This window comes from Bubalus kerabau, chromosome X (genome assembly GCF_029407905.1).
Source record: "Bubalus kerabau isolate K-KA32 ecotype Philippines breed swamp buffalo chromosome X, PCC_UOA_SB_1v2, whole genome shotgun sequence".
NCBI lineage: Eukaryota > Metazoa > Chordata > Mammalia > Artiodactyla > Bovidae > Bubalus > Bubalus kerabau.
Window position 1 is genome coordinate 131,308,920 of NC_073647.1, and position 72,089 is coordinate 131,381,008.

The 72,089-nt window shown below is 42.2% G+C and overlaps 2 protein-coding genes and 1 long non-coding RNA gene across 8 annotated transcripts in view; 1 reads left to right on the forward strand and 2 right to left on the reverse strand.

Moving 5' to 3' along the window:
- Positions 1-3,755: 3,755 nt before the first annotated feature.
- On the forward strand, positions 3,756-9,949 carry LOC129639612 (uncharacterized). The gene is made up of 2 exons (XR_008708503.1): positions 3,756-5,036; positions 9,668-9,949. It is a non-coding gene; the product is annotated as an uncharacterized LOC129639612 (long non-coding RNA).
- An 8,811-nt stretch (positions 9,950-18,760) lies between these two features.
- Positions 18,761-51,139, reverse strand: LOC129638706 (melanoma-associated antigen B1-like). Of its 6 annotated transcripts, XM_055563322.1 has the most exons (4): positions 46,310-46,446; positions 39,622-39,824; positions 30,238-30,497; positions 18,761-21,320 (listed from the first exon to the last, which is right to left on the reverse strand). In XM_055563322.1, the coding sequence occupies exons 3-4, from the start codon at positions 30,258-30,260 to the stop codon at positions 19,277-19,279; spliced, it is 2,067 nt and encodes a 688-aa protein (XP_055419297.1). In that variant the 5' UTR covers positions 30,261-30,497; positions 39,622-39,824; positions 46,310-46,446; the 3' UTR covers positions 18,761-19,276. The 6 variants fall into 6 exon arrangements, 5 of the variants coding, with proteins under 5 accessions (XP_055419297.1, XP_055419298.1, XP_055419294.1 ...); XM_055563323.1 differs by lacking the exons at positions 39,622-39,824; positions 46,310-46,446 and adding an exon at positions 50,969-51,139; XM_055563319.1 differs by lacking the exon at positions 39,622-39,824 and having other exon boundaries at positions 46,310-46,440.
- Positions 51,140-72,081: 20,942 nt separating this feature from the next.
- Positions 72,082-72,089, reverse strand: part of LOC129638768 (melanoma-associated antigen B2-like) — a 4,851-nt gene continuing 4,843 nt past the window's right edge. The window contains exon 5 of the mRNA XM_055563422.1: positions 72,082-72,089. This exon is cut by the window's right edge and continues 717 nt beyond it. The gene's annotated coding sequence lies outside the window, so the exon portion shown is untranslated.

Genomic DNA, 72,089 nt, shown 5'->3' on the forward strand with positions numbered 1-72,089 from the left:
AATCATCTTACTCTGTCCTGGAGAGGGAGCAAGACAATCAACTTTTCAAATGATTGTTGTGGTAAAACCACTTAACATCAGATCTACTCACTTAAATATTTAGGCACACAATACAGTAATGTTAAACATAGGCACAATGTTACCCAGCAGATCTCTGGAATTGCTTCATCTTGCATAACTGAAACGTTATACCAAGTGAAAAGCAACTGCTCATGCACATGCACATGCAGTCACCATGTGCAGTGATCTTGGAGCCCCCCAAAATGAAGTCTCTCACTGTTTCCATTGTTTTTCCATCTATTTGCCATGAAGTGATGGGACCGGATGCCATGATCTTTGGTTTTTGAATGTTGAGTTTTAAGCCAGCTTTTTCTCTTCTCTTTCACTTTCATCGAGGCTCTTTAGTTCTTCTTTGCTTTCTGCCATAAGGATGGTATCATCTGCAAATCTGAGGTTATTGATATTTCTCCCTGCAATCTTGATTCCAGCTTGTGCTTCATCCAGCCAAGCATTTTGCAAGACGTACTCTGCATATAAATTAAATAAGCAGGGTGACAATATGCAACCTTGATGTATTCCTTTCTTTCTAGTTGACGTAGCTATAAGTATTAGCTATTGTATTCTTACAATAATGTAAGCTAGAGAAAACAAAATGTTATTAAGAAAATCTTAAGAGAAAATATATTCACAGGACTGTATTTATCAATATTGTAATTTTACAGCATGCATTTGCAAGAATTGTCTGTCAGTACATACATCTATATTGCCTTATATGACAAAAAGACTATAGATGCAAAACACTAAATATCAACAATGAAAAAATAATGTGAAAAGCAATTCGTAGTTAGTTACAGGTATAATGATTCAAGCATCGATAATGAAGAAGCAGCAATATGATTGCTTTATAGTAGACTAGTGTAGCTGATAGGATTGCTTCATGGTAGCCAAGCATCTATAGTAATGAATGGATCACTAAAATTTTTATATCCTATGCTATTTCAGTCATATTTATAATAAAGTACTGAAAACATTGTTACTTTAAGAGAAAAGACTTACCTGTGATGACAGGCTGATGTGCCATTTATCCATTCACAAGACAGAGATGGGACAGTGTATAGTAATAGAATTCTTTGAAAGCAAAATTATAAAACAGAGAATATAAACATTATTAATTTTATATTAAATGTAACTCACCTTCTGCCTATGCAATGGTAGGCTATCCACTTCAATACACGTCTTGCACGCTATGTTCTACATGATGTATACTTACTTAGCTGGTGGTGATGATGAAGATGATGACACAGAAACATCTCATACAGTCCTTGCCTACAGTTATGAGCTCTTAGCACAAAGACACTCACATACATACTCAACAGATAAGATTATTACCGGTATGGCACAAAGAGTATTTAATGCTCATTGAGGGGAAGTGGATCATCATGTAGGTCTTCTTCCCGACACCTTCTTGCTGAGTAGGCTGAAGAGGAGGAGGAAGAGGAGGGGTTGACCTTGATGAGTGGCAGAGGTGGAAGAGCAGAGGAGGTGGAAGGGGAGGCAGGGGGAAGCAGGCACACTCAGTGTATGGAAATGCATTGTAATTTCTGTCTGAAGATTTTGCTTTTTCATTTCTCTAAAAATGTTTCTCTGTGTTATCAGTCCTCCTTCCACCATTTGCTTTCTTTTCAGTGCCCATATCATAGAAGGATCCATGCCATACAAGAGTCAAAAGCAGTCTTGAGTCCTCAGAATGCTTCTGCCAGATTGTCTAATCTCAATTTGTTTTCTGGCACTGCTTCTTCTATGTCTTCTTCCTCATCATCCAGCTCTGGTTCAGCACCACTCATCTCCATCAAGTCATATTCTGTTAATTCCTCTGCTGTAGGGTATGCTAGCTCTTGGATATTTCCAAGATCCATATTTTGGGACTCTTCACCCCCTCCCACCTTTTCATGCTATATCCACAGTCTCTGTCATGATTTTCTTAACTGACACTGTCACAAATCCTGTGAAGGCATGCACAACACCTGAACAGTTGTTTTTTGTTTTTTGTTATTTGTTTTTTTTTTTTTTAGCAGGAATTTATTGTTTGGGACTTTCATGTTTTTTTTTTTTTTTTTTTTTTTTGTAACAAGAATCGGATCTTCAGTCGTGTAATCCTTCCAAACTTCATGATGTTCTATCAGAGTTCTCTTCCATAGCATTGACTGCCGGGAGCCGGCATATTGCATATTGAGTGAGGATCTGTAATAGCTCAACTGGAATCCCATCACTGCCAGGAGCCAGCGTGAGGCACTCCGCCCATGACAAAGGTCATGAGGAAGGAGGCTCGGCATACGCAAAGGCGGGATCGAGCCTCAGGAGTCCCCCTGGAAATTCTCGAGCATCTACCCCCAAAACCAGAGTCTGCCTACTTTCTGCTTTGTGCTTTCACCTACACCTCTGACTTTACAGGGGGCTGTCCCTCACTACCTCTCTCTGAAAAAAGAGTTAGCTTACAGCTCCAGTTAATAATTCCTGAGTGTGACAGTGTTTAACCTACAAACTCCTTTGGAAATCCTCTAGCCTGCCTGAATAGGTTTTTCCAGCCACATGTGATTGTTCAGAGCCTCCCAACTGTGAGAGGCAGGAGATGTTCTAAACTGCCTAAACACAGATTCCTTTGAGTAGTTAAAAGATTGATTAGAAATTGTATTGGTGAAGGGTTTTTCACTTGTTGGGCCAATGTTTGCTGCTAAGTCTCCATACTCCTTACCTACTGTGTCCTTGGCAGTGTATTGATTGATATAATGGGTGTATAGAAATGTAAAATGCAGCTTTGTCCAATGCTTTTTGGAAGGCTGGTGCCTGACTTTGGAATAATCACCTTTAGAGAAAAATAAGTTTCTTAAAATGTTAACAGGCCTCCGGGCCAGAAGATGATGTCAATCACCTGAACTTTTGCATATGATAAGGAAGAAAGCCTGGCTTGCTGCATGGCTCTACCCCTTCCCCCATTATTCTCTATGCATACCTTTAGGTATAAAAACTACTTTGGAAAATAAAGTGCGGGCCTTGCTCACCAACGCTTGGTCTCCCCATGTCATTCTTCCCTTTAACTTCCAGCTGAGTGTCCATCTGGAGCGCGGATGTCCTCTGCGACCATTTATTTGCCTGGGCTTCTAAGACCCACTCGAGAAGGTGTCTAAGGTGGGGCACCTTCCGCTATTCGAGAGGGCGCCTGCGGCCTCCGTGGTCAGAGCTAACCTGGTGTCACGGGTTATATTGATTTTCCGCGTAAACCAAGCCACTCAGCTTCTTTTCTCCACTGAATTTTCCTACTGAGCTATCTTTATTTCAGCCGCTTTTCTCCACTGAATTTCCTCACTGAGCTATCCTCATTCTATTACTCTTTATATCTTTGATGAATAAATAATTAAATAGGTCGCCGACGCCGTCCCCGCTTCGAATACCCTGGATCAGCCGGGGCTGGACCCCGGCAGGTGGCGCCCGAGACAGGTGATTCGAAGGTAGGTCCCCAACCCTTTCCCCCAGTGTTGAATATTAGGGACGGATAGGACCCCACTCAGGGTGCCGCGGACCCCCCTGTAGGATAGACAGGGCGAGTAGGAGTGGGAAGTGTTGAATGTGTTAAAGAGTTAGAGAGAAAAAACGGTTTCTGAAGTTAAAAGGCCAAAGAAAAGCCTAATCTTTTGAAAGCTAAAAGCTTTATCTTCTAGAAGTGTTGAAAGTGTTAAACAGTTAGTTAGAGAGAAAAAACGGTTTCTGAAGTTAAAAGGCCAAAGAAAAGCCTGATCTTTTAAAAGCTAAAAGCTTTATCTTCTATTATACTTAATTTTCTGACATGGGTAACACTGAAACTAAGAATGGCAACTCTTTATACAAGTAATCTTGAAACTGTTAAAGAGGCTACTGTTAATTTAGATACTTGGGTGAAGGTAAAAAACAACTAAAAACTTATCCTATAAATATGATTAAAAATGTTCTGGACCCTCATCATGAGGCTGTGGGATAGCCTATGGGAGAGGCTATAGCGGTGGATGGTAGTGGGTTTCCTTCTGCGCAGATCATATTTTCTGCCATTGACAAAGGAAAGGAGGGAGACTGTGCTCTACCTCCCGAGGAAGGAGAGGGCTTACAGGACGCTGCGGCAGGGCGCCCTGGCGAGCCCCCTCCCCCTCTACACAAACCTTTAAAAATTTATCCAACAATTTCTGATTTAAGGCGACTACCCCACCTCCGCTTGCATCTCCCAGGGCCTAGGAATTCCCCAGTTTACATCCAAGCCTCCCAGAGCATTGCCTAAGGCTGAAAAAGAATTAAAAAAAAATTTTCTTTTAAACAAAGGAGCTTTTAAAGAATACACAATATACAGAACCCGCTCATTGCAGAAAAACCCCTCAGGGGGGGCCTCACCCAAGCAAAAATAAAAACAAAAAAGGAGAAAAATAAAAAGAAAAAAAAGTGAAAAAGGAAAGAAAATAGAGAAAGATGTAAAGATAGAGAAAGAGCTAAAGAGTGAAAAAGAGAGGAACAGAGAAGAATTAGGGAACGCAACAAGATAGAAAAAGGAAGTTAAAAAAGGAGATACAGAGAAAAAGATAGGAAAAAAAAAAGATTAGGGAAGAGAAGAGGGTAAAGGGAAAGAAACGAAGGAAAGAGAAGGGTAGTGAAAAAGGAAGGGTGAGAGAAAAGTGAGAAAGGCAGGAAGAGAGGAAGAGAGAGAGAGACAGTAAGAGACGCTGTGACCAGGTGCCCTGGCGAGCTCCCTCCCGCTCTGCGCAAACCTTTAAAAAACAAAAAACTTATCCACCACTTTCTGATTTAAGGCCATCGCCGCCGCCTCCGTTTGCGCCTTTCAGGGCTCAAGAGTTCCCCACTTTGCCCCCAAAGCCTCTCAAAGTGTTACCTAAGCCTGAGGAAGAGAAAAAGTTTTTGAACAGTGGAGCTTTTAAAACAGACTGCGTGCACAATATGCGGAGCGTGCTCCTTGGAGAAAACCCCCTCAGGGGGGTCTCACCCAGGCTAAGAGAAAAACGGTAAGGGGATTTAGCAACAATATTAACCCTTGACGAGCTGGTTACTCCAATTCCAATGGGAGTGGCTGGCCCCCTACCTGAGGGCATTGTAGGACTTGTGCTAGGGCGTAGCTCGCTTTCTTAAAAAAAAAAAAAAAAGAAAGAAAGAAAGAAAAAAGAAAAAGAAAATTTCGGTGGTGCATGGTGTAGTAGATTCTGATTATATTGAGAAATTAAAATTTTGACCTCACCGCCTACTAAAACTGTGCAAATTAATAAAGGTCAAAGAGTAACACAGTTTTTGCTTTTACCTTAGTATCAGACAAAAAAACTCTTGACTTCTCAAGCTAAGAGCCGCAGAGCTAGTGATCTAGCCTTTTGGGTGCAGGAAATTACAGCTCCAAGGCCTTTAAAAGATCTTTTAATTCAAGAAAATAAAATGTCAGGGCTATTAGACACAAGAACAGACATCTCTTAACATTGCTGGAAAAAACTGGCCCGGTTCCTGGCCCACGCATACTACTGAAAATGAGTTGGTGAGATTAGAGAAAGTGGTATGCAGGGTGGGAATGCTGTAGAAAAAAAGGTGAGGGAGAGTTTAAAACCTTGAAGAGTAGTGAGTTCTCCATTGCTGGAAGTATTCAAGCAAAGATTAGATGGTTACTTGTCATCTAAAAAGCTATAGACCAGATTTAGTTTACAAAACGATAACTGGAGAAGCTTATAAAGATGTTGTACAACACCTCTTTACTTGCTTCTCATATTTAGGTGCCAAAAGTTTTGAAAATTGATAATGCCCATTTGAAGATTGTTTACTAACTTTAAATGATTTCCAAAAATTATTAGGGGACATTAATTGGATACGCCCACATTTAAAACTGACTACTGCAGATTTAAAGCCTTTGTTTGATTGCTTAAAAAGCGATCCTAATTCCAGTTCTAAGCGAAAGTTGACTAAGACGACAGAGGGCTCTTGTTAAAGTAGATGAGACTTTAAATGATCAGTTAATTAGGATTAATATTACCAAAAGATGAGATTAAATTATTCTTGCCACAGAACATACACCTACAGAGTGCTTGTGACCAGTGACCCCAAGAAAAATAGTTTTATCTTATCCCAGCTTGGTGGCACAATTAATTATAAAAGGAGGAAAAAAGAAGTGTAGAACTTTTTAGAAAAGAAGTAGCAAATATAATAATTTCACTTAATAAGGATCAACTGCAAGTCTTTTACAAAATAGTGATGATTGGCAAGTTGCCCTGATAGATTTCAGGAGTCAAATTTTGTTTCATTTGCCCTCAAGCCCCCACAGTAGTTAAAAGTTCAAAAATGTTAGATTGGAAGTTTGAGGATACCTGTGGAACTTTCCAACCCTATGTAGTTCCTATGCTCCCCTTTACCCTATGGGGGAGGGACGTGCTGTCTCAAATAGGAGATACTCAGAGAAGGGTTTTCTCAATTTCTTAGTCATCAACAGGCGGTACAATTAACAATACTTTATATGTTGTTATAAATACATAATATAAATATATTTACATAATTACAGTTTGCCTAGTTAGGTATGGGTATAAATAAAATATAATAAAGGTATACCTAATTCTATTTATAGATCTATACTTGATTAATTTGTATATAAATATGTATACTATATATGCATATTATATATATACTGTATAATTAAATATATATTGCAGTAATATAATGTGTGAGTGGCTGATATTAATTGGTATGGATTGATGTACTGTGATATATGTTCTATATACTGTATTATTATATATGTGTGACATGTATTATTGCAGTGCATTGGTTTGTGTTGGTTGGTATTAGATGTGTACGTGTTGTATTGCTGTAATATATATTAATTAACATATTAATTATAAAGATTAATTCAAGTATATTGATTATGTCAATAAGTTTATACTTGTTGCCATATATAAATACATATATAAATACATTTTGCATTTAGGTATATCTGTATACTAAAATGAGATAAGGAGGTTATACATATATTATTTAAATTTATACAGAGACTTAAACTAAACATTAGACCTAAATTAACATATCTTTAAATTCATGTTGTTAAAATGTAAATTTTAAAAATTAAAAAATTAAATTGACAACTGCTTGACAATTCCTTTGCCATAAAACCCCCATAGGTGTAATTGGGGAAGCCAGACAAAAAATTGGTTTTATGGCAAAACGGCTCCCTAGAGTGGGTCCATCTTCCCGCTCAAACTAAAAAAGTAGTGGCTTCTTATCTAGGATTGATAGCTACTTTGATATTAAAGGAAAAAAGAGGAGCATTGAATTATTTGGTAAAGAGTCATCAGAAATTGTAATTCCATATAATAAGGAACAATTTGATGCTCTTCTAATGTTTGAAAATTGGCAGATTGCTATAGGAAACTATTTTGGTCAAAATTTTTGCATCATTTACCTTCACATGTTTTGCTGAATTTTATATCCAGACATCCAGTTATTTTTCCTGTCAGATGTAAACAATCTCCTATTCCAAATGCTCAGATAATTTTTACTGACGGATCAGCAAATGGTAAAGCCTCCATAGTTACTAAAAATCACCAAAAGGTTTTAGAAACACAAAAAACTTCAGCTCAAAGAGCTGAAATAACAGCAGTCATAGAGGCTTTTGCTATGTTTGCAGATGAGGAATTTAATCTTTACTCTGATTCTCAGTATGTGGTCAGGCTGATTCCACACATTGAAACTGCGGTTTTGCCTGAAAATAAAACCACCATATTTCATTTGTTAACTAAATTACAGCAACAAATTTGGAAAAGGAATAAAATATTTTTCATTGGACACATTCAGGCTCATTCCGGATTGCCCGGCCCTTTAAATGCCTTTAATGATTTGGCTGACTTGTTAACCAGAAATACAGTGGCTGCTGTGATTGAGGAGGCCAGAGCCTCTCACTCACTTCATCATCAATACGCTACTGCCTTAAGGTATCAATTCCAAATTCCTAGAGAGACTGCTCGAGAGATTGTGCGTTCTTGCTTACACTGCCCTACTGTTTCTAATAGTCTACCTATGGGAGTTAATCCTCATGGTCTCAAACCTAACGTACTCTGGCAAATGGATGTAACTCATGTTTCTTCATTTGGAAAACTGTCCTTTGTTCATGTAACTGTAGATACCTTTTCTCACATTATTATTGCAACTGCTCGTACCGGAGAGGCAGTTAAAGATGTGATACAACATCTCTTTACTTGTTTTTCATATTTGGGCCTGCCAAAAGCTCTGAAAACTGACAATGCTCCTGCTTACACTTCTAAGTCTTTTCAGGAATTTTGTATAAAGTTTCAAATTAAACATAATACAGGCATCCCTTATTATCCACAGGGACAAGCCATTGTGGAAAGAGCACATCAAACATTAAAAATCCAAATTCAAAAATTAAAAGAAGGGGAGTTTAAGTATAGCTCTCCCCATCAAATCTTGCAACATGCTCTCTTCATAATAAATATTCTAAATACTGATCTGGCTGGAACTACTGCAGTGCTTCCTCATTGGTGCCTGGAGCAATTAAATGCAAAACCATTAGTCAAATGGAAGGACCTCCTCTCAGGACAATGGAAGGGTCCTGACCCATTATTAACTAGCGGTCGAGGATGTGCGTGTATTTTTCCACAGGATGCAGATTCTCCAATTTAGACAGGCTGATTCGCCATGTTGCAGGCCCCCAGACATCCAGTTCACCCATTGCTTCGGTCACAAAAGAGGAGCCCGCCAGAAGGGGAGGCAAGATAAACATCGAGATCCCGGTGGGACCGACGGGGCTGCTGCAGCGCGAACTCCAACCAGAAAATAATTCTACTTATTCTGATTTGGCTTGTCTACCCTCTCCTTATGTTTTTTCTCTTTACCAACGATTCTGGAAAACTTAATGTACATGTGACTTTAAACTGGTGGACCCAATGTAGTGACCTGTGAACAATGTATGCTCTCATCTTGTTTAAACCCTCAATATAATGTTTGCTCCTTTGTAAGTGTTACAACGTCCACCTTATCTTATAATGTAACCACTTATTGATATAACTATAGTCTTGCTGTATTACAACAACTTCAGGATTTAATGCGATTGCGACGATTTGTGGGCTTACTTATTTTAGGAATATCAGCTTTAATAACCGCAATTACTTCTGTTACTGTGGCAGCAATATCATTGACTCAACAAGTGCATACTGCCCAATATGTTGATATCATGTCTAAAAATGTTTCACTAACTCTAGCAACACAGGAAGCTATAGATAGGAAATTAGAGATGAGAGTAGATGCCTTAGAAGAGGCAATAATGCATATTGGGACTGATTTACAGGCTTTAAAAGTGAAAATGGCTCTGTCTTGCCACGCTGATTACCGGTGGATATGCGTGACATCTTTAAAGGTAAACGAGACAGATTAAGAATGGGAAAAAATCAAAAATCATATCTCAGGTGTTTGGAACAGCTCTGACATTGGCCTGGACTTAGGGAAACTTCATAATCAAATACAGACCCTGGAACACTCTCGACTGGATTTTACCGCCACTGGAGCAGCTAATGACTTTTTTCACACCTTCTCTAACTTTTATTTCTGGAAAAAACATTCTGTCTAATCTTCTCATAATCATTCTTCCTTGTATTGTCAGGATTCTTCGGCAGAACATTCAGAAGCTTGCGACTGAGCTGCATCTGGCTGTTTTAAGAAATAAAAAAGGGGGAGATGCCGGGAGACGGCATATTGCATATTGAGTGATGATCTGTAATAGCTCAACTGGAATCCTATCACTGCCAGGAGCCAGCGTGAGGCACTCCGCCCATGACAAAGGTCATGAGGAAGGAGGCTCGGCATACGCAAAGGCGGGATCGAGCCTCAGGAGTCCCCCTGGAAATTCTCGAGCATCTACCCCCAAAACCAGAGTCTGCCTACTTTCTGCTTTGTGCTTTCACCTACACCTCTGACTTTACAGGGGGCTGTCCCTCACTACCTCTCTCTGAAAAAAGAGTTAGCTTACAGCTCCAGTTAATAATTCCTGAGTGTGACAGTGTTTAACCTACAAACTCCTTTGGAAATCCTCTAGCCTGCCTGAATAGGTTTTTCCAGCCACATGTGATTGTTCAGAGCCTCCCAACTGTGAGAGGCAGGAGATGTTCTAAACTGCCTAAACACAGATTCCTTTGAGTAGTTAAAAGATTGATTAGAAATTGTATTGGTGAAGGGTTTTTCACTTGTTGGGCCAATGTTTGCTGCTAAGTCTCCATACTCCTTACCTACTGTGTCCTTGGCAGTGTATTGATTGATATAATGGGTGTATAGAAATGTAAAATGCAGCTTTGTCCAATGCTTTTTGGAAGGCTGGTGCCTGACTTTGGAATAATCACCTTTAGAGAAAAATAAGTTTCTTAAAATGTTAACAGGCCTCCGGGCCAGAAGATGATGTCAATCACCTGAACTTTTGCATATGATAAGGAAGAAAGCCTGGCTTGCTGCATGGCTCTACCCCTTCCCCCATTATCCTCTATGCATACCTTTAGGTATAAAAACTACTTTGGAAAATAAAGTGCGGGCCTTGCTCACCAACGCTTGGTCTCCCCATGTCATTCTTCCCTTTAACTTCCAGCTGAGTGTCCATCTGGAGCGCGGATGTCCTCTGCGACCATTTATTTGCCTGGGCTTCTAAGACCCACTCGAGAAGGTGTCTAAGGTGGGGCACCTTCCGCTATTCGAGAGGGCGCCTGCGGCCTCCGTGGTCAGAGCTAACCTGGTGTCACGGGTTATATTGATTTTCCGCGTAAACCAAGCCACTCAGCTTCTTTTCTCCACTGAATTTTCCTACTGAGCTATCTTTATTTCAGCCGCTTTTCTCCACTGAATTTCCTCACTGAGCTATCCTCATTCTATTACTCTTTATATCTTTGATGAATAAATAATTAAATAGGTCGCCGACGCCGTCCCTGCTTCGAATACCCTGGATCAGCCGGGGCTGGACCCCGGCAATTGACAATCATTTCCATAGAGTACACTGTGTAATGAGTTTTAAAGGTCCCTTTGACCCTCTGATCTATAGGCTGACTTAAAGATGTTGTGTTCAGGGGAAAGGAGACACTTTGACGCCTTCAGTGTTGAACTCATAGGGTTCTGGGTGGCCAAAGCATTGTCCAGTATCAAAAGAATTTTAAAAGGCAGTCCCTTACTGGCAAGGTACTTTCTGCATCCAGGGACGAAGCACTGATGAAACCAATCCCCCAAAGGGTTCCTGCTGTCCAGCCTTCTTGCTGTACAACTGAAACACTGGCAGAGCAGCTCTATAGGTTAGGGGAGTCCTGATCATTTGCACAAACACCTGACGGCATTTACACAAAATCATAGAATTAGCCTATCTCATTCGGTCTCAAATCCTGGAGCTCATTTCCCTTCCTTACCAATGAATGTACTTTGTGGTATTTTGTCCAGAATAGAGCACTTTTGTTTACCTTAAAACCTGTCCAGACAGATCTCCTTTCTCCTCAGGGATTTTCTTTTTTAAATTTTATTGGAGTATATTTGATTTACAATGTTGTGTTAGTTTCAGGTGTACTGCAAAGTGATTCAGTTATTCATATACATATATGCATCCTTTTAGAGAATCTTCCCTCATATAAGTTATCACAGACCGTTGACTTTCCTGTTCTATACAATAGATCCTTGTTGGCTGTCTATCTTAAATACAGTACTGTTTATATGTTCATCCCAAGCTTCTGATTTAACCCTCCCTGCCACGTTTCCTCCTTGGTAACCATAGGTTCATTTTTGACTTCTGTTCACTCTTTTTCTATTTTGTAAATAAGTTTATTTCTATCATTTTCTCAAATTATATTTCCACATTTGAGTGATGTGATATTTGTCTTTGTCTGACTTCACTTAAGGAGAAGGCGATGGCACCCCACTCCAGTACTCTTGCCTGGAAAATCCCATGGATGGAGGAGCCTGGTAGGCTGCAGTCCATGGGGTCAGGAAGAGTCGGACAGGACTAAGCGACTTCCCTTTCAGTTTTCACTTTCATGCATTGGAGAAGGAAATGGCAACCCACTCCAGTGTTCTTGCCTGGAGAATCCCAGGGATGGGGGAGCCCGGTGGGCTGCCGTCTCTGGGATCACAGAGAGTCGGACATGACTGAAGCGACTTAGCAGCAGCAGCAGACTTCACTTAATATGAAAATTTCAAAGATGTCCATTTTCTCCACTTTTATTCAACATGATTTCAGAGTCCTAGCCGTGGCAATCAGAGAACAGAAGAAATAAAAGGAATCCAAGTTGGAAAAGAAGTGAAACTGGCACTGTTTGCAGATGACATGATACTAGACATAGAAAAGCCTCAAGTTGCTGTGAGAAAACTACTAGAGCCCATCAATGAATTGGTCAAGTTGCAGGATACAAAATTAATACCCAGTGAGTTTCTTGATGACATATGGGAAAGCACCTGTTGCCTCTTGTTTGCAAAAGCTGCTTCCCCTATTATTTAGATATTTTGAAGTCAAACCTCTTTCTGAAATTATCAGATCATCCTTTGCTGGCATTAAATTTTCCAGCTTTAGATCCTTCACCCACTTTTGCTTTAGGATGTCATAACGACTTTGCTTTTTCTTCAGTCATGTTTGAGTCTATAGATATGCCTTGCTTATAGCAATCCTGCACCCACATACAAGCTATGGTACGGGGAGGGAGGAGGGAGGAAGGTTCAGGATGGGGAACACGTGAATACCTGTGGTGGATTCATGTTGATATATGGCAAAACCAATAGAATATTGTAAAGTTAAAAAATAAAAAATAAAGTTAAAAAACAAAAACAAACAAAAAGAATATTTAAATAAGCTCGAAAAAAAAAGATAAAAACATACTTCACAAAAAGCACAAGAGTTTCACACCTGCTGGTGTAGCTGCAGTGATGGCTTCATAAAGTCCCTTTTCTTTTTCTTACAGTAGTCCTTATGCTGGATTCATTCATCTTGAAATGTTGGCAACCATGACTGCAGAATCAAACCAGTATACAAGGAGCAACTCAACTTTTTTGTATAATGTCATGACTTCTCTCTCCTTCGTGAGAGCACTTCCAGCATCACTAGGGGCACTTCACATGAGTCCTATTGTGTTTCTCAAAGTTGAGAGTATCGTACTAAACAGAGTAAGAAATAGCTGTGAACCACTGGTGATCACATTTGCTGAGTTAACAGTTTAGTCCACAAACTGTTCATCATAGATGAATAGTGCTATTCATGATCCATAAGAGTGTGTGTGTGTGTGTGTGTGTGTGTTGTTCTTACCCATTTCAAGTGCAGCTGATCTAAGTTGTATGCTTACCTGTGGTACTGCAATTTCTGAATTGGACTCTGGACCTTCTAGAAAGGTTATTTTGCTACTTATATACTTTTAAGATCTGGGTTGCTGAGGGGAAACAGGGGCTTGGAATTCCTGTTCCACTGTATTGCAGATGCCACACGGACAAGACCATTTTTTTTATTTCCTGATATGAACAATTTCACTCACTGTCCATTATCATTGGCAAGAAATTCCCAATTCTCTTGTCCTGTCATCTTGTTCTGAACCACAAAAGGAGATTCAAGGATTTCTGACTCATTATACAAAATATAAAAACCTTTATACTTATACTGAAATACAGCAATAAATGGGATATACTTTGTTCATAAACACAAATATGGAAGTCAAATTAACTTTCAATTACAAGAAGGTATTTCAATAGTGCCACAAAGAAAGTCCTAAACAGAAAAAGTTACATCGTCCAGTTACTGAGGTCAAGCAAGAACAAAACAAGACATAAAATGTGTTCCCTTCAGATCCACCTTGGCACTCAATTACTTGGAATACTTACTTCTCTTTTCAACCACAAGATAAAGGATCTTCCCTGGATGTCACTATGTGGGAGGAGCTGGCAGACTTGGTTCTGGAACGTGCCCTGCCCATGGCGGTAGCGCTCTGTCTTTCTCAGCTCTCAAGGCCTCTCTCTACCTCATCCCATGATGGAATTCAGGACCTCCGAGGGCTGACAGCAGCAAGTGGACACTACAGAACCCCAGTGGTTCTGGGTGGCTATTTCTTTCCCTTCTTTTTAAGGGGCTTCACATATATATTTGACAATTCCTACTCTGACCTGAGATTGCCCTCCTTAGACCAAAGGTCTCACGTCCCTGACAACTGTACTGAGACAACAGAGAAAAGAGATGTTCGGCTTGAGAGCTCTGCCTGAAGCCTTCTTACACCTAATATTCTGGGGCGTTGCATTCCTCAGTCCAGTTGCATGGGTGTCTTCCTAAAGGGCCTTGCCCCTTTGATTAAAGCCTTCTTGGGAAATGCCACATCCCTGAAAGGCCCTGAGTGCTTTCTCCACTGTGGACCTTGCAGAGAAGGAATCCCTGTCCTAGGAGTGATAAGAGATAGGAAATCCATGGCATAAGTAAGGGGGCCCAGGCAGAGACCTGTGAGGGAAACAAAACGTGGTAACCTGTCCCTTCTCTCCTTCAGCCAGACTTCTCAGGCAACCTCTGTTCTAATAAATAAACTTTATATTTTAGATCTAATAGATATTTTTTATACAAAGGAATGGCTGTGAGATGTTGTTTTTGAGTCCCTTACTGATCTTATAAGCTTATCTGCAAGTTAAAACGTTCAGATATTTTAAGATGTCTGAATCCTCATATGTATGGACAGATGACCCCCTTGTCAGCAAATACTATCTCTTTTTTCCTCTCTTCATATGTCACATTTATTTTGGCATAATTATTATTATTATTGCTCTGGCTATGTATTACAATCTAATAGTTGGACCCGAGAGTCCCTCTTCTTAATGCCTCATACATTTCACAGTAATGAGAATAAAAAGGGAATTAAGGGCACAAGGTCAGATCAGGCTTGCAGGAGTGAGAGGGTGAGCTTTAGACTAACTCAGATCAAGGGCCTATGGCCATCCCTGTCACTTAAACAGCCATGGAGAAGTTTGTCACATCATTCAACTCTCTGAGAGTGCCTCGGGCTCTTTAACTGTGAAGGGAGTTTGACAAGCCCTGTCTGGAAGGACTGCTGGCATGTGGTGGTAACTGTAAAGCATCTGCCACAGTGCCTGGCAGGCACCTACCATACCCCTCCCTTCTCAGGACTGGTGGCTATACTTTGCAACGAAGATCTCACCTCCCTTAGGCCTGATATAGGGCTTCCCTGATGGCTCAGCAGGAAAGGATCCGCCTGTGATACAGGAGCTGCAGGAGACGCAGACTCAGTTTCTGGGTCAGGAAGATCCCCTGGAGGAGGAAATGGCAACCCAGCCTAGAATTCTTCCTTGGAATATCCCATGGACAAAGGAGCCTGGCGGGCTACAGTCCATGGAGTCACAAAAGAGTCAGACATGACTTAGCAATACAAGAAGAAGAAGAAGAAGATGATGAAGAAGAAGGCCTGGTATAATAAGTGAGGGAGAGCCTTGCCTGACAGTCTTCCCCTGAGCTTTCTAGAACTGACATCAAAGGGGAAGGCATGACTCTCCTTTGCTCCCTCTATTCAGGGATGAGTATACCCCTCAGTCTCCACTCGGGCTTCACAATTTGACTTCTTTTGGAGCCTGGGGAATCCCCTCCTTCTTGACCTGAGGCCTATCTCCTCATAATAAGACAGATACCTCACTGTGAGCCTGCAGGAGGAAATAAGGGTGGCCTTATCTAGCCAAGCCTACCCATAGTCTCACAAGAATGAAAGCTGTGGCAAGCTCCTTGGGAATGACAGATGGTTCCTCTCAGGGGCCCAAATCGGGGTCCCAAATGTGACTCTCATCCAAGCCCAAGAGTCCCCCTTCTGTTGACACCACCATCAGATCAAACCCCAACTTTCCTGATACTCCTCGGTCAGAGCTGAAGGGCCCCTTGGCCTGGTAAATCTGCCTGAGGCCTTCTAGGCTGAGAGTAGGGAACATACTGTGTGGCCATCCTGGTATTTGTGTTCTCACGTTCTTTGCTGTCCTCACCGTCCTGGAAAGAACCTGGAAATATTCCCCAACTGGAAACATTCCTTGACTTGCCTTAAAGCTTCTCCACCCAGGCCAATAGTTCCCTGATCCCTGAGGAAGAAGAGGAGTTTGCCTCATAGGGCCACCACAGGCCATGGTCTTCTGAGGCTAACAGGAGTGGAAGGAATATGTTCTGTCTCCACTGTTTTGAGGCGAGTGGTCTTTTCAAGAATTCAGGGTTCTTACCTTGACTTCTGGCACAACGTGGAAATCATCCTTCTGCTGAGCTTCAGCTGCTCCCTTTGATCAGGATGAGGTTCCTTACCTCCATGTGATCCTCTGGGAGGAAGTGAGTAGGACCCACCATGTCACAAGGCTTAAGTGGCACAGTCTCAGGCCTGACAACAGGGACAGTGCCTTCTATATAGCCGCCTTCTTTCTGGGAGTGATCCTTCGCTGTCGGTCAGTATCATCAGTTGATTCCTGATAGGAACGGGGTACCCTTCCTCAAGCTGATAGAGGCTCCCTCCATTAGCCCAAGGACTTTAAGGTCCTGAAGCCATTCGCCTTCAGAAAATAAGGGATAAACCTAGTCTGAAAGCCCTGCTTGTTCCCTCCCAGGGCCCATTACAGTTGCAGGACTTTCTAAGAATTTATCTGTAATGGGGTAGTTGGCTGACACACTCCTCATACAGGACTGTACAAATGTCATGCCTGGGATTTCCACTCTATGATGAAGAGCCAGCCTGTAAACCAAGGTCATCTCCTTGAAACCCTCCAGGCAGAAGTCACGGGGCTCTTGAGCTTGCCAGCACTTACCTATGCCTCCCAGGGCTAACTGGAGAGGAGGGACTTAGTGTCTTAGTGGAGAGGCTACATTTAGTGTAGCCCTGTCGGCTGTGGATTGAGGGGCTTCATGTCCACACTCTGGGTCCTCACTTTGACTCTGCACCCTTCCTGGGGCTCTATTCTCTGCAGATTCCCAATGTCCCCACCTCCCACGGACCTGAGTTCAAAGTGTTAACCACAGCAGCCCAGAGAGTTCTGGACTTCATGGGCTTGCCAATGAGGACGGGTCTTTACAGGAGCCTTCTGTTCTGGATGGGTCTTTCCATCACCCTCACTCAGGTTAATCACCATCACTTCTGCGAGACTGATTCTCTCTACCAACCTCAGAACTCTGCGCCAAGACCAGGTTTCTTAGGTCTCTGAGAAGCCTGAAGAATAAGTGAGGCTATGCTAAGGCTAATAGGCTAAGCCCACCCGTTCTGAATTTCTCTGCGTCTGAGATCAGAAGGGAGTGCTGTCCTAGTGACCACCATCCGCCATATTCTTGGGTCTTGTTCTCCTCAATCCTCCTTCCTGGGGCCCTCATCTTGCTTTCTGTGTCCTGGATTAAAGGCCTTTGGGGAAATTCCACGTCTCTACAAACTCCTGAGCTATGTTTGCTCTGCAGTGCTACAGAGAATGGGTCCCTGTCCCAGGAGTGACGGGAGGTGGAGAAGCTATAGTCTAAGGCGGGAGTCCCAGGACAGGTGGCAGTCCTTTAGGGAGAAAAAAAGTAGATCAATCTATCTCATCAGCCAGGTGAAGATTCTCATGTCATTTCTGTTCTGATAGGTTTACTCTCCACAGGGAAGAGACTGTAAGGATGATATGGAGACTCCTTGGTCTTCAGAGGTTATCTAACATGGCCAATGTACATGCTTGTACTGTCCCTGAATATTGTTTCTTTCACTTATCTATGAGTAATGAATAAGGGATACATATCGTTGGTTAAGTACATCTGGTATTCTTACTGCTCTGGCTACACATTTCAATCCAGTAGCTTGAGCATGAGGGCATTTTTCCCTATCACCTAGGACAAATTTTGAAGTGCTGAGAAAAACACTGAAATAAAAGATACAGGGTGGGGACTTTCCTGGTGGTCCAATTGCTAGGACTCCAGGCTCCCGGTGCAGGGGGCCCAGGTTCGATCCCTGGTCAGGGAACTAGACCACACGTGCAGCAACTAAGATCCAGCACAGCCAAATAAAAAAAATAAATAATAAATAAACAAGGAATTGCCAAATGTTAAAAGGACTTGTTAAAGAACAAAGACAAGAGTATGTCTCAGGTTGGGGGGAGAACAACAGTATGAGTGATAAGTAGTGTAGAGCAGGAGTCTATTGCCAGCTGTCATTTACCAGCCTCATGTATTTCAGCACAAAACCAAACCCTAACTCTATGAGCCTTGGGCTCTCCCCTGTGAAGTAAGTTTGATAAGCCCTTTCTTGGCAGATTCGTGGAATGTAAGTATTTATGGAAAGCTTCTGTCACGGCACCTGTCTCTACTGAGACATTAGGAGCAACGGCAGTTATTACTATGATTATCTTGACCTCAGATGTTACATCAGCTGGATTTTTTTTTTCAATCTATCAGATGTCAGGAACTATGCAGTGTTCCAAGTGGGGAAAAAAAAGACCCAACCTCCCAAATCAGCCAAAATTCCACTTAGGAATGAAACCAAAGTAATATGTTCTCTCCAACCCCTCTTTACCCTGCTTCTTTCTTGTTCTTCCTGAAGTACAGAGTATCTCAGCCTCTTCCATAGAATGACATCATCTCTGAGAAACTGTAATGAGTGGACAGGAGCTAAACTTTTTCTGACTAAACATCACCAGTACAAGCATGAAGACTTCTTAAGAGCAGATTCTCAATGTTTGTGTAAAAGAAGAGCCATGAATAAATCATTTGCTATAATTTATATTCTCATTCTTTTTTTTATTTTTTATTTATTTTTATTTTTATTATTTAAGTTCAACTCAAACATTCTTGAAAACCATAAACCATAAGCAGAGGCAAGTATGTGTCTTTTATATTTACAAAAAAGGAGACTAAGCAGAGAGTAAAGCCAGCCAAAATCTGAAGAAATTTCAGCTCTCTCCCTAACAATGTATCAATGTTCTGAGCCTCTATTAGTGTGGTGTCTTTCACATTTCTAAGGACACTCTCATCCTAAAGTGATGTTATTCTCATCCTGGATCACAAAAGTGATGTGAGGATTTCCAATATTTATTGGAGAAAACAAAATTCTTACTCCTAAATTTCACAAACAGCAAAGTGTATGTGACCCATGTTATTCATATACTTATATCATGACTCTAAATGACCTTTCTGTTGAAAAATTTTAACAACTGAAAATTGGGGGAAATAAAGTCAACAAGTTATTGATGCATATCAGGAACACAGGTTGACCGGCTTCTCTAGCCACAAAGTGAACAACGGGCTTCAGATCACACTAGGGGCGAGATGAGCGGCTGGACTCGGCCCTGGGGTGTGCAGTGGCTGAAGCAGAAGGGCCAGCGCTGGCTGAGGCAGCAGTGCCAGGCCTGGTTGAGGCAGAAGTGCCAGCGCTGGCTGAGGCAGTAGTGCCAGGCCTGGCTGAAGCAGAAGGGCCAGGGCTGGCTGAGGCAGAAGTGCCAGCAGTGGCTGAGGCAGCAGTGTCAGCCTGGTTGAGGCAGAACTGCCAGCAGCGGCTGAGGCGGAAGTGCCAGGCCTGGACGAAGAAGAAAGGCCAGAGCTGGCTGAGGCAGCAGTGCCAGGCCTGGCCGAAGCAGAACGGCCAGCAGCGGCTGAGGCAGCAATGCCAGGCCTGGTTGAGGCAGAACTGCCAGCAGCGGCTGAGGCAGAAGTGCCAGGCCTGGACGAAGAAGAAAGGCCAGAGCTGGCTGAGGCAGCAGTGCCAGGCCTGGCCGAAGCAGAAGGGCCAGCAGCAGCTGAGGCAGCAGTGCCAGGCCTGGTTGAGGCAGAAGTGCCAGAAGCGGCTGAGACAGAAGTGCCAGGCCTGGCCGAAGAAGAAAGGCCAGAGCTGGCTGAGGCAGCAGTGCCAGGCCTGGCCGAAGCAGAACGGCCAGCAGCGGCTGAGGCAGCAGTGCCAGGCCTGGTTGAGGCAGAACTGCCAGCAGCGGCTGAGGCAGAAGTGCCAGGCCTGGACGAAGAAGAAAGGCCAGAGCTGGCTGAGGCAGCAGTGCCAGGCCTGGCCGAAGCAGAACGGCCAGCAGTGGCTGAGGCAGCAGTGCCAGGCCTGGTTGAGGCAGAACTGCCAGCAGCGGCTGAGGCAGCAGTGCCAGGCCTGGTTGAGGCAGAAGTGCCAGCCCTGGCTGCACCTCTGGCTCCGGTGCTCTCTACTTCCTCTCTCCAAGCCTCTTCATATTGCGGCTGCAAGGCAGGATGGACCAAATCCTTGACCTTGGCCAAAAACTGAAGGACTTTCGTCTTGCTGGTTTCTGTGAGCGCTTTAGGACCGCACAGGAACTCATAGCGAGGGGGATCGCTGCCGGGCACCTGCCGGTACTCCAGGTACCCTTCCCGCACCAGATCTTCTGTGATGAGCTTCCTGGGCTCTCCAAAGATGAAGTGACTTCTTCCATCATAGATGCCCAGCATATTCAGGAACTTCCAGATCTTCTCCTCAGGGGCGTGGTTGCCATTCAGGTAGATGACACCCAGCAGAGGCATCAGAAGACCATTCTTTGGCAGCCCCAAGTCACCTCTCATAGACTCACTGTCGCTGAGATCTAGGTTGCTCACCAGGGTATAGCAATGACTGTTGGGCCTGACTTCCTTCAGCACCAGGCCAAACAACATTTCTATGCACTCGGAGGCCCTGCTAAGGATCTCAGGGAATTGTTCCTTGTACCTTCTCTTGATTTCCTGCAGCATTTCGGACCTCTTAATGAGCTCCCTCATCTTATACTTATACAGCATGTACTGCACCAATAGCTCTGCCTTCCAGGTCAGAAGATCTGTGTGAGAGCTCGCAGCAGCAGCTGAAGCCTGGGAGGAATTTTCACCTTCCTGAACTTGGCCCTCAGCACCTACACCAGATCTTGAGCGTGCTGCACTACCTACACCATATCTTGAGCGTGCTGCGCCACCGACACCAGATCTTGAGTGTGCTGCGCCACCGACACCAGATCTTGAGCGTGCTGCGCCACCGACACCAGATCTTGAGCGTGCTGCGCCACCGACACCAGATCTTTTGCGTATAGCACCTGCAGCAGCACTGGTGCTGCCTTGGGCTCCCTGAGGCCCCTTGGAGGTGCCAGCAGCAGACGAGCTTGACGGAGCGCTCTCTGAATCAGGAGGGGAGGAGGAGGTGGTCTCTTCTCCCCCAGATGTGGTAGCCTGATCATGAAGACCCTGGGTCTCAGTTTGGGCCTGGCAACGTTTCTCACAAGCACGGTGCTTACTCTTCTGCCCACGAGGCATGATGGCTGTGGTCTGAGACCGCAGGCAGGAGTCTGGGCCAATACACAGGAGATTGGGGCACCTAGAGGATGGAGAATGAGATGACATGAGCACCTTAAAACAGGGACACTCCACCTTGGCTTAATCAAAGGCTGCCTCTGCAGGTGTCCTTGAGGACACTGCTCTAGGAACCCATAAGGCTCCTGTTTTCCTGCTCAGACCAAACATGGTCTCCTCAGAACAAAATCTGGTGCAGGCAGGTTGATGTCCCTGTGGACCCTCACAAGATCCCAATTCAAGGTCTAAAATATTTTTTTGCTTCTGGTTTCTCCTATATGTCTTTTTGAAATAAAATTATTTTTTGCAATATTACAATATTAATTTATAATAGTGTACCAGTTTCTGCCACACATCAGTATGTATCAGCCATAGGTATATCTTATGTCTCCTCCATCTTGAAACTCCCTCCCACGTTCCCACAGAATCCCACAGAGGAAGAACAGAGGCCTTACTTTTCCTCTGCATCCTCTCAGCCCTGCTTTGGATCTACTCAGGTGACAGCAGGTGCCAGCAGTGGGGTTTTCTAAGTTCTACTTCAGTATTATCATGTCAAGTGCTGGCAGAGCCTTGGCACCCTTCCCTCTGCTACTCTGATGTAGACAATTTAGACCTCCCCATGATCCAGAGGCAAGTGAGGGGATGCCTCAGTCCACCTCCCTGCCAGGAGATAGATAAACAGTGCTGAGAGGTAATTAGGTCTTTTCTATCTTGAGTTCACTGGGATCATCATTCAAGGTCCTTACCTTGGCTCCTTAAAACGTTGGGCACCATCATCCATTTGCGGACTGGTGTCTTCACCTTCAGACAAGACATTTCCCCTCCCGTAGACTTCGTATAAAACAGAAAAGAAGGTGCTCAGCCTCACAGCCCTTCCCTGAGATTTCCTGGGCTGAAATCTGAGGGTTGGGATGGATGCAATGAGTCCTCACTCAGGTTCCTCAATTGGGCTCCCTGTAGAGAAGCTCAACTTTTTCCTGAAGTGATGGCTGCTTGATAGTAAAAGCCAATCACTCCGTGTCCCAAAAGCAGGAAGTGAAGATGACCTTATTTTACCAAACACGGTCTCCTGAGAACAAAATCTGGTGCAGGCAGGTTGATGTCCCTGTGGATCCACACAAGATCCCAATTCAAGGTCTAAAATATTTTTTTGCTTCTGGTTTCTCCTATATGTCTTTTTGAAAATAAAATTATTTTTTTTACAATATTAATTTATAATAGTGTACCAGTTTCTGCCACACATCAATATGAATCGGCCATAGGTATATCTTAGGTCTCCTCCATCTTGAAACTCCCTCCCACGTCACACCCCTCTTAAGTTATCACAGAGTACTGGCTTTGAACTCCCTGGTCATAAAACTACTTCCTACTGGTTATCTATTTTCCATATGATAATGTGTACGTTTTCAATGTTACTCTCTCAATCTGCCCCTCCCTCTCCTTCCCCCACTGGGTACACAAGTGTGTTCTCTATGTCAGCATCTCCCGGCTGCCCTGCAAATAGGTTCATCAGTACCATCTTCCTGGATTCCATATATATGCATTAATATATGATATTGGCTTTCCTCTTTCTGACTTAATTCACTCTGCTTACAAAAACTAGGAATAAAACTACCACATGAGCCAACAATCCCACTAGTGGTCATATATCCTGAGGAAATGGTAACGGAAAAAGACACTTGTACTCATGTTCACTGCAGCACTATTTACAATAGCCATGACACAGAAGCAACCAAGCTCTACATTTGACTCATGACAGGGTCTAACGTTTCTTCCTCTGCTGACCACTCCATTCAGACCAAGACCCTTATGTCCCCATTAGCCCACAGTGGGGACCGACATGTATCCTTGAGGTCTCCCAGGGATGACGACAGGGAGATGTGGTCTGAATGACGTGGTGTCGAACATCCACAGCCCCCAAGGTTCTCACCATCCACCAGGACACCTGAAACCCTCCCTTGTCAACCTGAGGCTGCCCCCACTGACCTGGTCTCTCACTTCCCTGAGATGTCCCAGGAAGTGTCATGTCAAAACGCCCGATTCTCCCAGTCCTCAAAATAGGACTGGCGCCTTATGTGTCTCCATTTCTTATGGGAGGAGCCCCATCCTCACTCAGCGTCAGAGCCATTAATATTGTTGCGGACTAGGTCCCTTTGTGGAGCTGAGTTTATTCCATTACAGCAAGGCTCTCACTTCCCCCAAACCACCTCCAGTGGACACCAGTGGGCACCACAGTTGGCCAGCTCTACCCGGGGCCTCCTACAGCCCAGTACAGGGGGGACCGCTCAGTGTGGTCCCCTGGGCGGTGTCGAAGTCTGCTCATCAGCCCTCAGGTCCCTCATCTAGGACCTAGACCTCCTCCGGGGGTAGAATCCGGGCCTACCTCCACAGACCAACGCCTTAGCCTGAGACACTCTAGACCATCTTCAGCCGATAGCTCTGAGGGACTCATAAGAGCCATATCACAGGGGTGGGATGTGGATGGGTCACTTTTATTACTGGGAGGGTTGGGAAAGACCCATGAGCTACATTCACGGCCTCACCTTGGTTCCGGACGAGTCCTGAACACTAAGTCTCCACCATATGGTCGCCGCAGCTACCGGTCGATCCGCTGGCTTTCAAAGTGGAAGTGGTGGGGAGCTGCATAACGTCCTACGTGGGGTCTCCCAGGGATGACGGCAGGGGCAGCGTGCTATGGGAACCCCGGTAGCTCAATATTCATTCGTCCTTGGGTCCTACTTGTCTGGTATCGGAGCCCAGGATGCCCCCTCCTATGAACCCGAGTCTTGCAGCTCCCAAACAGAGCCCTCGCCTTCCCAACTCCCTAGTGGTGTGAGGCGAGCTCTGCTCTGAGCATCTCTGCTTGTCAGGTGGGTTGCCACTCTGTGAGCCTCCTTCGTTGGGGGAGAGATCCTCTCACTAGCACTGATGGTCCTCACCTTAAGTCCGGTTATGGTCAAGACACCCCCATCTGCAGATCTGGCTTCTGATCTGGCTAAAGGAGACTCTGCCCTCCCTAAGATCACACAGGTTGAATGAGCAGACCACTCAGAAGTAGCTCCTGTGGGCTTCTCAGGGCTAAGAATTTACAGAATTCTGTTCGGCTCCCTCTGCAGGGGTCCCCGCTAACACTCAGCATCTCATGTGAAGTCCTCCTTGGATTCAGGTCCCTCCCTCTGCGAAACTGCAGCTGATTGTATTAGACAGAGGTCTCACCTCGCTAAGACTTTCTAGGCTGAAATCAACCTGACATCTGTGCCCAGAGCTTCCTGGGGACCACAGTATCAGTGATTTTCCAGGGCCTCCTTTTACAGTATGTGCTACTGTGAGTCCACTTTCAGGTCCTCACATTGACACGTGATGAATCCTGTAACTCCACTCTCTGTTTTATGAAGCTTCTTGTCTTACATCAAGGTCCTAGTCTCCTGAGAATTCCAAGTTGGAAGTCAGGATGATCCTCATGTGATCCTAGTCCATCAGGGCCTCTGAGAATAGACTGTGGGAATGCAACTTGAGTCCTTCCGATTCCTTTTGCTTAGCATCCTCTCTACATCTACCACAGCCTGGGACTGCTCCTTCTACTGAGCTAAGATTCCTCTTCTTAGTCTTTGGGTGACCACTATATTCAGGGGTGATTGTCCCTCAGTCCTCCTTCATGGAGGTTCCCATATCAGCTTCTGTCCCTCGATTAAAGGCTTCCTGGGGAATGCATATTCCTACAAATAGTGAGCAGTTACCCTCTAGCAAATCTTGGAGTAAACGGGTCTCAGTCCCAAAAGTGATGTAAGATGAGGAAAATGCAGCAGAAATTAAGGAACTCAGGACAGATGTCACGATGTCAAAGAGATAGCGGTGATATATTCCTGCTCTTCAGCCAGATTTAATCGCTCAGTCATGTCCCACTCTTTGTGACCCCATGTACTGTAGCTTGCCAGGCGCCTCTGTCCACGCAGATTCTCCAGGCAAGAATACTGAAGTGTGTTACATGCCCTCCACCAGGGATTGTGCCCAACCCAGAGATCGAACTCGGGTCTCCTGCATTGCAGGCGCATTCTGTACCATCTGAGTCACCAGATTTAGGGTAGTTCTAAAATATTTACTCTTGGCACCTCCCTGTTGGTCCAGTGGTTATGCACTCCCAATGCAGGGGTCCTAGGTTTGATCCCTAGTCAGGTAACTTGATCCCACTTGCCACAACTAAAAATCTCACATCCAACAACTAAGAGTTCTCGTGCCACAACTAAAATCTCACATTCCGCAACTAAAGAGCCTGCATGTGGCAACAAAGATTCCAAATATCACAACTAAGACCAAGAGCAGTCAAAAAATAAATAGAAATAACTATTTTTAATTAAAACATATAAAATTACTTTCTACATAGAAGGATAGCACCAGATAATCTTGTAAGCCCTCGATCACTTGAGCGTGTTTGAATTTGCACATGCAGGTGATCATATGCTAACTGAGCATTACCCCCTTCTCTCCTTTATTCACACCTCTTAATTATTATGGTGTTTGTATTGTCTTGGCTATGCATTCCATCCCAGTGTTTTCATCACAGAGTCCTTCTTTCTGTCACTCAAGATACATGTTGGACTGCTAGAAGACAGTGAATTTACTGACTCATGAGCACCTCAGGCCGGGACAAGTGGAAGGGTACATGCTGTGGTTAAATTCAGACCAGCGCTCTAGTCCCAGCTCTGTCTCATATCAGTTGTGTGGACTTGGGTCCATCACAAACTGGGGGAGCCTCAGGTGAAGTGGCTGTTGTAGGGCTAGTGGCATGTAGCTAAAGCACCTGGCACAGTGCCTGGACCACACTGAGACTTTACACAATATCTGTTTTTACTAAGATTATGAATATTTTTATCCTGGAGGATACCACCGACCCTGAGGAATCTTTTAAATCCAGGAGATGTCAGAGAATCTGTGGCATTCTCGCACATGGAACACCAAATCAGTCCAAAATGCTGTTTAGAAAGAATCTTTCATTTCCACTACAAGATCGTATTTTGAGTATGGGGGTACGTTTTTAACTGAATGGAATTTGAAGAATCTAAATTTGATTCTGAGACTAATTCTGTCTTCCTTCCCGGCTGCTCTTTCATCTGAACAACTCCTAGAGATTTCCTTAGTGGTCCAGGGGTTAGAACTCTGCACTCCCAATGCAGGAGGCCTGGGTTCCACTGCTGATAAGGGAACTAGGTCCCACATGCCACAGCTTCGCCACAACTAACAGTTCACATGCCACAACTAAAGATCCTATATGCCACAACTGAAACATTCCTCATGCTGCAACTAAAGAACTCTCAGGCTGCAAGGAAGATGAAGGATCCTGTGTGCCAAAGATAAGACCAAGCATAGCCAAATAAATAAGTAACCAAATAAAATAAGCCCCCATCTTCATCAATTTCACCATCAACTAAAATAGACTCACCTCACAGACTTTGGTGGAATTATCAACATAGCCAAAAACGCTGAATGGAATGCCCTTTCAATAAAATGAGCTCTGTTTACACGACTCACAGCAAACAGTGTCAGCCCACTAGCTTCTGAGTTTTCGGTTTCATTCTACTACTACTTTTATTTCACAGAACCTCCTTGGAGATCATGTGCATGAAACATCTAGGTTGTGCACTGTGTTCACGGGCACTGGGGCAGGAGCACAGGGCACATTCCATCCCCACCCCAGGGGGGATTTCTCTTTGGTCTACTCCTGTTCCTGTTTAGTCACTCGGTCGTGTCTGAGACTTTTCTACCCCATGGACTGAACAGATTGCTCTGTCCATGGGATTCTCCAGGCAAAAATACTGCATTGGGTAGCCATTTCCTCCTCCAGGGGCAGCTTCCTGACCCAGGGATTGAACCCATGTCTCCTGCATTGGTGGGCGGGTTCTTTACCACTGAGCCACCTGGGAAGCCCCATAATTCCAAAGCAATTGTTCAGGGTAGTTTTCCATTCCAGGCTTAAGTCTCTGAACTTTGACCCGCCATCTGAGGGTCTGACCCCTATTCAGTGTTTCCACAGCCTCCCTGGTGGGCTCGCCCTGTAGCCTAACTTAAAACTACCTTCCACTGCCAGACTTTTATTGTCCTAAAGTCTCCAAGTGCCTTGCCTCAGTGTATTTACACTAGACTCCTCATGAGGAAGCCCTCAATCCCCTCACCTCCTTACACCTCATTTTTATTAGGCCCCTAGATCTCAGTTCACCAGCTACTTTATATGAATGCTGCTCTTAGACTCTAGAATTCTATAAGAAGGGGTTGAGTTTATTTTTCTTAGCATCCCCAAAACCACCCAGAAGCCTTCCAAAGAGCAGATGCTAAATTGATATTTGAACAATTACAGTGCAAGTGTGCAAGAAAGCAATTTACTGGGATTTCACTTCTCCCACATTCTTAAATAAGCGAAGCCAATCCAGGTAAATAAACTTCAATTTTACAAAGAAAGACTAAAGCAAACAAAACAAACGAAGAAGTGAATACTTCTTAAAATTTTTTTCTGTATCTGATAATCACACAGACTTCACTGTGGAAAAATTTCCATATTCACAAAAAAATCCATATTGCAATATCATGTTATCTTGTTCCGAATGACAAGAAATGATTCAAGGATTTCAGTCTGTGCTATGTAATACAAAAATCCTTAGTTTTCAACTGGATAATCTGCAGTACATGTCAAAGCCGTGCCATTAGTATACTTGGACTCTGAAGCTAAACACGTTTAATTAAAAGGAACAATACTTAAAAACAGAAACAAGAAAAACCTCCAATTTGTGCATATTGTATAGGAACACAAATAAATATGTTATATGCTGAATTTCCATGAGCCCCACCATGGCCCTCCTCTTGTGGGAAGATTGCCTGCTTTCTTGAAAAGCAATGTGAAGTATCTGCTCAGACTTCACTAGGGGTGGGAGGAAATTTGGACATGCTCCAGAAAGTGCACTGGCCCTGGCACCATAGGAGCCCTGGCTGCAGCTCTGGCTCTGGCTCTCTCTTCTTCAGCTCTCAAAGCCTCCTCATACCAGAATGGGAAGGCACTGGACTTGGTATCATCGACATTAGCCCCAAACTCCCACATTCGTTTATATATCTCTATCTATCATGGAAGCACTCCATATTAGTTTACAAAATTGTACTCATTCCTTTTTATAGCTTCGTAGTACTCTACTCTGTGGATATATCATGTTCCCTCAATTAACATGTGCCTGGACATTTATGTATTTTCATATGGTTGTGGATGTCTCCTCAGAATTAATTTCTGAAAACACTGAATTACTGGCTCAAATGTAAAAGCACATTTAATTTTCTGACATTACCGAATTGTATTTACGCTCTAATCTCATTCTTCGATATGTAGCTCTCAAAGAATGAGATCAGTATATTCTCTAACACTATATACAGAAGTAAACTGAAAAGGGATTAAAGACCTAGCTATAAGAGTGGAAACCATAAAACTCTTAGAAGATAATATGAGCAGAACACTCTTTGACACAAATCATAACAATATTTTTTTGGATCTGTCTCTGAAAGCTAGGGAAATAAAAGCAAAAGTAAATAAATGTGTTGTAATTACAGTTAAAAGCTTTTGCACAGCAAAGGAAACCATCAACAAAATGAAAAGCCAACCTATTATATAGGATAAAATATTTGCCAATGATGTAAGCAATAAGGGGTTAATATCCAAAATATATAAACAGTTGATATAACAGTTTAAAAAAATCAAGAAAAAGATGGGAGGAAGACTTAAATACACATTTTTCCAAAGAAGACATACAAATAGCTGAGAGGCAAATGAAATGATGTTCAACACCATTAATCATCATATGAATGCAAATTTAAACCACAATGAGGTATTATCTTATACCTATCACAAGGGCTATGATCCAAAAGGAACAGAAGTAACAAATGCTGGTGAGCATGCAGACATGATCTATGCACTGTTGGTGGGAATATCAATTGGTGCAGCCACCATGGATAACAGTAAGGAGAGTCCTCAAAATCTAAAAGCAGAACTAACACATGACCCAGCATTCCCACTCCTGGTTGTGTATCTGAAAAAAAAAAAAGAACCCACTAATTTGGATGGTCTCCATCACGTACTCGATGCTTGTCTGAGTCTAAGGGTTTCCACTGCTCGTCCCCCCTTCCCCTCCAGTCTCATCTACTCTCTGCCAGTGACTCCACCCCAGGCCAACCTCCCTGTTTATTAAGAAGGCACCTGTGACTGGCACAGCCAGTGTGAGAAGAAGAGATAGTCCTTCCCAGCCACCAGATAATCAGGAGTTTTGGCCAGACCTTTGAGCACACACTGAGACAGTGAGGAGTCAGACAAAAAGCACAGACTGTGGCACTGAAATGGATTAATAAGGAACTTAGTGATGTGGCCAGTGACCCTCCAGCACAAGATTCTGCAGGTCCAGTTGGGGATGATACACTTCATTGGCAAATCACAATTACAAAAAAGAACGGCAACCCATATCAAGGCAGTTTATTCTCTGTGACAATTCATTTTCCTAAAGACTACCCGTTCATACTACCTAAGGTTGCATTTGCAACAGAATTTATCATCCAGACATGAACACTAATGGCAACACTCGGTTCGCTACTCTAAGATCACTGTGGTCTCTTGCTTTCATGATTTCTAAAGTTCTGGTATCCATTTGTTCACTGCTATGTGATCTGAACCCAGATGATAGCCTACCCAGTGCCAGAGGTTGCATAGATCTATAAAACAGAAATAATTACAAAAGAATTTTTCAGGAATGTACTCAGAAGTATGCCATGTGATGCTACCTTAAGTCAGAATAACCTGCATTGAAGCTTGAATTAACTTTCAGTTCAGTTCAGTTGTTCAGTCCACTCTTTGCGACCCCATGAATTGCAGCATGCCAGGCCTCCCTGTCCATCACTAACTCCCGAAGTTCACTCAGACTTACATCCATCGAGTCAGTGATGCCATCCAGCCATCTCATCCTCTGTCACAGTCTTTTCCAATGAGACAACTCTTCACATGAGGTGGCCAAGGTACTGGAGTTTCAGCTTTAGCATCATTCCTTCCAAAGAACACCCAGGACTGATCTCCTTTAGAATGGACTGGTTGGATCTCCTTGTAGTCCAAGGGACTCTCAAGAGTCTTCTCCAACAGCACAGTTCAAAAGCATCAATTCTTCGGCGCTCAACTTACTTTAAATTACTGCTAAAAATGAAAAAAAAAAAAAACCCACTAATTTGAAAAGATCCACACACACACAATGGCATATTACTCAGTCAGAAAAAAGAATGAACTTTTGCCATTTTCAAGAACATGGATTGATTGGAAGGCATTATGTTAACTGAAATATGTGAGATAGAGGAAGACAAATGCTGTATAATTCCATTTATATGGAGAATTAAAAAATAAAACAGACTAGGGAGATGAAGCAGACTCACAGCGAACAAGCTAGTAGTAGTTACCAGGGGAGAGTAGCAAGGGGAGGGTAAGGGCAGGCATAGAAGATTAAGAGGTGCAAACTCATATGTATAAAATAGATAAGCTACAAGGATATATTGCAAAACAAGGGGGATATAGCCAATATTCTATAACAACTATAAATGGAACATAACATTTACAAATTGTGAATCACTTTGTTGTGTCCTTGAAACATAAAATATTGTACATCAACTATGAAAATGAAGTGAAAGTGTTAGTTGCTCAGTCTTGTTCAACTCTTTTTGACCCTAAGGACGGTAGCCTGCCAGGCTCCTCTATCGATGGAATTCTCCAAGTAAGAATTACCCACTGGAGTGGGAAACCATTCCCTTCTCCAGGGGATCTTCCTGACTAAGTGATCAAACCCAGGTCTCCTACATTGCAGGCAGATTCTTTGCCATCTGAGCTACCAGGGAAGCCCACAACAACTATACCTCACTTTAAATATATATATATATATTCTCCCAAATCACCCCACCCTCTCCCTCTCCCACAGAGTCCAAAAGACTGTTCTATACATCAGTGTCTCTTTTGCTGTCTCGTATACAGGGTTATTGGGACGACCCAGAGGGATGGTATGGGGAGGGAGGAGGGAGGAGGGTTCAGGATGGGGAACACATGTATACCTGTGGCGGATTCATTTTGATATATGGCAAAACCAATACAATATTGTAAAGTTAAAAAATAAAATACAATTTCAGTAAATATTCTCTCAGGAACTTTCACATATACAATACAGTATTATGAACTATGCGCTTCCCTGGTGGCTCAGTGGTAAAGAATCTGCCTGTTGAGCAGGAGATGCGGGTTCAATTCCTGGGTGGGGAAGATGCCCTGGAGGACGACACGGCAACCCAATCCAGTATTCTTGCATGGAAAATTCCAAAGACAGAGGAGGCTGGCAAGCTACAATCCATGGGGTTGCAGAGAGTAGGAAACCACTTGGCCACTAGCAACAGCAACGATTAACTACAGTCACAATGCTGTACATTATATCCCTGCTGCTGCTGCTGCTGCTATGTCGCTTCAGTCGTGTCCGACTCTGTGCGACCCCATAGACGGCAGCCCACCAGGCTCCCTCATCCCTGGGATTCTCCAGGCAAGAACACTAGGGCTTCTTTATTTTGTAAGTGAAAGTTGTGAATGTTTATGCCATTTGGACACTTACACCCATTTCATCCATCCTCCAACCCTCTCCTGTGACAACCACCAATCTGCAACATGATGGACCTAGAGATCATTACTGATTGAAGTGACTCAGACAGAGAAGGAGAAATATTATATGACATATCTTAGATGTATAATTTAAGAAGAGATGATACAAATGAATTGAACTACAAAATAGAAAGACTTACAGTCTCAGAGAACAAATTTATGGTTGCCGCTGGGGAAGGATGTGGGACAGGGATAGTTAGGGGATTTCTGATGGACATGTACACACTGCTATATTTAAAATGGATAAGCAACAAGAATGTACCTTGTAACACAGGGAACTCTGCTTAGTATTATGTGGCAGTATTGATGGAGGTTTGGGGGAGAGTGGATACCTGTATATGTATGGCTGAGTCCCTTCACTGTTCACCTGAAAACTGTCACAATATTGTTAATTTGCTATACCCCAACACAAAATAAAAAAGCTAAAATTTTACAAACACTGTGCCTGCAGTGCAAGGGCTGTGAGTTCAAACCCTGGTTGGCGATTTAAGATCCCATGTGCCACATAGCAAACCAATCAACAAAATATCATCACAGAAAAAGTGATGGGGATCCATGAAAGAAATAATTGATAACCTAGATTTTATTCCCTTCAAACTTCTGCTCTATAAAAATACATCAAGAGAACAAGAAGATGAGCCATAGTCTAGGAGAAAATATTTGCAAAAGACATATCTGATGAAGGCTCTAATCTAATATATACAAGGAATTCTTAATATTAATAAGAAGAAAACATCTAATTAAAAAATGGACAAAAGATAGGAATAGATACCTTGCCCAGGAAGATACAGAGATGGAAAACAAGCATATGGAAAGATGCTCCACATCATATACCATTAGGGAACTGCAAATTAAAAAAACAAGCAAATACCACGACATCCCTTTCAGAATGGCCAGCATTCAAAGGACTGACAACACCAAATGCTGGTAAGGATGTGAATCAACAAGAACTCTCATTCCTTGGTGGTGGTGATGCAAAATGGTAGAGCCACTTTGGAAGACAGTTTGCAAGTTTCTTAGTAAACTATACATATTCAACACTGCTGGTAGGAATATAAATTGGTACAGCCAATTTACAGGGAAACCAGTGTAGCAGTTCCTCAAAAAATCAAAAATAACACATAATACTTTCCACATTCCACTACTATCCAAAGGAACTGAAATCAGGACCTCGAAGAGAGCTCTGCACTCCCATGTTCATTGCAGCACTACTCACAATGGCCAAGAAAGGGAAGCAGCCTAGGTGTCCAGTGACAGATGAATGGATAAAGAAGATGCAAAATATACATATAATGGAATACCATTCAGCCTTAAAAAGAAGCTAACCTCTCCAGTTATGACAGCGTGCATAAACCTAGAGGACCTTCTGCTACAGTGAAATAAGCCAGACACAGAAGGACAAATACTGCATGCCATTTAGATGAAGAATCTAAAATGGTCAAAGTCAAAAAAACAGAGAGCAGAGTGGTGGTTACCATGGTCTATGGGAGGGTGAATGAGAAGGAACTGTAGACTTAAAAAACATTCACAGTCTATACATGAGACAGGGTGTTCAGGGCTGGTGCACTGGGATGACCCTGAGAGATGGGATGGGGAGGGAGGTGGGAGGGGGGTCAGGAAAGGGAACAATGTACACCCATGGCTGATTCATGTCAATGTATGGCAAAAGCCACTACAATATTGTAAATAGCCTCCAATTAATATAAATAAATTAAAAGAAAAAAAAAAAACATTCACAACCTAAAAGCTGACAGGTATGTTCTCTTTGGTACAAACATTTAGGACTTCATCCCAGGAGGCAGCGTCTCGAGTAACCCTGAGAGAACTGCTCCAAAGAAGGGAGGGGAGGAGCCAGGTTACATAGAAGTTTTGCAACAAAGGGCAGGTAGTCTGAATATCAAAAGATTATGATAAATGAAGGAAAACCAGATAACCCTGGTTAAGGAATTTAGCCCTTTTCCATATATGGAAAGATGCAAGAATCGGGGCTCACTGAAATCATTCCTTTGATATGAACTTCACATATCTGGGGCCCGTTTCCTGTATTTTTACATCCTGTGTTCCCTCAGGGTTCACCATCCGTGGTGGCTGCAACTGTCGATAACTGACAGTGTTTATTCACTGATACAGCAGGCAGTATTCCAATTTTCAGTATTAATCAAAAGTTACAAAGTTTAATTATACTATATAATATAGAGCTTATAGCTAAAAATACCATATTGTACACTCTCTCTGAGGTCAAATCTTATGGCAAGTGTTCTTATCCCAGACATAAAACATAAATGGTGAGAAGGCATCTGTCAAAATGGCCATCATCAAAAAGTCTATAAACAATAAATGCTGGAGAGGGTGTGGAGAAAAGGGAACTCTCTTGCATTGTTGGTGGGAATGTAAATTGATACAGCCTCTATGGAGAACAGTATAAAGTTTCCTTAAAAATTCGGACTAAAACTACCACATGACCCAACCATCCCACTACTGGGCATAAACCCTTTGGAAACCATAACTGAATAAGGCACATGTACTCCAATGTTCATTGCAGCACTATTTATAACAGATAGGCCACAGACAACCTAGATGTCCATCGCTGAATGGATAAAGAATTCTGGTTTCTGTATAAAATGAAGTACTACTCAGCCATAAAAAGACCATATTTGAGTGAGTTCCAATGTAGTGGGTGAACCTAGGGCCTATTATACAGAGTGAAGAAAGTCAGAAAGAGAAATATAAACATCGTATCCTGACACATATACATGGAATCTAGGAGACAGCATTGATGAATGTATTTGCAGGGCAGGATGGAGATGCAGACGTAGAGGACAGACTTGGTGACACAAGGGTGGACGAGAGGGAGGGACAAACCGAGAGTAATACTGAAACATACACATTACCATATGGAACATCAACAGCCAATGGGGATTTGCTGTGTGATGCAGGGAGCTCAAAATGGTGCTCTGTGATAATCTAGATGGGTGGGGAGGAGTGGGAGGTGGGGGGATGTTCAAGGGGGAGGGGACATATGTATACCTATGGCCAATTCATGTTGATGTATGGCAGAAACAACACAATATTGTAAAGCAACTAAACTCCAATAAAAAATAAACTTAAAAAAGGATGAGAGGGAAATTTTGGAGGTAATGGATATGTTTATGGCATAAACTGTGGTGGTCATTTCACAGGAGTAGACTTTTCTCCAAACTCATCAATAAATAAATCAGAAAAATACTGGTTAGCAAGGAAACCTAGCATATCCCAGTTAAGAGTATGCCACTGAAGGTCACCATGTGGTAGACATCCTCAGCCGATGTAACAGAAAGCTCCAAAATGTTTCAAAGGCCCCAATCTTACCTATCTCTGACTTGACCTTTTTCATAAACCACTCCCACTTTCATTCATTTAACCACCCAAAAGTGTCTATTCCTTCCCAATTGCTTGCCAAATTACAGTCAAGATAACTTGATTTCAATTATTATTATTTTTTTTAGTGGCGTGGGCTCTGGCACCCCCACCCTGAGGGCAGAGTACGCCAGTCCAGCGACTTCAAATTATCATCCCACCTCAGGGGAGTGCCACCCTGATTTCTGGGAAACTCCACAGACAGAAGACAACATGAATAAACCATCTAATCTGCACAGGGTTTCCCTGTACTTGAATGAGTGCACAGGACACATTCCATGCCAGCTTCACATGATTTCTCTCTGATTTACTCACAATCCCAGGCAGACTCAGAAAATGCTGCAGGTTTGGGTCTCCACCCCCAAAGGAAAGTCCATATCACAATTGAGTCATACAAATTTTTTGGTTTCCAGTGCTTTCATAAAATTTATGTTTATACTATACTATAGGTTATTAAGTGGGCAATAGCATTGTGCCTCAGAACAATATAGATGTCTTAAATAGAAACACCTCTTTGCTAAAAGAAAAAAGATGTTAACCATTATCTGAGCCTTCACTGAGTCCATCATTTTTGCTGCTGAGGGTGTGAACACTGCAAGAGGTATCAAAACGTGACACACAGACATGAAGTGAGCAAACGGTGTTGGAAACATGGAGCCGAAAGACTTGCTGGAAGCAAGGTTGACTGACACAAACTTTTAATTTGGTAAAGAAAAAGAACAAAGAAAAGAAAAGCAGTACCTGTGAAATACAATAAAGCAACGTGCAACAGAGTGAAGTGTGCCTGTGACTGTTAAAGGCAGTTTCCCATCCCAGGCTTTGTCTTTAAACTATGCGGCCCACCATGGAGAACCTGGTCCCTGGTCACGATTGCCACAGCCTCATCCAGCCTGCCATGCACAAAACTTATAATTACTTCCCACGGATAGACTTATACTTTCCCAAGGCCCATCACTACTTTGCATCAGGGAATTCACATTTGGCTGCTGTCATGTCACCATTTCCTTTACATGACAGCTGCTTTTCGACTCTATAATTTTATGGTGAGTGGCTAGATCTTTTTCTCAGCTCTCCAAGTACTAGCATGGAGTCTTCTATGAGCAGAGGCTCAATTACTGTTTAGGGAATAAATGAGCCTGTGAGCATGAGGATGAATTTCTTAGAATTTAATTTTACATTTTTGAATTAACGAAGCATACATGGTCACTTATAATTTTGTAAAACACAATTAGGAAAAATGAGGAAACAAAATACCATCCATCTTACATTCCCTCTATTTCTTGATCCCACATATTGCACTGTTTAGTGTTTTCATGTTGTAAAGGAAATAACATATTGTAATGCCATGTTATCTTGAACCAGCTTACTGAATAAGATGTGGAGTTAGGGCCTAGGTTTCCTTCATTTACAGAATCAAGTAATCGCTTATCTTACAGAATGTCTTAGATCACGATGTACCGAAGAAATCGGCCTAAGAGAGTTGTAGGAACCTTCCCCTGCCAATCACAGAGATGAGACTTTGGGAGTTATCTTTGTTACAGGACAGGGGAATGGTCCCTGGAGTCCACATTCAGGTCCTCACTTTGCCTTCAGATCAGTCCTGGGAATCCACTCTTAGCCACACGAACGCGCTGAACATCAGTCCGAGCTCTTCGCCACCAGCACAGAAGTTTTGCAGAGACACTTTCGGCTATGGCTGCCCTGTGCACGATCTCTAAGGGATGATGGAAGGGGCGGGGCTCTGTGGGGACCCCGTCGTTCAGTGTTCAGCGGTCCCTGGGTCATCCCTTAGGGTCCTCACCATGCCGTCTGTCAGAGCCCAGGACCCTTCACACTACGGACTGCAGTCCTCCTGCCCCCAAACGAAGCCCTCACCTCTCCGAGTCCCTAGTGGGGAATCAGGGCACTTCTCTGTGCATCTCTCCTTGACAGGGGAAGCGCCACTCTGTGAGCCTTCCTCCTTGGTGGGAGAGACCCTCTCATCAGCACTGATGGTCCTCATCTTCCCAGTGGTGATGGCCAAGATGCCATCCTCCTAAGAACTGGGGTTCCATCCATTCCCTCGCTGAGACCAGATAGAAATGAAGAGGCTTCTCATCCCTATAACTCTGCCTGGAGCCTCTGGGGTTAGGAATAGGGGCAGGGGTCTGTAAAGCCTCCTCATTTGTGGGTCTAGTGATACTTCTTTCTTCACTCAGGGATCTCACCATGGTCCTGGCCAGTCCTGGGACCTGACCCTCCAACCTGAGATTCTCCCTCTACTGAACTGAGGCCATTTTTCTTAGACTGAGACTTTGACCTCACAGAGAACTACAAGGCTTATAAGATGGAATGTCCTGTCTGGGCATTCTAGGCCTGAGAGCAAGTTTGGGTAGGTCTCTGAATGACCTGTATTTTGCGGTGCTCGTCTCTACAGTCCTCACCTATGGAAGCCCAAATTTTGTCTATCTCTTCGATTAAAGGATTCCTGGTGAGCACCACATTCCGGCAAACTCTTCAGCAGTGTCCCTAATGCAAACCTTAAAGTTTCATGTCCCAGACTTGATCTGAGATGGGTAAAATAACACAGAAGGCAAGGGGCAAAATGGGGTGTGTTCCCTGAGAAAAATGCTGCTCCATTCTTTTCAAAAGCCAGAGTCAGTCTCTTTTCGTGACTGGTTTTAATTGATTAACAGGCATACTTTTCAAACATTCTACTGCATGTAATCATGCACCACAAATACTGTGTTTTGTTACAAACTGCAAGTTTATGGTCCATGCATTGAACACGTCTATGGCATCATTTCCCAACATCATGTATTCACTTGGGGTCCCTGTTCCACATATTGTTAATTCTTCAAATATTTTAATCTCTTTCCTTATTTTATTTCTTATGGTGACCTGATCAGTTGTCTTTGTTACTATTGTAACTGTCTTACCTTTGTAAATTAAGCTATGTGCATTTTTTAGACATCTTCTAGTAAGTGTACAATAGGATTAACAACTTTTATAAGCACTGGGAATCCCCCAATTTCCTAATGATTTACTCTATGGCAATTTTCACTTTATTGCAGTGATCTAGAACCCAAGTCACTGTATTTGAGATATGAGTACAATTCTAAAGGAAAAAAGCCATCCAAGATGGTTTTGTGCTATTCTGAATGAGGTTATCCGACACTGCACTGAGAGACGATCTTACTGTCCCTATCATCTGTTTCTCTTCTTTATTCATGTCATTTATTGATGTAGCCTTCGAGGCTTTGTGCCTGAAGAAGTGTATTGGAATATATCCAGAGTCCTTACTTTTATCCCAGGATACATTTGAGTGTTAAGGAACACAAGCTCTGCTTTAGAGCAAGAGGAGTATAACAGCGTCAGATCTAGAGGAATTCAGAGAGGAATCTAATTCCAGGCCTATCAGTCACTAGTGTTCCCCAGCAAGGGCTTACTGCCTGATGCACCTAGAAGCCAATACTATGGAACGGGCTTTTGAGAGAAAAACTTGAATCTAAGGTGGACTAGCAAGAAGACAGAAGTGGGGCTCTCAAATCTGTCTCCTCAATCCAGAGTTTGAAGTAAAATGAAAGGGTTTAGGGGAACTGCAAACTTGGAAGCTAATTGGCTAGTCTTGAATTAGTTCATGTAAGCTATTCATGCTGCTAGAAGCCCGATTTTCTGCATTGAAGGACTTCATACAGTTCTCCCCTGGCAACATTCCTACTCGGAGAGTTCCACAGACTGAACCCTCTTGGTTCTGCAGTCATCCTAGAAACATAGGCTCCTTTTTGGCATATGCATAGTGCTGCCTCTAAAAATAACTCAAGGTTTGATTAATCAACAGCCTGTTTAAGGAGGCAAAACCACTTTAAACTGGTCAATGCTTTATGCTTCAATCCCCCCATTTCTCCTTGTACATTCTTCAAGCTTGTGGGAAATCATCCTCAATTTGGTTAATGAGTCTCAAATTCTGTAGAAAATGATAATCCCAGGTCACAGAGTTTTCTACCACCAGGACTGGAGTGTTACATAAGCACTGACAAGGTTGGATTAATTGCCATTTAAGAAAGATATTATCAGAGGCTTTGTTTCCTTCACATGTTTCTTTTCAGGCTATTGCTTGAAGTTTGGCGTTTTGGTGCCTGGATGGAATTTATTACTATTGGGTCATCTGTCTTGGCTCTTCCTGGCCACTCCTCAGCCCAAACTGAGCTCTGCAGTTGACTGACCAATTTCTCCCACTGTAGTGCTCAAAATAGTTTACCTTTTGTCCAGAAAACAGAGCCTGGACCAACTGTCTTTAACCAATGCTTGCTGCCTCTTCCCAGACCTCATGGATTGAAGTCGATATCAACCAGTACTCTTATCAGGAACTTGAGGTCTCCCTGGAAAGCCCTTGCATTCGTGGGAGGTGTAGGAAAGCCTTCAGGGCTTCTCTATCTGTGGCTTAGAGCGCTTTGTTCCTCTCTAGGAAGAAAATGGGCAAACTTGAGGCATCACCCCTTAATTTAGGACCCAATTCCATCTCCTAGTTTGGTTTCTGGAAAGCGTTGGCTGTATGAGCTCCCTGGAGAAACCACTGAGAAGAATGGACAGTCTCAAGGTGACCAGCTTGGATCTGAGTGTTCACATAAAGAACCTTGAATAGTTTTCCATTATTATATGTGGTTGTCAAACTGTAGCTTGAAAGGCACACATGCTACCCAGCTTCCAAGGAATCTGTCCCACCAGATCCAAGACCGCAGCCCATTTGGTCACAGGCTCCTAATATTTCTGCCCTCCCATGTGCTGAGGGCATACTTGTCTACTGAGGAGGGTCCTATAGAAGTTCAGGCTCTGTCTCAGTCTCCATGTAGAAAAACTTACCTAGTGTGTAGGAGGCTGAGACAGTGATTGCATCACATTGAAGAAAGTGAAAGAGGAAGCTGTCTTAGACTCAGGCAGAGCTGACTTTCAGAGAGCAATTCAGGAGCACACACATTCAAACACCGATTTCCTCACTTCCTTTCTGAGCATGCTGGGGTTTAATCTTTCTGGTACATGACCAAAATACTTTACCCCTCCAGCAGAGATCACTGATAAGCAAATCTAGATGTCTGGGCAATTTTCAGGGGAAATACATTGACTCCAAGGCCTCTATGTAGCCCATGGCCATTAAGACCACAACCAATGGCTATTTTTCCTGGTAAAATTTCATTTTTAACATCACGCATGCACAAATATCGGAGAAGGCAATGGCACCCCACTCCAGTACTCTTGCCTGGAAAATCCCATGGACGGAGGAGCCTCGTAGCCAGCAGTCCATGGGGCCGCACAGAGTCGGACACGACTGAGCGACTTCACTTTCACTTTTCACTTTCATGCATTGGAGAAGGAAATGGCAACCCACTCCAGTGTTCTTGCCTGGAGAATCCCAGAGACGGGGAAGCCTGGTGGGCTGCTGTCTATGGGGTCGCAGAGAGTAGGACATGCGACTGAAGTGACTTAGCAGCAGCAGCATGCACAAATATATAAAAGTAGTTCAGAACTACCTCCCTGCTATTCTGGCTGATATACAATAGGACTGGACTTTTTAGTGAGGAAACACCAGAATGTCCCCTATTGTATGAAATTCCTTAGCCGGCAGGTTCTTTACCATCTGAACCAATGGGGGAAGCCCAAAGACATTGCATCCCTAGTACTGATTTATCTTATAACTGGAAGTGTGACATTTTTACTTCCTTCATCTGATTTTTTTTCTTTATTTTTATTTTATTTTTTAACTTTACAATATTGTATTGGTTTTGCCATATATCAACATGAATCTACCACAGGTATACATGTGTTTCCCTTCCTGATCCCTCCTCCCTCCTTCCTCCCCGTACCATCCCTCTGGGTCATCCCAGTCCACCATCCCCAAGCATCCAGTATCGTGCATCAAAACAAGGAAAAATTTTTTTCTTTTCTTTTATATCTATATGAGATGACGGATGTTCCCTAAACTTACTGTGGCAATCATTTCATTGTGTGTGTAAGTCAAATCATTGTGCTGTACACCTTAAACTTACCCAGTGCTCTAAGTCAATTATATTGCAATAAAACTGGAAGGAGAAAAAAAAAAAAAAAGAAATTCCTTAGCCGGATTAGGGTGCATTCTTCTGTGTGTCCGGGGGAGACTTTTCCTGCTTTATACTCCCTCACCTTACATTTATGCTCACACCACGACAAGGTAATCAGGGCTGGTTTCATCAAGAATACACTCGTGTCGAACTCCAAGTATCATAAGAGACTACTATAAACAACTCTATGCAAATAAAATGGACAATCTAGAAGAAATGACAGATTCTTAGAGAGGTACAGCCTTTCAAGACTAAACAAGGAAGAAATAGAGAACGTGAGTAGACAGATCACAAGTACTGAAACAGTGATTTAAAATTTTCCAATAAAATGTCCAGGATCAGGTGGCTTCTCGGATAGTTCTATCCAACACTTAGAGATTCTATCAACCTCTTCCAAAAAGAATTACAGAGGGAGGAACACTCCCAAGCTCATTCTATGAGGCCACCATCACCTTGAGAGCAAAACCAGACAGAGAAGCACACACACAAAAACAAAAAAAAGAAAATGACAGGCCAATATCACTGAAGAACACAGATGGAAAAATCCTGAACAAAATACTAGCGAACCAAAAAAGACAGTCTCTTCAATAAGTGGTGCCTTGAAAACTGGACAGTTACATGTAAAATAATGAATGTAGAACATTCTCTAACACCATACACAAAAATAAACTCAAAATGGATCAAAGACCGAAATGTAAACCCAGATTCTATAAAACCCTCAGAGGAAAACCTAGGCAGAACATTCACTGTTTGACATAAGTTGCAGCAGTATTTTTTTATTTTAGTAAAATGGTTTTTGATCCACCTCCTGGAGTAATTAAAATAAAAATAAAAACAAACAGGTGACCCTTAATGAAAGTCAAAAGCTTCCACACAGCAAAAGAAACCAAAAACAAAAAGACAACTCACAGAATGAGAGGAAATGTTTTCAAACAAAGCAAACAACAGCAGAATAATCTCCAAAATATATAAATAGCTCATGCACCTCTGTGTCAAATAAACAATCCCATAAAAAGTAGGCAGAGTGTATAAACAAACATTCCTTCAAAGAAGACACACAGATGACCAAAAAGCATATGCAAAGATGCTCAACATCACTAATTATCAGAAACATGCAAATGAAAAGTACAATGAGGTATCACCTCACACCAGCCAGAATGGTCTTCATCCCCAGATCTGCAAACAACAAATGATGGAGTATGGAAAAAAGGGAACACTGTTGCACTCTCGGTGGGAATGCAAATTGACACAGTCTCTACGGAGAACATTATGGAAGTTCCTTGAAAAACGAAAAATAGAGTTACCATATGATTTACCAATCCCACTACTAGTACATATCCAGAGAAAACCATGATTCATAAATATACATGCATGCCAATCTTCATTGCAGCACTATTTACATTTACGAAGATATGGAAGTAACCTAAATGTCCATCAACAGAGGAATGAATAAAGCATTTGTCGTAAATATATTCAATGGAATATTATTCAGCCATAAAAAGAATTAATTAATGACATGTGCAGCAACATGGATGGACCTAGGGAATGTCATAATAAGTAAAGTAAGACAGAGAATACTGGATGCTTGGGGCTGGTGCACTGGGATGACCCAGAGGGATGGAATGGGGAGGGAGGAGGGAGGGGGGTTCGGGATGGGGAACACATGTATACCTGTGGCGGATTCATTTTGATATTTGGCAAAACTAATACAGTTATGTAAAGTTTAAAAATAAAATTAAAAAAAAAATAAATTGTCTACCAGAAAAAAAAAAAAAAGACAGAGAAAGACAAATATCATATGTTATCACTCGTAAGTGGAATCTAATTTTTAAAAAATGACACAAATGAACTTGCTTCCCTGGTGGCTCAGCTAGTAAAGAATCTACCTGCAATGTGGGAGACCTGGCTTTGATCCTGGGGTTGGGAAGACCCCCTGGAGAAGGGAACGGCTACCCACTCCAGTATCCTGGCCTGGAGAATTCTATATAGGCCATGGGGTTGTAAAGAGTCAGATAAGACAGCGACTTTCATTTCACTTCACAAATAAACTCATTTACAAAATAGAAACCAACTTATGGATATCGAAAACAAGCTTATGATTACCACTGGAGACATGCTGGGGGAGGGACACTTTAGGAGCCTGAGATAAACATACACGACTGATGTGTCTGACTCTTCGTGACTCCATGGACTGTAGTCCACCAGGACCCTCCATCCATGGAATTTTCCAGGTCAGAATACTGGAGTGAGTTGTGATTTCCTGCTCTAGGGGATCTTCCTGACCCAGGGACTGAACCCACTTATTTTGTGTCTCCTGCATTGGCAGGTGATTCTTTACCACTGTGCCACTTGGGAAGCCCACATCTACAACTAATATATATAATAGCAATAACCCCAAAGCACCTACTGTATAACACAGGGAACTGTACTCAATAATCTGTAGTAATCTGTATGACAAAAGAGTCTGAAAATGAGTGAATATGTGTATGTATAACTGAATCACTCTGTTATATACCTGAAACTAACACAACATTTTAAATTAATTATACTCAATAAAATGAAATAGAAAAATAATACCATCATAATATCCAGCAATCTGTCTCCTGAGCATATATCCTGAGAAAAACATAATTCAAAAATGGAATAATCACCCCAATGTAAATTACAGCAATATTTACAATACCTAAGACATGGGAACAACCTAAATGTCCATCAACAGAGAAGTAGATAAACATGTGGTCCAGAAATACAAAGGAATATTACTCAGCCATAGGAAAGAATGCCATTTGCAGCAACATGGATGCACCTAGGGATTGTCATACGAAGTGAAGTAAGTCAAAGACAAATATATCCTTCATATGTGGAATCTAATTTTAAAAAGTGATAAAATGAACTTAATACAAAACAGAAAACTTACGGATCCTGAAAACGAACTTATGGATACTAAAGGGAAATGTAGGAGGGAGGGATAAATCAGGAGCTTGGGATCAACGTACACACACCCCTATTTATGAAATAGATAACCAATAAGGACCTCCTGCATAGCACAGGGAACTCTAATCAATATTCTGGGATAACCTACATGAGAAAAGAAACTGAAAATGAATTAATATATATATATATAACAGCATTACTTTGCTATATGCCTAAAACTAACACAACATTGTAAAACAACTATACTCCAATAAATTTTATTCATTTTGATATTTGGCAAAACTAATACAGTTATGTAAAGTTTAAAAATAAAATAAAATTAAAAATATGTTAAATGGCCAAAAAATTAAAAAAATAAAAAAAAATAAAAAATAGACTACCTGGGCATATATCCGAAGAAAACCATAACTTGAATAGGAACAAGCACCCCCATGTTCCTTGGGGCACTGTTTACAAGAGCCAAGACATGGAAACAACCTACAGGTCCATCAACAGATGAAAAAGATGTGATGCATAAATACAATGGAAGAATACTCAGCCATAAAAAAGACTGAAAGAATGCCATTTTCAGCAACATGGATGGATCTAGAGATTGTCATAATGAGAGAAGTCAGACCAAGACAAATACCACAGTATATTGCTCATAGGTACAGTCTAATTTTTTAAAATGACACAAATGGACTTATTCAAAAAACAGAACCAGACTCCCACAATTTGAAAAGAGATTTATGGTTACCAAAGGAGAACTTTGTTGGGGGGGATACTTTAGAAGCTTAAGATGAACATACACACACAACCAATATAGAAAATAGATAACTGAACAGGACCTCCTATATAACAAAGGGAACTCTACTCAATATTCTGTAATAGCCTATATGGAAAAAGAATCTGGAAAAGATTGAGTATATGTGTAACTGAATCACTTTGCTGGACACCTGAAACTAACATAAGATTGTAAATCAACAAATCTGCAACAAATTTTTTTTTTTTTAAAAAGAATATCCATCTGTAACAATACCTCTGTGCTGTCACCTTAGGCAAAGGGGAAAACCCCCATCACCTCCATAGAGCAAGATTTCCAGGCGAGGAGCAAGGTGTTTTATCTCCGGATTCAGAGGACCCTCATTAATTACAGGTTGAATAAAGTCTCGCCACATTCATCCCATGCTGCTGCTACTAAGTCGCTTCAGTCGCGTCCGACTCCGTGCGATCCCATAGGCGGCAGCCCACCAGGCTCCCCCATCCCCGGGATTCTCCAGGCAAGAACACTGGAGTGGGTTGCCATTTCCTTCTCCAATGCATGAAAGTGAAAAGTGAAAGTGAAGTCGCTCAGTCGTGCCCAACTCCTAGCGACCCCATGGACTGCAGCCCACCAGGCTCCTCCCATCCATGGGATTTTCCAGGCAAGAGTATTGGAGTGGGGTGCCATTATAGCCAACTCCTATTAGCCAATCCCAACACATAAAAGAGTCAGACACAGACAAACATAGGCAATTAAATCCAAAGGCCTGGAACCTTAAGCCAGTGTTCAGAACTCTAACCCAATCATTTGAGCACCTCAGTAGCGCTAACCTCTGACATTGTCCTCTTTTGGGTGGGTCTTTAACCCACGACTGTAGCCTTAGGATTCTAATCAGACAGAAGAAACTCCTAGGTGGGACTCTAACCCACAGTGGTGGTGTCGTTCTTCAATTTGTCACGTCTGACTCTGTGCAACCCAATGGACTACAGCATACCAGGCTTCCCTGTCCTTCACTTTCTCCTCGGGTTTGCTCAAACTCATGCCCATTGAGTCAGTGATGCCATCCAACCGTCTCATCCTCTCTAACACACAGTCCTGATGAGATTATTAGACTACAGGCACTTTCTAACTTCATATAGCACATTTAGTTACAGGCATATTTTAAGGAGTTTACTCACCCCAAAGATGTCTGATCCAGGAGCTGTTTCCTTCCTTAAAAGTGAAAGGAGCCCCAGAAGCCAGAGGAGCCCAGAGTGCCATGGCTAGCAAACAGGAACCCGAGAGCCAACTCTCTAGACAAACTCAGTATAGGTGGCCACTCAGGGTTGGTGTTGAGGGCCCATCAGGGGCTACAGTGCATCAAGCAGATGGTCACAAGTCCTAAACCTCAATAAGGCTGCCCAAACTCACAGAACATGGGCTCAAGCCCGATGCTCAGAGAAGTCAATACTTATGGCAAGAGCTTTAGAGAAAAGAGCTTTACTGCAAGGCCAACCAATGCAGGATGCAAGGTATCAGATCTCTCTCCAATCCAGGAGCCTGGGTGCAATTTAAGGGGTCTCGGGAATTTCTATTGGAAGCTAATTGGCTAGTCTTCAATTTCATTTCAGCTACTCAGGTTACAGGAAGCCAGGTTTTCCTCATTGAAGGACTTCTCACTTTGTAAATGGCCCAGGACGATATTTCTCTTCTCTTGAGTTTTGCAGACTGAAGAGCTTGGCTCTGGGGTCATCCTGAGGTCATGTGTTCCCTCTTAGACACTTGCAGTTCTTTCTTTGTAAAATGACTCAAGGTGTGACTAATCAACAATCTATTTGAGAGGGTCAAACCAGTTTAAGCTGGTCAATTGTTTCACATGCTTTTTCACTAGCCCCCTGAACTCCAGCACATTATCCCAACTCCAAGACAAAGATAATCACAGTGCACTAAATGTTGCCTAGCAAGGACAATCATGTAACATTCCCACCACAGGATGTAACATAGAATGTGCCTGAGGTAGAATCTTTCCCAGCTGGAAACAACTCAGAGCTCTTAGAATTTTTGTCATTGACCAGTATCTTCCCTCCCAGATACCCTTTCATCTAATTAATGAATATTTCCACGCATTTAAGTACCAACAAGAAATCTAGAATTTGCCCAATTACACACAAGATAAAATAATCGAGTAGGTCCTTAAGGAGAGGTCTCTGGCTCCCTCAACTCAGTGTAAAGGTCACCAGTCCAGGAGACTGTGGATTCTCTGAGGCCCTCCATCTGAGGATCTGACCGGGCTCACCACTCCCACTGTCTAGGAGTAGCCCACCAGGCAACTTCCCTTGAAATGACCTCTCGCTGAAGGCTTTGCATTTTCCTAAGGCTCCAAAGCGAGACTGTGTATTAAAAAACGGAGACATCCGTTTGCCGACAAAGGTCCCTGTACTCAAAGCTATGGTTTTTCCAGTAGTCATGTATGGATGTGAGAGTTGGACCATAAAGATGGCAGAGCGCTGAAGAATTGATGCTTTCAAACTGTGGTGCTGGAGAAGATTCTTGCGAGTCCCGTGGACAGCAAGGAGATCAAGCCAGTCCATCCAAAAAGAAATCAACCCTGAGTATTCATTGGAAGGACTGATGCTGAAGCTGAAGCTCCAATACTTTGGCCACCTGATGTGAAGAGCCGACTCATTGGAAAAGACCCCGATGCTAGGAAACAGAGATTGAGGGCAGGAGAGGAGGGGGCAGCAGAGGAGAAGATGGTTGGAAGGCATCACTGACTCAATGGACATGAGTTTGAGAAAACTCGAGGAGACAGTGAAGCGCAGAGAGGCCTGGTGAGCTGCAGTCTATGGAGTCACAAAGAGTGGGACATGACTTAATGACTGAACAACAAACAACAAGGCTCCAAACTGCCTCACTGCAGGCCATTTACACTTGCTTTCAACTCCAACTGCCTGCCCCCGCTTACCCCTGCTTTTGACTTGTTCTTTCTGCAGTCCCCAACCTTTTTGGCACCATGGACTGGTTTTGTAGAAGACAATTTTTCCACAGACTTGGAGTGGGGGATGGTTTTGGGGTAATTCAAGCACAGTGCATTTATTGTGAACTTTATTTCAAATGTAAATGCCACTGCTGATCTCACAGGAGGTACTGGTCCAAGGCCTGCAGGTTGGGGACTGCTGCTTTTGGTCAGAGAGTATCTCACCATATTTTTATGTAATGGTACCTCCTAGATTCTAAAATTCAACGGGCAGGGGCTAGACGTTGTTTTGGTGGTTGCTGTTGTTCCTTTTTTTTTTTTTTTTTAAACACAAACCATCCACGGTACTAGTAAGCATCCAAAAAGCTCATTCTCAGAACTTCCCTGGTGATCCAGTGGATAAGACTCCCTGAACAATTAATGTAACATCTACCCTTTTAGAAAATCTTTAAGTGTACAATATGGAATTGTTAACTATAGGCTCTATGCTACACGGTATATTTCTAGAAATTATTCACTGTATATAACTGAAAATCAGTGCCCTTTGACAATCACTTCCTCATTACACCTCCTCCCAGCCCCTGGCAATCACCATCCTACTCTGCTTCTATCAGGTTGCCTATTTTAGATTCCTCATTTAAGTGATATCATCTATTTCTCCTTCTGTGTCTGGATTATTTCACTTAGCACAATGTCTTCTAGGTCATCTCTGTTATTGCAAATGACAAAGTTTCCTTTTTTTTTTAAGGCTGAATAATACTCCATTATAGGCTTCACATGTAACTCAGTGGTACAGAATCCACCTGCCAATTTAGGACACACAGGAGACTTGTGTTCAATCCCTTGATTGGGAAGATCCCCTGGAGGAGGAAATGGCAACTCATTCCACTATTCTTCCCTGGGAAATCCCATGGTCAGAGGAGCTTCGTGGGCTACAGTCCATGGGATAGAAAGTGTCAGACACAACTGAGTGACTGAGAACACACACACACAACACTCCATGATATGTATATACCATATATTTATCCATTCATCCATCAAAGGACATTTAGGCTGCTTCCCTGTTTTGGTTATTGTGAATAATGCTGCAACAAATACGGGAATACTGATATCTCCTGGAGAGTGTAATTTTAACTCCTTTGGATAGATACCCAGAAGTGGTTTGCTGAATCATATGGTAATTCAATTTTTAATTTTTTGAGGAACCTTAATACTGTTTTCCACAGTGGCTTTACCCATTGACATTCTCACCAACAGTATAAAAGAGTTCTTTTCTAAATGCTTGCACTTAATCAGCTTACTCTCTACTGGAGAGCAGGGCAATCAAATTTTCAAATTATTGTTGTGGTAAAAACATTTAACATTAAATCTACTCTTAAAATTTTAGGCACACAGCACAGTACGGTTAAAAACAGGTACACTGTTGCACAGCAAATCTCTGGAATTTATTCATCTTGAATAACTGAAACATTATACCAAGTGCAAAGCAACTGCCCATTTCTCCCTCCTGTGGCCCCTCTGTGTTTCTATGTGTTTAAAGACTTTAAATACCTCATATAAGTGGAACCATGCAGCATTTGTCCTTCTGTGACTGACTTATTTCATTTAGAATAATGTCCCTGTGGTTTCTCCATGTTGTCCCATATAACAACATTTCTTTCCTTTTTAAGGTGAAATTATATCTCCTTGTCTGTGTCTACCACATTTTCTTTATCCATATATCTGTTGGTAGATATTTGGGTTGTTACCATATACTGGCTATTGTAAATAATGGTGCAATGAACACAGGAGTGAAGATGTCTCTTCGAGATACTGATTTCACTTCCTTTGGATAAACAATTAACCCTTGCATCATGTGGAGTTTAGAGGCACCAAACCCCCATGCAGTCAAAACCCCCTGTATTCTTTTGACTCTGTCCACACGTAACTAATAATAACCTACTGTTGACTGGAAGCCTGACTGACAAAGGCTCAATGCTTATTTTGTATACTATAAGTATTTTCTACTGTATACTTATGCTAAAGTAAGCTAGAGACAGCAAAATGTTATTCAGAAAATCATAAGAGAAAATATATTAACAGTACTGTGTTTATCAATACTACAGGATTACAGCATCCATTTACAAGAATTGTCTGTCAGTACCTACATCTATATTGTCTTACTGACACAAAAGACTATAGATACAAGACACTATATATCAAAACTGAAAACATAATGTGAAAAGAAATTCATATTTAGTTACAGGTATAATGATTCAAGCATTGATCATGAAGAAGAAGAAATATAATTGCTTTATAGTAGCCTAGTGTCGGAGAAGGCAATGGCACCCCACTCCAGTACTCTTGCCTGGAAAATCCCATGGATGGGAGGAGCCTGGTAGGCTGCAGTCCGTGGGGTCGCTAAAAGTCGGACATGACTGAGCGACTTCACTTTCACTTTTCACTCTCATGCATTGGAGAAGGAAATGGCAACCCACTCCAGTGTTCTTGCCTGGAGAATCCCAGGGACGGGGGAGCCTGGTGGGCTGCCATCTATGGGGTTGCACAGAGTCGGACACGACTGAAGTGACTTAGAAGTAACAGTAGCAGCAGCCTAGAGTACTTGATAGGATTGCTTCGTGGTAGCTGAGAATATACAGTAGTGAATGAATCACTAAAATTTTTTTATATCATACACTATTATGGTCATATTTATAATAGAGTACTGAAAACATTGTTACTTTAAGAGAAAACACCTGTGATGACAGCCTGATATGCATTTATGTTTATCCATTCACAAGAGAGAGGTAGGACAATGTACAGTAATATAATTCCTTGAAAGTAAAGTCATAAAACAGTAAAAAAATGAAACATTATTAATTTTATATTAAATATCACTCACCTTCTGCCTATGCAATGGTAGGCTATCCATTTCAATACAAGTCTTGCACGCAATGTTCTACCTGATGAATACTTAGCTGGTGGTGATGATGAAGATGATGCCACAGAAACATCTCATACAGTCCTTGCCTACAGTTATTAGCTCTTAGAACAAAGACACTCACACACATACTCAACAGATGAGTTGATTACCCATATGGCACAATGATTATTTACTACTCATTGAGTGGAAGTGGATCATCATGTAGGTCTTCATTCCTCACACCTTCTTGCTGAGTAGGCTGAAGAGGAGGAGGAAGAGGAGGCGTTGACCTTGATGAGTGGCAGAGATGGAAGAGCAGAGGAGGTGGAAGGGGAGGCAGAGGAAGCAGGCACACTCAGTGTATCTTTATGGAAATACATTGTAATTTCTGTCTGAAGATTTTGCTTTTTCATTTCTCTAAAAACGTTTCTGTGTGTTATCAGTCCTCCTTCCACCATTTGCTTTCATTTCAGTGCCTTTATCATAGAAGGTTCCATGCCATACAAGAGTCAAAAGCAGTCTTGAGTCCTCAGAATGCTTCTGCCAGATTGTCTAATGTCAATTGTTTTCTGGCACTGCTTCTTCTACATCTTGTTCCTCATCATCCAGCTCTGGTTCGGAACCATTCATCTCCATCAAGTGGTATTTTGTTAATTCCTCTGCTGTAGTGTCTGTTAGCTCTTGGGTTTTTCCAAGATCTGTATTTTGGGACTCTGCACCCCCTCCCACCCTTTCATGTCATATCCACAGTCTCTTTCATGATTTCCTTGACTCTGTCACAAATCCTGTGAAGGCATACACGACAACTGGACTGTTTTCTTTAGCAGGAATTTATTGTTTTGGGCTTTCATGAGTTTTTTTTTTTTTTTTTTTTCTGGTAACAACAATCGCATCTTCACTTGTGTAATCCTTCCAGAGTTCATGATGTTCTATCAGGGTTCTCTTCCATAGCATTAACAATCATTTCCATACAGTACCCTGTGTAATGAGCCTGAAAGGTCCTTTTGACCCTCTGATCTATAGGCTGACTTAAAGATGTTGTGTTTAGAGGAAAGGAGACCACTTTCATGCCTTTGGTGTTGAACTCACAGGGTTCTTGGTGACCAAGGGCATTGTCCAATATCAAAAGAATTTTAAAAGGCAGTCCCTTACTGGCAAGGTACTTCCTGAATTCAGGGACAAAGCACTGATGAAACCAATCCCCCCCAAGGTTTCATGCTATCCAGCCGTCTTGTTGTACAACTGAAACACTGGCCCATGATGTTTATTGTTTCCCTTTAAAGCTCAGGGTTAGCAGCTCTATAGGTTAGGGGAGTCCTGATCATTTGCACAAAAACCTGATGACATTTGCACAAAATCATAGAATTAGCCTATCTCTGTCTCAAATCCTGGAGCTCATTTCCCTTCCTAACCAATGAATGTACTTTATGGCATTTCGTCCAGAATAGGGTACTTTCATCTGCCTTAAAACCTGTCCAGACAGATCTTTCTCCTCAGTGATTTTCTTTTTTAAATCTTATTGGAGTATATTTAATTTACAATGTTGTGTTAGTTTCAGGTATACCGCAAAGTGATTCAGTTATTCATATACATATATGCATCCTTTTAGAGAATCTTACCTCATATAAGTTATCACAGAATATCGAGTTTCCTGCTCTATACAGTAGGTCCTTGTTGGTTATCTACCTTATATACAGTAGTATGTATATGTTCATCCCAAGCTCCTGATTTATCCCTCCCTGACACGTTTTCTCCTATTTCCTCTTTGGTAACCATAACTTTGCCTTTGATATCTGTTCAGTCTGTTTATATTTTCTAAAGAAGTTCATTCGTATAATTTTTTTTAAAGAACTACATTTTCAGATGAGAACAAGATGGCAGAGGAATAGGTGGATGTGGAGTACATCTCTCTCCATGGATACATCAGAAATACACCTTCAGACACAGAAGTGCATGCAGAACACCAGCTGAGAGTGGACAGGAGTCCCTGACCAGCAGTAAAGAATATACAGAACCAGGCAAAACTTGATAGGAGGAAGGAACTAGGGGAAAAAACAGGAGTGTTAGTAGGACTGGACCTGCCCTCGGCGGGTGGGGGCACCGAAGCAGGGGTTTGATCCCCACATCAGGGCAACTGTCTGAGTCAGAGGAGAAACATTTAAGGCTGAGAGTGAAACAGCTGATCTGTGGCAGCCTCAATGGAATGAGAATCAGACAGTCCTTGCCGCACCCATACATACCCCAGACAGGGATGCAGGTCCCCTAGAAGGCACAGCAGCTGGGAACTGGAGTTTAGGGATTGTGGAGGAATCCTATGGCGAGGGCTGCTGTTGACCATGGAGAGAACAACTGGGGGGATGTGAGAGGAGATTGTGGTGGGAAATGCCTGTGGAGGAAATACAGGCAGCCATGGAAGCAAGGCAATACTACTGAGCCACATATAGAGAGTGGAGCCATCACCATAGCCTCTTTCGCCCAACATGCCAGCATCGACAGCTGAAGAATACAAAGGCTGGCCCATCAAACGCCTGACGCACTGAACTACAGAATAGGATCGCACCCAGGGTGCTCCTTTAAGTGCCTGACATGCCAATCTACAGAGTAGAGCCCCAGCCCGGGGGGGACCCGCTATGTGCCTAATGTACACAACAGAGAAGGCCCACAGGTAAGGGAGCCCTCTAAGTGCCTGAATGGGAAGAGCTACAGAGAAAGACTGGCCAAAGAGGCCTTCTGATCACCAGCTACAAGAAGCTCGAAAAAAGACTCTGATAGGGCCACAACTCCTGCAGTGGAGGCAGTCCGTGTCCCTGCACACTTGGTGATGCCAGGGTCCCCACAACCCAAGTAGCTGTGCCACCTTCACAATCAACCCTCACTGGGGCTAAGCTGCCACAGGAAAAACAGGCTTGTGTCCATGCATGTAGGGTTGCTCCATTCATGTCCATCTCTTGCAACCCTGTGGACTGTAGCCTGCCAGTCTTCTCTGTCAGGGGGGTTAGCCAGGAAAGAATACTGGAGTGTATTGGCCAATACTGGTTGCCATACCCCTCTAGAGCACTATATTTCCTGCTGCCCTAGCTACCAACTCTCCTGAGTACCTGGTGATGCCAGAACCCCTGTGACCCAAGCAGCTGCACCACCTCCACATCTGGCCCTCATTGGGGCAGACCTCAGTCCTCCAGGGCAGCCTCAGGAGTAACCCCAGTGGATGACTCACATGCAGAGGTGGAAATAAAACCACAATTGAAACCCAGGGGCAGTGTGGCTAAGGAAGAAGACCCAAAACCTTCCCACCAGCTGTACAAGCTGCAGATGAAATCCACACAATCAACTAGGCAGACTCTGTGACTATGGAATATATAAAAGGTCATTGAGAGCTCCCACAAAAGAAAATGCACTAGTTCTGATAGCTGTGGACATTGGAGGCAAGAACACAGAGTAGTAGGACCAGATTAGAATCTGAGCTGCCCCCACATCAGGTCCAGAGACCAGCACAGTGTTGGAGGGCATCCTAGGGAGGTGAGGTGGACTGTGACTCCCAGCGAGGGAAAGGACTCTGACAGCAGTGACTCAAGAAAACATTCATTATTCTTATGTTTTGACTTGTTCTGTAGATTCTTTTGGATGTTTTTCTTTTTCTTCCCCCCACCCCTGTTGTAATTTTCAATTTTATAGGCGCTATTAAATCTAATTAAGATTTTGGTTTGTTTTTTTTTTAGTCACACTTTTTTCTGTTATTATAAACCTCTGCCTCTACATTGGGTTTTTGCAGTTCTGTGGAGTTTTCCTTTTTTTTTTTCTTTCTTTCTTTGTTTTTTCTATTTTAATTTTTAAAGCTATTATTATTTATTCTACATATATGCCTTTGTTTGCTTTTCCTACTGTTCTTTCCCCCTTGCAGTTATTCTTTAATGTATATAAATCTTCTTTATCTACCTCTATTTAACTTTGCATATCTATTCTTTCTTTCCTTTCCTCTCAACACGTTTGTTACTTTTGTTTTCATTGCTTTATTCTCCACTTGCCATCTTGCTTTAGTTTTGTTTTCCAGTTTGTGCTTTAGTAAGCTTTGTTCTTAAATTGTAGATATAATTTTTGGTTTCTTTTGTTTGTTGGGTCAATCTATTGTACTTTATTTTCATCGGACTGTTTTGATTTTGCTTATGGGTTTATATGTATATGGGTATATTCCATTATTTTAATTATTATTTGCCTGATTTTGTAACTGCCATTTGCCTGGGGTTCATCTTTGGCTTCTTGTTTTTGAGTATTTGTTTTAATCTCATTTAATGCCATAACAAATCACTTGTGGAATCTTCATTCCTGACAGAGATCAAGCCCTGAACCTTTGGAATGGGAGTACTGACTGCAAGACCCTAGATAACTGGAGAACTAACCCTAGAGAGTATCAAATAGTGAGAACTCACACAAAAGAAACCACCTGAACACAAGACCCAGCATCACCCAACCACCTGTAGCACCCTCTGCAGGACACCTCATCTAAACAACAAACAAAACAAAAATACAAACCCAATCATCAGCAGACAGGATTACCAAACTCACTCAGCCTTGCCCATTAGAGGAAAAACAAACAAACAAACAAACAAAACATCTCAGCACAAATCTCACCATATACAAGGTTACACAAACCACTGGGCCAACCTTAGGAGGGCATGAGCCAAAAGGAAGAAAGAATTCAACCTTGAAGCCTGGGAAAAGGAGACCTCAAACAAACAAACAAAAAAGAAAGGAAAGGCAGAAAAATACTACACAAGTGAAGGAACAAAGTATAAACACAGAAGTCCAAATAAATGAAGAGGAAATAGTCAAACTACCTGAAAAAGAATTCAGAATAATGAGAGTAAAGATGATCAAAAACCTTGAAAACAAAATGGAGAAAATTCAAATATCAACTAACAAAGCTCTATAAGAATTAAAGAATAAGCATGCCGAAACAAACAACACAATTACTGAAATTAAAAATATGCTAGAAGGAATCAAGAGCAGAATATCTGAAGCAGAAGAACGAATCAGAGAGCTGGAAGATAAAATGGTGGAAATAACTTCTGAAGAGCAGAATAAGGTAAAAGGAATGAAAAGAACTGAGGATAGTCTGAGAGACCTCTGGGACAATATCAAACGTACCAACAGTCGAATTATAGGTGTCCCAGAAGAAGAAGAGAAAAAGAAAGGGTAGGAGAAAATTTTCCAAGAGATTATAGTTGAAAATTTCCCTAACATGGAAAAGGAAATAGCCAATCAAGTCCAAGAGGTGTAAGGAGTCCCATACAGGATCAATCCAAGGAGAAACATGCCAAGATACATACTAATCAAACCAACAAAGATTAAACACACACAAAAAAAGAATATTAAAAGCAGTAAGGGAAAAGCAACATGTGACATACAAGGTAAACCCCAGACATTTAACAGCTGATATTTCAGCAGAAACTCTGCAGGCCAGAAGGGAAGTTGTGAAAGGGAAAAATTTTAAAGTTAAAGTTAAAAATTTTAAATTTAAAGTTCTGAAAGGGAAAAATCTACAACCAAGATTACTGTACCCGGCAAGGATCTCATTCAAAATTGATGGAGAAATAAAAAGCTTTTCAGACAAGCAAAAGTTAAGAGAATTCAGTACCACCTAACCATACTTACATCAAATGTTAAAAGGACTTATATAGTCAGGAAATAGAACAGAAGAAAAAGATCTACAAAATCACACCCAAACAATTAAGAAAATGGCAATAGGAGCATATATATCAATAATTACTTTAAATATAAATGGATTAAAGGCTCCAACCAAAAGACACAGATTGGCTGAATGGATACAAAAACAAGACCCATATATATGCTATCTACAAGAAACCCACATCAGACCTAAAGACACATATAGACTGAAAGTGAGAGGATGGAAAAATATATTCCATGCAAACGGGAAGCAAAAGAAAGCTGGAGTATCAATCCTCATATCAGACAAAATAGACCTTAAAATAAAGAAGATTACAAGAGATAAGAAAGGACACTACATAATGATCAAGGGATCAATCCAAGAGGAAGACATAACAATTGTAAATATCTATGCACCCAACATAGAAGCACCTCAATACATAAGACAAACACTGCTGCTGCTGCTGCTGCTAAGTCACTTCAGTTGTATCCGATTCTGTGCGACCCCATAGACAGCAGCCCACCAGGCTCCCCCGTCCCTGGGATTCTCCAGGCAAGAACACTGGAGTGGGTTGCCATTTCCTTCTCCAATGCATGAACGTGAAAAGTGAAAGTGAAGTCGCTCAGTCGTGTCTGACTCTTAGCGACCCCATGGACTGCAGCCTACCAGGCTCCTCCACCCATGGGATTCTCCAGGCAAGAGTACTGGAGTGGGGTGCCATTAAGAAATTGACAGTAACACAATAATAGTAGGAGACTTTAACACCCCACTCACACCAATGGACAGATCATCAAAACAGAAAATTAATAAGGAAACACAAGTCTTAAATGATACATTAAATGAGATGGATCTCATTGATATCTTCAGCACATTCCATCCAAATGCAGAAAAATACACCTTCTTCTCAAGTGCACATGGAACATTCTCCAGGATAGACCACATCCTGGGTCACAGATCAAACCTCAGTAAATTTAAGAAAACTGAAATTATATCAAGCATCTTCTCTGACAACAATGCTATGAGACTGCTGCTGCTGCTGCTGCTGCTGCTGCTAAGTCGCTTCAGTCGTGTCCGACTCTGTGCGACCCCATGGACTGCAGCCCATCAGGCTCCCCCGTCCCTGGGATTCTCCAGGCAAGAACACTGGCGTGGGTTGCCATTGCCTTCTCCAATGCATGAAAGTGAAAAGTGAAAGTGAAGTTGCTCAGTTGCGTCTGACTTAGCGACCCCATGGACTGCAGCCTACCAGGCTCCTCCGTCCATGGGGTTTTCCAGGCAAGAGTACTGGAGTGGGGTGCCATTGCCTTCTCCAGCTATGAGACTGGATACCAATTACAAGCAAAATCTTTAAAAAACAGAAACACATGGAGAATAAATAATATGTTTCTAAATATCCAACAGGTTACTGAAGAAAGCAAAAGAGAAATAAAAAAAATTTCTAGAAACAAGTAACAATGAAAACACGACAACTGAAAACCTTTGGGATGCAGCAAAAGCAGTTCTAAGAGGGAAGTTTATAGCAATACAATCCTACCTCAAAAGACAAGAAAAACATCAAATAGACAACCTAACTCTACACTTAAAACAACTGGAAAAAGAAGAACAAAAAATATCCCAAAATTAGGAGAAGGAAAGAAATCATAAAGATCAGAGCAGAAATAATTGAAAAAGAATTGAAAGAAATAATAGTAAAGATTAATAGAACTAAAAGTTGGTTCTTTTAGAAGATAAAACTGACAAACCTTTAGCCAGACTCATCAAGAACAAAAGAGAGAAGAATCAAATCAATAAAATTAGAAATGAAAATGAGAGGTTACAATAATGTAGATAATTGTAGAAATACAAAGGAGTATAAGAGGCTATTATGAGCAACTGTATGGCAATAAAATGGATAACCTGGAATAAATGGACACATTCTTAGAAAATTCAATCTTCCAAGAATAAAACAGGAAGAAATAGAAATTATGAATGACCCAATTACAAGCACTGCAGTTGAAGCTGTGATTAAAAATCTTCCAAAAAACAAAAGCCCAGGACCAGGTGGCTTTACAGGAGAATTCCATCAAACATTTAGAGAAGAGCTAATGCCTATACTTCTAAAACTCTTTCAAAAAATTGCAGAGGAAAGAACACTTCCAAACTCATCCTACAAGGCCACTATCACTCTGATACCAAAACCAGACAAAGACAACACACAAAAAAAGAAAAGTACAGGTCAATATCACTGATGAACATAGATACAAAAATCCTCAACAAAATTTTAGCAAACAGAATTCAGCAACACATCAAAAAGCTCATACACCATGATCAAGTTGGGTTTGTTTCAGGGATGCAAGAATTCTTCATTATATGCAAATCAATCAATGTGATACATCATATTAACAAACTGAAACATAAAAAAATGATAATAGATGCAGAAAAAGCCTTTGACAAAATTCAGCACCCATTTATGATTAATACTCTTCAAAAAATGGGCATAGAAGGAACCTACCCAAACATAGTAAAGGCCATATATGAGAAGCCTACAGCACACATTATTGTCAATCGTGAAAAATTGAAAGCATTCCCCCTAAGATTAGGAACACGGCAAGGGTGTCCCCTTTCACCACTATCATTCAACGTAGTTCTGGAAGTCCTATCTACAGCAATCAGAGAAGAAAAAGAAATAAAAGGAATCCTGATCGAAAAAGAAGTAAACCTCTCACTGTTTGCAGATGACATGATACTGTACCTAAAAAACCCTAAAGATAGTATCAGCAATTACTTGTACTAACCAGTGAATTTAGCAAAGTTGCAGGATACAAAATCAATACACAGGAATCACTTGCATTTCTATATACTAACAATGAAAAATCAGAAAGGGAAATCAAGGAGTCAATCCCACTTACCACTGCAACAAAATGAATTAAATATCTAGGAATAAACTTACCTAAGGATAAAAATGACTGTACACAGAAAATTATAAGACACTGATGAAAGAAATCAAAGATGACATAAACAGATGGAGAGATATTCCATGTTCCTGGGTAGGAAGAATCAATATTGTGAAAATGACTATGCTACCAAATGCAATCTACAGATTCAATGTGATCCCTATCAAATCACCAATGGCATTTTTCACAGAACTAGAACAAAACATTTCACAATTCATATGGAACACACAAAAGACCCCAAATAGCCAAAGCAGTCTTGAGAAAGAAGAATGGAGCTGGTGGGATCAACCTTCCTGACTTCAGATTATACTACAAAGCTACAATCATCAAGACAGTATGGTACTGGCACAAAAACAGAAATATAGACCAATGGAACAAGATAGAAAGCCCAGCAATAAACCCATGAACCTACTTATTTTTCACAAAGGATGCAAGAATATACAATGGGGGCAAAGACAGCCTCTTCAATACATGGTGCTGTGAAAACTGGACAGCTACGTGTAAAAGAATAAATTAGAACACTTTCTAATACCATACACAAAGATAAGCTCAAAATGGATTAAAAACCTAAATGTAAGACCAGAAACTATAAAACTCTTAGAGGAAAACATAGGCAGAATACTTGATGACATAAATCAAAGCAAGAGCCTCTATGTCCCACCTCCTGGAGTAAAGGAAATAAAAATAAAAGTAAACAAGTGGGACCTGGTTAAACTTAAAAGCTTTTGCACAGCAAAGGAAACTATAAGCAAGGTAAAAAGACAACCCTCAGAATGGGAGAAAATGATATCAGATGAAACAACTGACAGGATTAATTTTCAAAATATACAAGCAGCTCATACAACTCAATACCAGAAAAACAAACAACCAATCAAAAAGTGGGAAAAGACCTAAACAGACATTTCTCCAAAGAAGACACATAGGTGGATAACAAACACATGAACAGATGTGCAAAATCACTCATTATTAGAGAAATGAAAATCAAAACTACAATGAGATATCACCTCACTCCAGTCAGAATGGCCATCATTAAAAAGTCTACAAACAATAAAGGCTGGCGAAGGTGTGGAGACAAGGGATCGCTCTTGCACTGTTTGTGGGAATGTAAATTGATATAGCCACTATGAAAGATGATGCAAAGATTCCTTAAAATACTAGGAATAAAACCACCATGTAACCCAGCAATCCCACTCCCTGGCATATGCCCTGAGGAAACCAAAATTGAAAAAGACACATATATCCATTGTTCACTGCAGCACTATCTACAATATCTAGAACATGGAAGCAACCTAGATATCCATCAACAGATGAATGGGTAAAGAAGTTGTGGTACATATACACAATGGAATATTACTCAGCCATAAAAAGGAACACGTTTGAGTCAGTTCTAATGAGGTGGATGAACCTAGAGTGAAGTAAGTCAAAAAGAGAAAGATAAATATTGTATTCCAACACATGTATACAGAATCTAGAAAAATGGTACTGAAGAATTTATTTACAGGGCAGCAATGGAGACGAACAAAGCTAGTGGAGGTGATGGAATTCCAGTTGAGCTATTTCAAATCCTGAAAGACAATGCTGTGAAAGTGCTGCACTCAATATGCCAGCAAATTTGGAAAACTCAGCAGTGGCCACAGGACTGGGAAAGGTCAGTTTTCATTCCAATCCCAAAGAAAGGCAATGCCAAAGAATGCACAAACTACTGCACAATTGCACTCATCTCACACACTAGTAAAGTCATGCTCAAAAGTCTCCAAGCCAGGCTTCAGCAATATGTGAACCGTGAACTTCCAGATGTTCAAGGTGGTTTTACAAAAGGCAGAGGAACAAGAGATCAAATTGCCAACATCCGCTGGATCATGGAAAAAGCAAGAGAGTTCCACAAAAACATCTATTTCTGCTTTATTGACTATGCCAAAGCCTTTGACTGTGTGGATCACAACAAACTGTGGAAAATTCTTAAAGAGATGGGAATACCAGACCACCTGACCTGCCTCTTGAGAAACCTCTATGCAGGCCAGGAAGCAACAGTTAGAACATGACATGGAACAAAAGACTGGTTCCAAATAGGAGAAGTGGTACATAAACACTGTATATTGTCACCCTGCTTATTTAACTTATATGCAGAGTACATCATGAGAAACGCTGGACTGGAAGAAGCACAAGCTGGAATCAAGATTGCCGGGAGAAATATCAATAACCTCCAATATGCAGATGACACCAGCCTTATGGCAGAAAGTGAAGAACTGAAGAGCCTCTTGATGAAAGTGAAAGAGGAGAGTGAAAAAGTTGGCTTAAAGCTCAACATTCAGAAAACTAAGATCATGGCATCTGGCCCCATCACTTCATGCCAAATAGATGGGGAAACAGTGGCTGACTTTATTTTTTGGGGCTCCAAAATCACTGCACATAGTGACTGCAGCCATGAAATTAAAAGATGCTTACTCCTTGGAAGGAAGGTTATGACCAACCTAGATAGCATATTCAAAAGCAGTGACATAACTTTGTCAACAAAGGTCTGTGTAGTCAAGGCTATGGTTTTTCCAGTGGTCCTGTATGGATGTGAGAGTTGGACTATAAAGAAACCTGAGCACCAAAGAATTGATGCCTTTGAACTGTGGTGTTGGAGAAGACTCGTGAAAGTCCCTTGGACTGCAAGGAGATCCAACCAGTCCATCCTAAAGGAGATCAGTCCTGGGTGTTCATCGGTAGGACTAATGTTGAAGCTGAAACTCCAATCCTTTGGCCATCTGATGCGAAGAGCTGACTCATTTGAAAAGACCCTGATGCTGGGAAAGATTGAGGGCAGGAGGAGAAGCGGACGACAAAGGATGAGATGGCTAAATGGCATCACCGACTCGATGGACATGAGTTTGGGTAGGCTCTGGGAGTTGGTGATGGACAGCGAGGCCTGGTGTGCTGTGGTTCATGGGGTCACAAAGAGTCGAACACGACTGAGCGACTTCACTTTCACTTTTCACTTTCATGCATTGGAGAAGGAAATGGCAACCCACTCCAGTGGTCTTGCCTGGAGAATCCCAGGGATGGGGGAGCCTGGTGGGCTGCCGTCCATGGGGTCGCACAGAGTCGGACACGACTGAAGCGACTTAGCAGCAGCAGCAGCATGCCTGATTCATGTTGAGCTTTGACAGAAAACAACAAAATTCTGTAAAGAAATTATCCTTCAATTAAAAAAAATTATATTTCCACATGAGTGGTGTGATATCTCTCTTTTTCTGACTTCACTTAATATGAAAATCTCAAGGATGTCCACGGTCTCCACTTTTACTCAACATGATTTCAGAAGTACTAGCTGCAGCAAGCAGAGATGATAAATAATGAAAGGATCCAAGTTGGAAAAGAAGTGAAACTGGCACTGTTTGCAGATGGCATGAAACTAGACACAGAAAAGCCTAAAGATGCTACCAGAAAACTACTAGAGCTCATCAATGAATTGGTAAATTTGCAGGATACAAGATTAATACCCAGTGATTTTCTTAATGGAATCTGGGAATGCATCTGTTGCCTCTTGATTTCTCAAAAGCTGCTTCTACTATTATTTTGATATTTTAAGTCAAACCTCTTTCTAAAATTATCAGACCATCCTTTACTGGGATAAAATTCTCTAGCTTTAGATCCTTTACCACCCTTTTGCTTTACAAGCTATATTTTCAATACAAGATAAAAAGGTATTTCACAAAAAGCACAAGGTTTTCACACCTGCTGGTGTAGCTGCAGTGATGGCTTCTTAAATTTCCTTTTCTTTTTCTTACAGTGGTCCTTATGCTGGATTCATTCATCTTGAAATGGTGGCAACCATGATTGCAGACCCAAACTGTGGTACACAACAAGCAATTCAACTTTTTTGCATAATGTCGTGACTTCTCTCTGCTTCTTGAGAGCACTTCCAGCACCACTAGGGGCACTTCATATGAGTCCTATCATTTTATTCAAGGTTTACAATGTATCATAGTAAACAGAATGAGAACTACCTGAAAACCATTGGTGATCAGTTTTTTGAGATCACAATTTACTACTGAAACTGCTCATCAGGGACGAACAGTGCTATTCATGGTCCATAAGTGTGTGTGTCTGTGTGCGTGCACATAACTTTTGATAAATTTCATCTTTTCATATTTGTGTATATTTTATGGTTCAGTTCAGTTCAGTCACTCAGTCGTGTCTGACTTTTGTGACCCCATGAATCGCAGCACATCAGGCCTCCCTGTCCATCACAAAACTCCCAGAGTTCACTCAGACTCACGTCCATCGAGTCAGTGATGCTATTCTAGCCATCTCATCCTCTGTCCTCCCCTTCTCCTCCTGCCCCCAATCCCTCCCAGCATCAGAGTCTTTTCCAATGAGTCAACTCTTTGCATGAGGTGGCCAAAGTACTAGAGTTTCAGCTTCAGCATCATTCCTTCCAAAGAAATCCCAGGGCTGATCTCCTTCAGAATGGACTGGTTGGATCTCCTTGCAGTCCAAGGGACTCTAAGAGTCTTCTCCAACACCACAGTTCAGAAGCATCAATTCTTAGGCGCTCAGCCTTCTTCACAGTCCAACTCTCACATCCATACATGACCACAGGAAAAACTATAGTGTTGACTAGACGGACCTTTGTTGACAAAGTAATGTCTCTGCTTTTGAATATGCTATCTAAGTTGGTCATAACTTTCCTTCCAAGGAGTAAGCGTCTTTTAATTTCATGGCTGCAGTCACCATCTGCAGTGATTTTGGAGCCCAAAAAATAAAGTCTGACACTGTTTCCACTGTTTCCCCATCTATTTCCCATGAAGTGATAAAATAGACTAGCATCTACATAAATTTTATGCATCCATGACAGCTTTTTCTTAATCTTTTTATATTTCTAGGCTATGTGAGTCACCTGTTTTTTCAAGTCATCTCAAATCTCTGAATAGTTTTCCAATGTATTTATTGAAAAAAATTCATCTATATGTGGACCTGCACAGTTCAAATTTGTGTGGTTCAAGGGTCGACTACATACAAAGAAGTGGCAATGCTGAGTCGTACGATAGTTACAGTTGTGATTTTCTGAGGAACCTCCACACTTCTTTTCCATAGTGGCTGTGCCAATTTATATTCCCAGCAACTGTGTGCAAAGGTTCCCTTTTCTCAACACCCTTGCCAAAACGTGTTATCACTTGGCTTTTTGATAATAGCTCTCCCAACAGGTATGAGGTGATCTCTTACTGTGGTGTGGATTATCATCTCTCTGGTGGTTAGTGATGCTGAGCTCCTTTTCATATAGCTGTTGGCCATTTGTATGTCTTCTTTGGAAAATATTTAGGTTCTTTGCTCCTTTTTTAGTTATTTTCAATTAATTAGTCTGTTATTGAGTTGTCTGAGTTCCTTTTATATTAATTTACCAGATATATGGCTTGCAAACTTTTTCTCCTATTCCACCTTTTCATGTAGTTGATTGTTTCCATTGCTATACAGAATCTTTTTAATTTGATGTAGTGCCATTTATTTTTGTTTTTCTTGCCTGTGTTTCTGTTGTCAAATTAAAAACAACAACAACAACAACAAAACTAAAATCCCCAGAACATTGCCAAGACAAATGACAAAGCGTTCTCCCCTATGTTTTCTTCTAACTGTTTTAAGGTTTCTGATCTCATTTTTAAGTCTTAAATCCATTTTACATTTTTTTGAGTATGATGTAAGATACGACTCCAGTTTGATACTTTTCATGCAAATATTCAGTTTTCTCAACACTATTTGTTGACGGAGGATACTGTCTTTTTCACTGTGTATTCTTAGTGCCTTTGTCAAAGATTACTTGACTATATGTGCATGGTTGTATTTCTAGGCTCTATTCTGTTCCATTGGTCTGTGTATCTATGTATATGCTGGTATCATATTGTCTTGAACAAAGGCAAGAAGAGCCAGGCTTCCACCTTTGCTCGTCTTTCTCAACATTATTTTGTCTATCCAAGGTCTTTTGTGGTTTCATAAGAATTTTAGCATTTCTATTTCTCTGGAAAATTCCAGTGGAATTATGACACACAGTACATTAAGTCTGTAGATCACTTTGGGCAGTATGGATATTTTAACAGTATGACTTCTTCCAATCCATATACTTGGGACATCTTTTTATTTGTGTCTTTTCCAATTTGTTCCATCGGTGTCTTGTTGCCTTCAGTGTATAGATATTTCACTTCCTGGATTAAATTTATTTCTAAGTATTTTATTCTTTTTGACATATTTGAAACAGAACTGTTTTCTTAATTTCTTTTTCAGATAGTTTGTTGTCAGTATTTAGAAACACAACTCACTTTTCTGTGTTATTTTGTGTCCTGCACCTTTCTTGAATACATTTCTTAGTACTAACAGTTTCCTGGACACTCAAAACATTCACCCCACTGTCACTTTCCCCTACCAGGAAAGGTCACAATCTCTTTTGGTACCAAGCTGTACCAGCCCCAGACAGGGGGTGGTGCCAATAGAGTCAAGTCACTGTGCTTATGCATTGCAAGTGCAGCTGATCTAAGTTTTATGCTTACCTGTGGTACTGCAATTTCTTAATTGGGTTCTAGACCTTCTATAAAGGTTTTTTGTTACTTATACAATTTTAACATCTGGGCTGCTGAGGGGAAACAGGGGCTGGGAATTCCTGTTCCACTGTATTGCAGATGCCACACAGTCAAGACCCTTTTCTTTATTTCCTGATATCAACAATTTCACTTAGTCTTCATTCACATTGGCAAGAAACTCCCAATACGTTTGACATATTATCTTTCTCTGAATCACAGAGATTCAAGGATTTCTGATTCATTATCTGATTCATTATAGAAAATACCAAAAGCTTTATACTTATACTGAAAAACTGTAATAAATGGGATATACTTTGTTCATAAACACAGATACGGGAGTCAAACCTTCAATTACAAGGAAGAATATTTCAATACTATGAAAAAGAAAGCCCTAAGCAGAAAAAGATACATATCCCAGTTACTGAAGTCAAGCAAGAGCAAAAAAAGACATACAATGTATTCCCTTAAGCTCCATCTTGGCACTCAATTACTTGGAATACTTACTTCTCTTTTCAACCTCATGATGAAGGATCTGCACTGGATGTCACTATGTGGGAGGAGCTGGAGGACTTAGATCTGGAACGTGCCCTACCCATGGCAGTAGCACTCTCTCTTAGCTCTCAAGGGCTCTCTCTACCTCATCCTATGATGGAATTCAGGACCTCCGAGGGCTGACAGCAGCAAGTGGACACTACAGAACCCCAGTGGTTCTGGGTGGCTATTTCTTTCACTTCTTATTAAGGGGCTTCACATATATATTTGACAATTCCTACTCTGACCTGAGATTGCCCTCCTTAGACAAAAGGTTTCAAGTCCCTGACAACTATACTATGACAACAGACAAATGCAAGTCTGGCCTTTATACCAGGCCTTCTTCTTCTTCTTGTTGTTGAATTGCTAAGTCATGTCTGACTCTCTTGTGACTCCATGGACTGTACCCCGCCAGGCTCCTTTGTCCATGGGATATTCCAAGGAAGAATTCTAGGCTGGGTTGCCATTTCCTCCTCCAGGGGATCTTCCTGACCCAGAGACTGAGTCGGCCATTTGTATGTCTTCTTTGGAAAATACTTAGGTCAAGAGAGATGTTCAACTTGAGGTCTCTCCCTGGAACCTTCTTATACCTAATATTCCTGGGTGTGCTTTCCTCAGTCCAGATGTATGGGTGTCCCCCTATAAGCCCTTGCCCCTTTGATTAAAGGCTTCTTAGGAAATGCCACATCCCTGAAAAGCCCCGATCAGTTTCCCTACTCCAAACCTTGCAGAGAAGGAGTCCCTGTCCTAGGAGTGATAAGAGATGGGAAATCCATGGCATAAATAAGGGGGCCCAGGTAGAGACCTGTGAGAGAAACAAAACGTGGTAACCTGGCCCTCTGTCCTTCAGCCAGACTTCTCAGGCAACCTCTGTTCTAATAAATAAACTTTATATTTTAGATCTAATGATATTTTTTATACAAAAAAATGGTAATGTGATGATTGTTTTGTGAGTCCTTGATCTTTAAGCGTATCTGAAACCTCATATGTATGCATAGATGATCTTATTGCTAGCAAATATTATCTCTTTTTTCCTCTCTTCATATGTCACATTTGTTTTGGCATTATTATTATTATTGCTCTGGCTATGTATTACAATGTAATAGTTCGACCTCAGAGTCTTTCTTCTTATTGCTTCCAATACATTTCACAGTAATGAGAATAAGAAGGGAATTAAGGGTACAAGGTCAGCTCAGGCTTGCAGGAGTGAGAGGGTGAGCTTTAGACTAACTCAGATCAAGGGCCTATGTCACTTACCAGCCATGGAAAAGTTTGTCACATCATTAAACTGAGAGAGCCTTGGACTCTTTAACTGTGAAGGGAGTTTGACAAGCCCTGTCTGGAAAGACTGGTGGCATGTGGTGGTAACTGTAAAGCATCTGTCACATGGCCTGGCAGGCACCATATCCCTCCCTTCTCATGACTGGTGGCTGCACTTTCCAACAAAGATCTCACCTCCCTTAGGCCTGATATCCGGCTTCCCTGGTGGCTCAGCAGTAAAGGATCCGCCTGAGATACAGGAGCTGTAGGAGACGCAGACTCAGTCTCTGGGTCAGGAAGATCCCCTGGAGGAGGAAATGGCAACCCAGCCTAGAATTCTTCCTTGGAATATCCCATGGACAAAGGAGCCTGGCGGGGTACAGTCCATGGAGTCACAAGAGAGTCAGACATGATTTAGCAATTCAACAACAACAAGAAGAAGGCCTGGTATAAAGATGTGAGGGAGAGCCTTGCCTGATAGTCTTCCCCTGAGCTTTCTAGAACTGACATCAAAGGGGAGGGCATGAATCTCCTTTGTCCCCTCTATTCAGGGATGAGTAGACCCCTCAGTCTCCACTCGAGCTTCACAATTTGACTTCTGATGGGGCCTGGGGAATCCCCTCCTTCTTGACCTGAGGCCTATCTCCTCATAGTAAGACTGATACCTCCCTGTGAGCCTGGAGGAGAAAATAAGAGTGGCCTTATCTAGCCACCCCTACCCGTAGTCTCACAAGAATGAAAGCTGTGGCAAGCTCCTTGAGGATGACACGTGGTTCCTTTCAGGGTCCCAAGTCAGGGTCCCAAATTTGACTCTCAGCCAAGCCCAAGACTCCCCGCTCTGTTGACATGGGACCACCACCATCAGACCAAAACCCTAACTTTCCTGCTACTCCTTGGTCAGAGCTGAAGGGCCCCTTGGCCTGACAACTCTACCTGTGGCCTTCTAGCCTGACAGTAGGGAAGATTCTCTGTGGCCATCCTGGTATGTATGTTTAAACAGTTTTGCCATCCTCACTCTGACATGGAAATAACCTGGAAATATTCACAAATGGGAAATATTCACTGACTTGCCTTAAAGCTTCTCCCCTCAGGCCCCCAATTCCGAGACCCCCAAGGAGGAAGTGGAGTTTGCCTCATCGGGCCACAACAGTCTGTGGTCTTCCGAGGCCAACAGTAGTGGAAGCAATATGTTCTGCCCCCATTGTTTTGAGATGGATGGTCTTTTCAGTCATCAGGGTCCTTACCTTCTGGTACAATCTGGAAATCATCCTTCTGCTGACCTGTGGTCTCTCTGTTTGATCAGGATGAGATTCCATACCTCCATGTGATCCTCTGGGAGGAAGAGAGTAGTACTCACCATGTCAGCAGGCCTAAGTGGCACAGTCTAAGATCTAACGGGGACAGTGCCCTCCGAGGCCCCCTTCTTTCTGAGAGGGATCCTTCATTGTCAGTCAGTGCCATCGATTGAATATTATTAGGAACTGGGTACCCTACATCAGCTAAATGAGGCCTCCCCATTAGCCCAAGGACTTTAAGGCCCTGAAGCCATTCACCTTCAGAAAACAAGGGATAAACTTAGTCTGAAAGCCCTGCCTGTTCCCTCCCAGGGCCCATTACATTTGCAGGACTTTCTAAGAATTTATCTGTAATGGGGTAGTTGCCTGCCGCACTCCTCAGACAAGTGTGCCACTGTCATACCTGGGATTTCCACTCTCTGATGAACAGCCAGCCTATAAACCAAGGTCCTCATCTCCTTGACACCAACCAGGCAGAAGTCACGGGGCCCTTGAGCTGGCCAGCACTTACCTATGCCTCCCAGGGCTAACTGGAGAAGATGAGCTAAGTGTAGTCCTGTTGGCTGTGAGTTGAGGGGCTTCCATATCCACACCCTGGGTCTTCACTTTGACTATGCACCCTTCCTGGGGCCCTATTCTCTGCTGATCTGAGGCTGAGGGCTCTGCTGATTCCCAAAATCCCTACCTTCCCGGGACCTGAGTTGAAAGTGTTAACCACAGCAGCCCGGATTGTTCTGGACTTCATATACTTGCCAATAAGGACAAGTATATCTTTACAGGTTCCTACTATGGAGCTGCATCTTTCCATCAGCCTCATTCAGGTTAATCACTGTCATTTCTGAGAGATTGATCCTCTCTGCTCTACCAACCTCAGAACTCTGCACCAAGACCAAGTTTCTTAGGTCTCTGAGAAGCCTGAAGAATAAGCGAGGCCATGCTTAGCCCAACAGTTCTGAGATCCCCTGTGACTGAGAGCAGCTGGGAGTGCTGTTCCAGTGACCAACCTCCATATTCTGGGGTGTTGCTCTCCTCAGTCCTCCTACATGGGGCCCTCATCTTGCTTTGTGTCTTGGATTAAAGGCTTCTGGGGAAATTCCACATCTCTGCAAACTCTTGAACTGTGTTTGCTCTGCAATGCTACGGAGAATGAATGGGTCCCTGTCCCAGGAGTGATAGGAGATGGAGAAGCTACAGCCCAAGGCAGGAGTTCCAGGATAGGTGGTCATCCATCAGAGAAAAAAAGTACATAAATCTATCTCATCAGCCAGGTGAAGATTCTCATGTCATTTCTGTTCTGGTAGATTTACTTTCTACAGACAAGAGACTGTAAGCATGGTATGGAGAGCCCTTGGTCTTCAGAGCTTATCTAACATGGCCAATGCACATGCTAATACTGTCACCGAATAGTGTCTCTTTCATTTATCTATGAATAATGAATAAGGGATACGCATTTCTGGTTAAATATATTTGGTATTCTTACTGCTCTGGCTACACATTCTGATCCAGGAGCTTGAGCACAAGGACATTCTTTTTTATCACCTAGGACAAATTTTGAAGTACTGAGAAAAACACTGAAATAAAAGATACAGGGTGGGGACTTTCCTGGTGGTCCAGTGGCTAACACCTTAGGCTCCCAATGCAGGGGGCCCAGGTTCTATCCCTGGTCAGGGAAGTAGACCCCATGTGCTGCAACTAACATCTAGCACAGCCAAATAAATAAGAAAAAGGACAAGTGAAAAGTGAAAGTGAAGTTGCTCAGTCGTGTCCGACTCTGTGACCCCATGGGCTATAGCCTATCAGGCTCCTCTGTCCATCAGATTTTCCAGGCAAGAGTACTGGAGTGGGTTGCCGTTTCCTTCTCCAGGGGATCTTCCCAACCCAGGGATCTAAATAGGGTCTCCTGCATTGCTGGCAGAGGCTTTTACCATCTGGACTTCCCTGGGCCATCAGGGAAGTCCAAAAGAGAGAATTACCATGTGAAAGTGAAAGTCACGTCCGACTCTTTGCGACCTCATGGACTGTACAGTCCATGGAGTCCATGGAATTCTCCAGGCCAGAATACTGGAGTGGGTAGCTTTTCCCTTCTCCAGGGGATCTTCCCAACCCAGGGATCGAACTCAGGTCTCCCGTGTTGCAGGAGGATTCTTTACCAGCTGAGCCACAAGGGAAATGAAATATCAAATGTTAAAAGTACTTGTTTAAAAGACAAGACAAGGGTATGTCTCAGGGTCGGGGGAGAAGAACAGTATGTACGCTAGAGTAGTTTAGGGCAGGAGTCTAGTCCTAGGTCTGTCATTTACCAGCCTTAAGTATTTTGGCACAAAACCAAACTCTAACTCTATGAGCCTTGGGCTCTCTCCTGTGAAGTGACTTTGATAAACCCTGCCTTGTCAGACTGGTGGAATATATGTATTTATGGAAAGCATCTGTCATAGCACCTGTCTCTATTGAGAAATTAGGGGCAATCGCAGTTATTACGATGATCTTCACCTCAGATGTTACATCAGCTGGGTTTCTTTTCTTTTTTTGCATCTATCAGATGTCAGAAACTATGCAGCATTCTAACTGAAAGAAAAAAAAAAATGACCCAACCTCCCCAATCAGCCAAAATTCTGCTTAGCAATGAAACCAAAGTAATATATTCTCTCCACCCGCTCTTTACCCTGCTTCTTTTTTGTTCTTCTTGAAGTAGAGAGTATCTCAGCCTCTTCCATAGAATGACAGCTTCCCTGGAAACTATAATTGAATGGGCAGAAACTGGGAGTTTCTTTGACTAAACATCGCCAATACAGGCATGAAAGACTTCTTAAAAGCAGATGCTCAATTAATGTTTGTGTAAAAAAAGAGCCACAAATAAATCAT

What these genes read in the sequence shown, in the direction of transcription:
- LOC129638706 (XM_055563323.1), bottom strand. Translation starts at nt 30,260, where the DNA reads ATGGCATCACTGACTCGATGGAT. An exon ending in GCATCACTGACTCGATGGAT is followed by an intron (nt 21,321 to 30,237) that starts GTAAGTCTGAGT and finishes TCCATCCTCTAG; the next exon opens with GTGCCCCAATCTCCTGTGTA.